This window comes from Nicotiana tomentosiformis, chromosome 1 (assembly GCF_000390325.3).
Source record: "Nicotiana tomentosiformis chromosome 1, ASM39032v3, whole genome shotgun sequence".
In the NCBI taxonomy this organism is placed as follows: Eukaryota; Viridiplantae; Streptophyta; class Magnoliopsida; order Solanales; family Solanaceae; genus Nicotiana; species Nicotiana tomentosiformis.
In genome coordinates, this window is record NC_090812.1 from 127,151,180 (window position 1) to 127,223,268 (window position 72,089).

A 72,089-nucleotide genomic window follows, 5' to 3' on the forward strand; every position below is an offset into this window, starting at 1 on the left:
GGCTTGATGATATTATGTACACCTATATCTATGCATGATACGACATTTATACGCACGTGCATGACATTATAAATGTTTCAGGATTCACAAAGTTATTTAAACTCACAGGTGGAATTCTTTACTCCATGTTTCAACTATGTCTTTATGTACTGATTTTCATGTCTTACATACTCAGTACATTATACGTACTGACGCCCTTATTTCCCAGGACTTGTTTTTCATGCCCGCAGGTGCAGGTAGACAGGTTGACGGTCCCCCTTATTAGGATCCTTGATCAGCAAGAGTTAGTGTGCTCCATTTGATCCGGAGCTGCTTTGAGTTTTGGTACGATGTGTTTGTATGCATATGGGTATGACGGGCCCCAGTCCTATCCTTTATACAGTTGTACACTCTATTAGAGGTCTGTAGATAGTTATGAACAGTTGGCTAGTATGTGGCCTTGTCGGCTTCCAGTCTTGGATATGTAGTTGTCTATAGTAGCCTTGCCGGCTCGCCCTACTATATTCAGCATATATATGTATATATGTCTTTTGGACATGTTTCCCTCATGTATGTTATTCACGTAATTCAGCAGTTTGTTGACAGATATTATTCATGACCTACCCTTAATTCATATTTATATCTTAGACGCATTCTTAGGGGTGTTCGACAGGTAGGACTCGGGCACTCGTCATGGCCCATCAGTTTGGGTCGTGCCAAAAGTGGTATCAGAGCAGTTCTGTCCCTGGGTTGTCTACAGACCGTGTCTAGTAGAGTCTTGTTTATGAGTGTGTTGTGTACCACATTTATAAACAGGAGGCTACAGGACATATAGGATGTTATCCTCCTTTCTTATCTTAGATCGTGCGATATAAGGATTCATTTCCCTAATGATAGATTATGTTTTCATAGATTCCTAAGAAGGCTACAGCTGCCCAGAAGAGCTAGTCCGTGGCTGATGAGACTACTAGTCGAGCGCCACGAGTTACCAGAGCCCGGGGAGAGTCTCATAGTGAGATTCCATCTCAGACTTCACATACCCCGCCCTCTCCAGAGGAGCTCCGAGGGGCACCAGCACCAGTGCCTGCCCCTGTACATCCAGTTCCTCAGCCAGATGCACTCGGTCAGGAGATGAGAGATGCTATTCAACTATTGACTCGATTAGTAGCCGTACAATCTCGATGTCAGGAAGTAGGTATTAGTCATGCAGATAGGGCCATCAGTGCGAGGGTTCGTGATTTCATTAATTTGGACCCTCCGGTATTCACTGGAGCAGATCTAAACGAGGACCCTTGGGTATTTATTGATAGGATGCAGAGGACTTTGAGGGTAATGAAGGCCACTGCGACTGAGTCAGTTGAGCTAGCTTCCTATAGACTTTAGGATGTTGCAGTTAATTGGTATGAGTCTTGGGAGTTGTCCAGAGGTGAGGATGCCCATCTAGCGGTATGGCATGAGTTTACAGAGTCTTTTCTTCGTCATTATCTACCACCAGAGCTTAGACGGGCCAGAGTTGATAGGTTCTTGACCCTTCGGCAGGGTAACATGAGTATTCGGGAGTACAGTCTTCAGTTTGATTCATTGTCTAGGTATGCTCCCACTATTGTATCTAAGATGGAGGATCGAGTTCACCGGTTCGTGATGGGGTTGGAGCTGCACCTGGTTAACGACTGTATATCGGTCCACTTCAGCCAGGCATGGATATTTCTCGTATTCAGGCATATGCTCAGGGTGTAGAGGAGCGTAAGTAGAAGCAAAGGGCTGATCGTGAGTATGATAGGGGCTAGAGTAATAGAGTGAGATCTTCGAGTCCTTCTGGTGAGTTTCGAGGTGGTCAGAGACAACAATACGCGAGGTATCCAGCCCAGCCATCGGCTAGCACACCCTCTCGGGGTGAGTCAAGTCAGATGAGGCCACCCTTGCCACGGTGCTGCTTATTGTGGTAAGCAACATGCCGGGCAGTACTGTATGGGGTTGGGTGTTTGTTATACTTGTGGTTATCCAGGCCATGCTATGAGGGATTGTCCGACGATAGGTGATGCAAGCATAGTTCAGCTAGCGGGATCTGTAAATGGTTCGTCATCATCAGTACGCCCCCTAGGCAAGGTTCACAAGCACCAATCGGTCGTGGTAGAGGCATAGGTGAAGCATCTATCACGAGCAGTCCTCAGAACTGCATTTATGCATTAATAGGTCGACAGGATCAGGAGTCGTCACCTGATGTTGTTACAGGTATATTATTAGTCTCCTCATTTGATGTATATACATTGATTGACCCAGGTTCCACCTTATCATATGTTACTCCATTGGTTGCTAGTAAGTTTGGAATAAAATCTGAGTTGGTTAAACCTTTTGAGGTGTCCACACCTGTTGGGGATTCAGTGATAGCTAGGCGGGTATATAGAGATTGTATAGTAGTAGATCATAGTTGATCTACAGTAAAAGACCTAATCGAGTTAGATATGGTAGAATTTGATGTTATAATGGGTATGGATTGGTTGGCTTCTTGTTATGCCAACGTTGATTGTAGATCAAACATGGTGCGATTCCAATTCCTAGTGGAGCCTATTTTGGAATGGAAAGGTAATACGGCATCGCCGAGAGGTAGATTTATTTCCTATCTTAAGGCAAGGAAGATGTTCAGAAAGGGTTATATTTATCACTTAGTTCGGGTTCAAGATGTGAAAGTAGAGTCACCAACCATTCAATATATCCCTGTCGTTAATGAGTTTCCCGATATTTTTCCCGATGAGCTTCCGAGTCTTCTGTCAGAGCGAGAAATTGAGTTTGCTATTGACCTATTACCAAATACTCAGCCAATATTTATTCCTCCCTATAGAATAGCACCCGCAGAACTGAGAGAGTTGAAGGAACAATTAAGGACTTGCTTGAAAAAGGCTTTATCAAACCTAGTACATCACCGTGGGGAGCACCTGTGTTATTTGTGAGGAAGAAAGATGGTTCCTTGAGGATGTGTATTGATTATAGACAGTTGAATAAGGTGACAAATCAAGAATAAGTACTTGCTCCCGAGGATTGATGATTTATTTGATTAGTTGCAAGGTGCCAAGTGTTTCTCGAAGATAGATTTGAGGTCCGGGTACCATCAGGTAAGGGTTAAGGAGAAGGATATTCCGAAGATAGCATTCAGGACCAGATACGAACACTTTGAGTTTCATGTTATGTCATTCAGTTTGACTAATGCCCCAGCAGTATTCTTAGACCTGATGAACCGAGTGTTCAGACCCTTTCTAGATCTATTCGTGATTGTATTTATTGATGATATATTGGTGTATTCTCGTTTAGAGACTAAGCATGCAGATCATTTACGTACTGTGCTCAAAGTTCTACAAAACGGGAAGTTGTATGCAAGATTCTCTAAATGTGAATTCTGGTTGAATTCTGTAGCTTTCCTTGGGCATATTATTTTAGGTGAAGGTATCCGGGTTGATACACAAAAGATTGAGGCAGTAAAGACTTGGCTTAGACCTACGACACCGACGGAGGTTCGTAGTTTTCTCGGTTTGGAAGGTTATTACAGGAGATTTGTAGAGGGATTTTCTTCTCTTTCAGCACCTTTGACAAAGTTGACTCAGAAGGGAGCTAAGTTTCAATGGACTGATGCTTGCGAACGGATTTTCCAGGCATTGAAGGATAGACTAACTTCAACACCGGTTCTAATGCTCCCAGAGGGGACCGATGGTTATGCTATCTATTGTGATGCTTCGGGCATTGGATTGGCTTGTGTACTGATACAACATGGTAAGGCTGTAGCTTATGCTTCTAGACAACTAAGAAAGCATAATCGTCCTCGATATATGAGGACCCCATCTCTTGAAATCTCAAATGATGTCCTCTCCTTCTGAGGGGTTGTATCTCTATAATGAGCTGACAGAGGATCCTCGTACCAGCATTCCTTCACTTCAGTTACTAAAGAGGATGTTGCCGTGTCCTGAATAGTAATTCCAGTCTCACCTGAGTCCAGTAACCAAACTCCAAGACTAGCTAGCTGATGAATGTCATGAGCTATCCCACTCTTCTCTGGTTGTAAATATGACATGCTACCCATAGATCTACGGATGAGGGCATTAGCTACTTCATTCACCTTCCCTGGATGGTATAAAATATCAACGTCGTAGTCTTTCAGTAGCTCCAACCATCTCCTTTGGCATAAATTCAATTCCTTTTGCTTGAAGATATAGTGAAGGCTCTTATGATCCGTATAGATATCAACATGAATGTTATACAAATAGTGCCTCCACATCTTTAGTGCATGAATCACCGCGGCTAACTCTAAATCGTAGGAAATGAGTTGTTCCTGAAGTGATTTTCTTGTCAACATGAAAACTTGCATAGTCAGTATCATCTTAACCAACTAAGTCAAAGTTTTATCCTCTTGGATACCACAGACAAAAATCAAGAGTTCCTTTAAGATGTCTGAGTATTCTTTTGACTGCCTTTAAGTGAGACACCTTGGTATTTGCTGAAATCTTGCACATAGACTTATACTGAACACAATATCAATCTTGCTTGTAGTGAGATACAACAGTGAACCAATCATTCCTCTTTACAGTTTTTGTTCCGCATTATTCCCTTCTTCATCTAGATCATGTTTTGTTGCAATAGCAATAGGAGTATCAATTGACTTTGAAAACATCATGTAGAATTTCTTCAAAAGTTCTTTAATGTATTTTTGCTGGTGAATCATAATTCATTTAGGTGTGTTTGATTTGTAGCCCAAGAAAGAAATTCAACTCACCCATCATGCTCATTTCAAATTCATTACCCATAATTTCAGCAAATTCTTTGCACATTGCTTCATTAGTATCCCCAAAAATAATGTCATCCATATCAGAAGATTCTTTCCCTTGTTCTTCAGAAATAATGTGTTGTCCACATTTCCCCTTATAAAGTCATTAGTTAAGAGGAATTTTGAGAGCCTCTCATACTGAGCTCTTGGAGCCTGTTTCAGTCCATATAATGCCTTGTTCAATTTGAAAACATGATCAGGGAGCGCTTCACTTTCAAAGCTTCCTCCATTAACTAACCATTCAGGAATGCACTCTTTACATCCATCTGATATAGAGTGAATTCCATATGTGCAGCAAAGGCTATCAACATTCTTATGGCTTCCATTCCAGCTACTAGAGCAAATATTTCATCATAGTCAATTCCTTCTTCCTGATTGTATCCCTGAATCACCAGTCTGTCCTTGTTCCTTATGATATTTCCTTTCCCATCCACCTTGTTCCTAAATACCCGTCCGGTACCAATAACAGTTCTGTTTTTGGGTCTTTGCACTAGATGCCAAACCTTGCTCCTTTCAAAGTGATTCAGCTCATTTTGCATCGCCATTATCCAGTCTGGATCTTTTAGGGATTCCTTTATGTTCTCAGGCTCAATTTGTGAGAGAAATGCAATGAGTGCACACAAGTTCCTCAGGGATGATCTTGTTTGTACTCCTGCATTTGGATAATAAATAATATTCTCAAGGGTTGAGAACTTTGTGTCCCCAATGTTGAAGGGCTGCGCCGGCAGGTTATGGGAGAGACTCACTATTGTCGTTATTCTATCCATCCAGGAGCAACAAAGATGTATCATGATATCAGCGAAATATATTGGTGGGACGGAATGAAAAAAGATATAGCAGAGTTTTGTTGCTCAGTGCCCTAACTGTCAACAGGTTAAGATTAAGCATCAAAAACCCGGTGGATTATTCCAGGCTATAGAGATTCCGACTTGAAAGTGGGAAGTAATCAATATGGATTTCATCGTAGTCTTACCTCGTACACAGTGTAAGTTCGATTCTATATGGGTGATTGTTGATAGACTTACAAAATCAGCCCATTTTATGCCCGTTAGGACTACATATTCCGTAGAGGATTATGCAAGGCTTTACATTAAGGAGATACTATGACCTCATGGTGTCCCTATATCTATTATCTCGGATAGAGGAGCTCAGTTTACAGCTAATTTCTAGAGGTCCTTCCAAAAAGGATTAGGGACTCAGGTAAGTCTTAGTATGGCATTTCATCCCCAGAAAGACGGACAGGCTGAGTGTACTATTCTGACACTTGAGAATATGTTACGGGCCTGTGTGATAGACTTCAAGGGTAGCTAGGATGATCATCTGCCGCTTATTGAGTTCGCGTATAATAATAGCTATCATTCCAGTATTCAGATGGCTCCATACGAAGCTCTTTACGGACGGAAGTGTAGGTCACCTATAAGATGGTTCGATGTTGGAGAAACTAAGTTAGTAGGACCATAGTTGGTACAACAGGCAATCGAGAAGATTAAGCTTATACAAGATAGGCTATTAGTATCTCAAAGCCGTCAGAAGTCTTATGCGGATAATCGATGACGAGACCTGGAGTTCAGGTTGACGATTGGGTATTCCTAAAGGTATCACCAATGAAAGGCGTTATGAGGTTTGGTAAGAAAGGAAAACTTAGCCCTCGGTACATTGGACTATATAAAATCACACGCAAGGTAGGCCAGGTAGCATATGAGTTAGACTTGCCTTCTGACTTGGAGTCTGTACATCCAGTATTTCATGTGTCTGCTTCGTAAATGTATCGGAGATCCTTCCAGAATCGTGTCAGTTGACGATGTTCAGGTCACAAAGCAGCTATCATATGAGGAAACTCCCATTGCTATACTAGATAGACAGGTTCGGATATTGAGGACTAAAGACGTAGCTTCGGTAAAAGTACTTTAGAGAAATAATAATGTGGAAGAAATGACTTGGGAAGACAAATAAGACATGAAGTCTAGATATCCTCACTTGTTTCCTCTTCCAAAGAAGGATCCGACTGAGTCATCACAGCCTTAAGTAACGTGTATGGATTCTTGTGTTAGTTATTATAATTTGTCGTGTGAGGCCATTATCGTTATTGATGATTGTGGTCCTATGTGGCATTGAATTATTGAGTTTTCTACAGGAAGGGTTGATAGTAGTACTGTTACAAATGCGACTCTGCCAAAATTTATATAGATCTCAGGGAGTTAAACATTCGAGGACGAATGTTTCTAAGGGGGGAAGGATATTACATCTCGCATTTTCGTAAGTTAAAGTTTCATCGTAAGTTAATCGATGTAGGCTCGGGAATGAGATTATTTTTGAGGTTATAAGCATTTATACTATTTATAACAGGTGATAAGTAAGTGCCGTGAAGGTTAAAGGGTAAATGAATCAAAGAAAATGAGTTTCATTGAAGGTTGTCAATTTGGGATAAAATACGGTCCGAGCTATAATAACCAATATTTATGGACTAGTGCCATACAAGGTACCACATGACCATGATAGTAAGGTATATAAAGTGTGTTAAAAGTGAGTAGTATTTTAAGTAATTTGAGATAATTCTTAATTATATGGATAATTGGGTAATTAATGATTTTTGGTGGGAGGTTAGCTAATTAATTATAATCTTTGGTACTATGTGTTTGTATACATATGGGTATGACGGGGCCTAGTCTCATCCTTTATACAGTTTTACACTCTATTAGAGGTCTGTAAACAGTTATGTACAGTTGGGTAGTATGTGGCCTTGTCGGCTTCCAGTCTTGGATATGTAGTTGTCCATAGTAGCCTTGTCGGCTCGTCCTACTATATTTCGTATGTATATGTATATATGTCTTTTGGACATGTTTCCCTCATATATGTTATTCACGTAATTCAGCAGTTTATTGACAGATATTATTCATGACCTACCCTTAATTCATGTTTAGATCTTAGACGCATGCTTAGGGGTATTCCACAGGTAGGACTCGGGCACTCGTCATGGCCCATCGGTTTGGGTTGTGACAGACGGGCTCCTAATCGAGAGCTGATGTAAGAGTCCTCACCATCTATGAAAGAATAAAAATACTAGGTTTAGACTCGGATCTATCAAATCGCGTGATAAGGAATGAAAGAAAGGGAACTTTTTTCCTAAGGCCTTATAGACTCTCGAAGATAAGTACAGATATCTCTGTATCGATCCGCAAGACTCTACTAAGCTTGCTCATGACTCGTACTATGTGAGCCTAGTACTCTAATACCAACTTGTCACAATCCAAAATTCCACCAGAGCCGTGATGGCGCCTAACACCTCTTGCTAGGCAAGCCAACAATAAATATGTAGATTTAAGCTTTAACATTGATAAGAAATAGTCTTAAATAGCGGGATAGCATAAATAACTGAAGTCATAATGATAATATAACTAGAACCACCCAAAATCTGGTGTCACCGAGTAAATGAGCTCTATGGAGTACTAGATACAAAGTCTGAACAAAATACTAACAGTAATACCATAAAATAAAGGAGGGAACTTCAAGGCCTACAAAAAATAGTCGTGCTATCTCGAAATCTCCAAGCAAATACGGATAAACAGTTCACAAGCAACTACCTTATGTACTTAATAAGTAGCAAATCTAACCACAGAGAAAGCAATGATGAGGTAGGCAAAATCCGATGCTCACTTTCAATAGCCAACAACAATAATAACAGTAGAATAATAACATATAAGAAAGAGCAACTCAAATAATAGCAAGCTCAACTCTAACACAGTAATAGGAGAAATAGGCATGCTTTTAAGGTATATCAGTCAAGGCATCAAGTTTTTCACAGAAATCACTTAGACAGGGATTTATCAAGGTAAACTGTGATTTCACGCTCTAAACATCAAGTAGAGACGTCAAATACCAATTAGAATGAGGAGAATACAACTCTATGCATGCATGTCAAATATACATGCTAAAATCAACAATATCACAGTTTAACTAACAAGTATACATAATCTCAGTACGCTCACAGTGCCTGGCACAAGTACCCCTCAATCGTGCTCTCAACACTCTCATAGTGTCTGGTACAATACCCCTGAATTATCACAAACACACACTCACCACTCTACGGGTGCCTGACATAAGTCCCTCACTAAGTACATCTCGTGTTCCTGTACACACAAGGCCCAAAGTTAAATGGGTTATCACCTAACTCCGGAGGCGCAGATCCTAGCCCAAGCGCCGATCGGATCAAAGTCAACAATAAATATCATTCATGGGGGCCTTGATGCAAGCGTCACCTCAGTATCAATATCAACATGACTCTATAGCCCAAGGTCAGTCATCGATCTCCTCAAGTCTCAATATGCCAACATATCACATTATCATACTCAAAACACCGTACGGAATATACCAACATACCACAACTCAGCTCAAACCTGTGTCACACATAAAGACACTAACAACATGTGAGATAACATATAAATGGTGCATAGAGACAGAGATATAACATACATATATAATATCATGACTCAAAATATGACTACGGCTAAGGAAATTAGCTCGACATAGCAAAAATAACCTATCATGTCTCAACAGATAAGCAAACAGTCTAGACATGATTTCTAGCATGAATAATAGCTCACGTAGTCATACAAGTGGAGAAAACACGACATCAAAGAGGCATGATAGCAAAAAAAAAGGTATATAATAGCCTAAGGTCTACCCAGATTATGAATAACCACTTTGGATGCATATACGCTCGTCACCTCTCATATATGTCACCCCTACATATAACAAGCATCATAGCATATGGGTAAATACTCTCAAACCAAGCCTAGTCAAGATACTTACTTCGAACAAGCAAATATCAATACTTCAAGAATTTCTTTCCCTTAGAGGTCACATCCAACTGGCTCGAATCTAGCAAAAAATAACTCAATAACGTTAAACAAAGCTATATGAATTAGTTTCAAACAATAAAGTTTCAATCTTTATTCAATTCCCAAAAAGTCAACAAAAGTCAACTCGGACCCACATGATTAAAACCCGAAAAAGGGGTGGATTCCGACTATCCATAATCCCACGAGTACAAATATGTTCTTAGATTCCAAAACCAAGTCCAAATCATGCTCAAACCTCAATTTTTACTCTCTTAAGTTGTAGAAGAAACCCCCCAAATTTACCTCTAAATTTCATATTTTGGGTATTTATAATCTATGTAGTTTTTTTTAAATAATACCAAAATAGAGTATAAAACACCTACCGTAAAGCCTTGTATAAAAAATATCCAAGAAATTATCCCTCTCCAAGTCTAGGGTTCAAAATATGAAAGAATGGGCTAAAATCCCGAAATGACAACTTAAATATTCTACCAAGGGGTAACCTTCGCGAATGCGACACGTGTCTCACATTTGCGGAACCAACCTCATGAATGTGACGATCAAGCCTGCCTCCGCTACACAATTGTGACTAGGCCTTTGCGAACGCGAACACGAATCCCCCCAGCTCTCGGCTCTCCATTGCGAACATGACCCTCTTGGTACCTACGCAAAGAGAAAGTCCACCATCCATCATGAACGCGCCCCCCCAGGCTTGAACCCGAAGAACAAATCCTCCTTAGCTCTAATTCCTTCATTGCGAACGCGAGATTCCTCTTTTCGAACGAGATGAACACCAGACACCAGCATATCAGTGGTCTCAAACTCACTCGAACCACCCGGGACCCCGTCCAATCATATCAACAAGCCCATAAACACTACCTGGACCTATCCAAAGCGTCCAAACACATACGATAACATCATGTCAACGAATCAAAGAGCAAATCACAAGTTGAACTTTTCATTAGTTCAAGAACTTCCAACCAAGCATCTGATTCGAGCATAACCAATCTGGATTACATCCAAGCTTTGTACACAAGTTCCAAACAAAAAAAGAACCCATTCCAAGTTTTGAAACAATGTTTGTAGCCCAATATCATCAAAGCCAACCATAGGTCACATTTAAGAACTCTCCAATTTTCAAATTGCCAACTTTCGACAAATAAGCTCAAAATGTTCTAGGGACCTCCAAATAAAAATTTGAACATACGACTAAGTATAAAATTATCATACGAACCTATTCGAATTTCTATATCTTCGATCCGAGGTTATTTATACAAAATTCAAACATTAGTCAACTGTAGTAACTTAAATTTTCAAAATGAGACTAAATGTCCCAATGCACGCTCAAAACTTCCCGATGACAAACCAACCACACCTGCAAGTCACAAAACAATAAACACACATACAGAAAGATGAATGGGGCTAAAATACATAAAATGATCGACCGGGTCATTACAGTTATAGTTGCTATCGATCCAAGGTTTGCTAATGCGCCTGCTTCTACATTTTTCTCCTTTGGAATTTGAATAGCCTTCCACTCTCGGAATTGATGTAATAACTCACGTACAGTTTCTAGGTAATGTTGCATTCATGCCACTCGTGCTACATAATTCTCTTGCATTTGGTTTACCACCAGCTGAGAGTCAATTTTAATTTCAATCTGCTCGATTCTCATTTCTCTTGTGAGTTCTAAACCTATATGCACTGCTTCATACTTGACTTCATTATTAGTAATAGGGTAACATTTTATTGCTTGTCTAACAATTTCTCCAGTAAGTGCAATTAACACAATACCCTGAGAGGATCTATCAGTGTATAAGATCCAAGTCCCCAGATTGGACCCCGGAAGTGACACGTACCTCTTTTTCAGTTTTTGGAAATAGGTTCGAGCAAAAATCTACTACAAAATCTGCTAGCACATGTGACTTTTATGGTAGTACATGTGTTACATCCCACATTTCGTACGTTAAAGTTTCGCCGTAAGTTAATCGACGTAAGCTCAGGAGTGAGATTATTTTTGCGGTTATAAGTATTTATGTTATTTGTAACAAGTGACAAGTGAGTGCCGTGAAGATTAGAGGGTAAACAAATCAAAGAATGAGTATTCGTTGAAATTTGTTAATTTGGGATAAAATACGGTCCAAGCTATAATATCCCGTATTTATGGACTAGTGCCATACAAGGTAGCACGTGACCATGATAGTAAGGTATATGAAGTGTATTAGTATTTAAGTAAATTGTGTGCTAGAATTAATTATGTGAATAATTGATTAATTGTGGGAATAATGTGGGAAAATAAGGAAATAATTATGGTATTAAATATGCTTAAGTGGATGAGGATTTTTAATGGGCTGCCACATGGCATTAAGTTGCTAAGGGTGGCACCAATGTGCATAGATGAGTCATAGCACTTGATGTGCCTTGTTTACACGTGAAAGTGCAAGGCATATCCCTTAGGGCTTTATGTTATTCTTCTTTGGCAATTTGAGATATAGAAAGGATGTTGAAATCTTTTCTTCTATTGTTGCGGATTCTCTTACTTTAGAACATAGCCAAAAATGTACACACATGATACTCCATATGTCCAACAACATGAAGTATGCCATTATCATAAGAAGTGCTTAGTTCTTGTTCAAAGATTTAGAAGGAGCAAAAGTTGTTCTTGGCAAGCTCAAGTAAATGTGTTTGATAAATTCGTCAAGTAAGGTATGTTAAGGTTATTCCTTCTTTTCTTTTGGCATGATCCATATGGTACAAACGAAACGAGCAAATGCACAACTTTCATAAATGTCCCTATTCATAAAAGCACTAGGGGTGCCTATGTTCTTGAATTTTCATGTATCTTATTATTATATCTTCTGTTCATGGGTCTCAGAAAAATACGTAATTGATAAAGTTTATCCGAGACATAAATATATTATGACATTCCGAGAAATCTTATTAACTTACTTCTTATGCATTTCATTCATTTATACATGTATATTGACTCATGACCAGATGGCATTATATACGCGTATATTATATGTATATGGGATATGGAAAAAGGTTACAGTGTTATATACGCACCACCACCTGATCAGTTGGTATACGTTGATGATTTCGCCCACAGAGGCCGGGATAATATGATGGGATGCCCTCAGAGGCTTAATGATATTATGTACACATTTACCTACGCATGATACGATATTTATATGCACATGCATGACTTTATAAATATTTCAGGATTCACAAAGTTATTTAAACTTACAGGCAGATTCCTTTACTCCATGTTTCTTTTATGTCATTTATGTACTAATTTTCATGCCTTACATACTCGGTACATTATTCATACTGACGCCCCTATTTAATGGGGCCTGCGTTTCATACCCGCAGGTGTAGGTAGACAGGCCGACGGTCCCCCTCTTTAGGATCCTTGATCAGCGAGAGTTGGTGTGCTCCACTTGATCCGGAGCTATCATTAGTTTTAGTACGCTATTTTTGTATGTAGATATGGGTACGACGGGGCCCAGTCCTGTCCTTCATACAGTTGTACACTCTATCAAAGGTCTGTAGACAGTCATGTATAGTTGGATAGTATATGGCCTTGTCGGCTTCTAGTTTTGGATATATAGTTGTCTATAGCAGCCTTGTCGGCTCGCCCTACCGTATTCCACATGTATATGTATATATGTCTTTTGGATATGTTTTCCTCACGTATGTTATTCACGTGATTCAGAAGTTTATTGACAGGTGTTATTCATGACCTACCCTTAATTCATGTTTATATCTTAGACGCATGCTTAGGGGTGTTCGACATGTAGGACTCGGGCACTCGTCATGGCCCATCGATTTGGGTCGTGACAACATGGTTGTTAAATAATATCATATTCACTAAGTTCTATTTCCCATTTAGCAAATTTTCTGATAACTCATGCTTATGTAAAATATTGCGCAATGGAAAAGTCGTCACAATAGAGATTGGGTGACATTGAAAATATGGTCGTAATTTTCTTGATTCCATTATTAAAGCCAAGACTAATTTTTCTAGGTGCGTATATCTTGTGTCAACTTCTAACAATGCTTACTAACATAATAGATCGGGGTTACGTACCTTTTTCTTCTCGAACCAAAACTACACTCATCGAGACTTTAGATACAACAAGGTAAACAAGAAATCTCACCCTCTCCTTAGACTTTGATAGAAAAGGTAAGCTTTTAAATCTTTCAATGCTTGTTGACATTCATCTGTCCACTCAAATTTGTTTTTCTTTTTCATCAGTGAGAAAATCTTGAAGCATCTCTCAGAAGACCTAGTTATAAATCTTTCCAAAGTTGTTATTCTTCATGTTATCCTTTGTACTTCTTTTTTGCTTGTAAGTACGTCCAGGATTTCTTCAATAGCTTTGATTTGAACTGGATTTACCTCGATCCCCTACTAGAAATAAGAAAACCTAAAATTTTACCTAATGTGACGCCAAATGCACATTTCACTGGGTTTAACTTCATGTTGTATCTTCGAAGAATTGCAAACATTTCTTTCAAATGCTCAAGGTGATCTTCTGCTTGTGTTCATTTTACCAGCATGTCATCAATGTACACCTCTATAGTTTCCCCTAACAGTAAGTCCCTGTGTCCGTAGTGAAGGAAGTTTTTTCCTCGTCTTCGGGATCTATTTAATTTGATTATATCCTGAATAAGCATCTAAAAAACTCAAAAGCTCATGACCAGCAGTAAAACCAATTAATTGATCAATATGTGACAAAGAAAAAGAATCTTTCGGACATGCTTTATTCAAATCAATATAAGCTACATATATTCGCCATTTACCATTCTTTTTGGTACGACAACGGTATTGGCTAACCAATCAGGGTATTTAACTTCACGAGTGGACCCGATTTTTAATAGTTTACTTACCTTTTTTTTATTACTAATTCTTGAAAGCGCCTTGTTTTCTCTTCCTTTTCTTCACAGTAGGATGTAATGGTTTCTCATTAAGTTTTTGAATTATTACCTCTGTTGGAATACCTGTCATATCTTAATGCAACCAAGCAAAGCAATCAGAGCTTACTCGTAAAAGTTTAATTAACTTATATTTTAGTTCCGGGCAGATATTTGTTCCAATGTAGACGTTTCTCCCAGTTCAGTGAACGAATAGGATAACAACTTCAAGCTCCCCCATTGTTATTTTAATTGTGTCATTTTCTTTTGGTTCCTTGATCACATCCGGCCTCACGTCTATATCAGCTTCAACTCTCATGCCTGATACTGTGACTGCTGAGGGTTCACTCCTCTCCTCGGCTTGACTCTGTAGTTGCTATTTTTCTTCTTCTACCTTGGTCATGTTTCTTGCAATAGCCGCCGATTTTTTTCTCGAGTTGCACATTGATTGCCCCTTATTTTGACATATTCCCTACAATGAAGGAAATTTGATTGATGCAACGTTAAAGGTACAATATCCATCTCATGAATCCATCGTCTTTCAAAAATTATATTATAATCCATGTCGGCTTCCACCACTTGACAGTTGGTTTCTTTTACCACTCCTTCTGTGAAAGTTGATAATGTCTCTCTATATTAACCTTTGATCAGACCGTACCTGTTATGATTTTTGTGCATGATTCCTCCTCGTAGGTCCCATATAAGGCTCGTACCTATTTTTTGAACTTCTTCGCTCAGATTCTGACTTTCTAGGCATTGTATTCGATAGACTTTGGTACATGTATTCCACTTTTGGCTAGGCCACCGTAACTTCCTATATTTGAGCTTCGTGTTGTACCTATTGTAAACGTCGTTCAAGGTGGTCGGTGTAAATTATCGTAAACTTTCCTTCAATCTTCTCGTAGCTTCTGAAATACTTTCATTCAAGTTTCTTGCAAAAGCTATTTTTGCCCAGTTATCAGGTATGGGAGGTAATAACATTCTTTCCCACTGGAAGCGATCCACAAATTCCTTGAGTAATTTCGTGCTTTCTTGTTTTATTTAAAAGATATCCTCCTAATGTTTCTCCACTTTTTGCACTCTCGGACCTTTAATAAATGCATTTACAAGCTCAGTAAATGAATCAATTGAATTTTTAGGTAAAAGAGAATACCATGTTAGAGCCCCTTTTGTGAGGGCTTTGCCAAATTTTTTCACAAGTACTGAATCTATTTCCTACTTAGTCAAATCATTACCTTTGACTCCTGTAGAGAATGTTATCACATGTTCTCGTGGATCTGAAGTTCCATCATACTTGGGAATATCTGAAATCTTGAATTTCTTTGGTATTGGTAATGGAGTTGCACTATGTTTCCACGGTTGTTGTAAATATTTGTCCATATCTATGCCTTTGATTACAGGTGGTATACCTGCTATTTGCTCTATCCGTTCATTTTGCTCCTTGAGTTGCGTTTGCAAGGTTAGAAGTAGATTTGTTAAACCAGTATTACCTGGTGTACCTGAACCTCCAGCCCTAGAGCTATTTGGAATTTCCCTACTCTTAGAATTTTCAAGCCCTGAATTGGGGTTTTCCATGGTCGTGTTAACTGGTGGCAGTGCTAGAATTTTTGTTATTGCGTTGCCTGCCAAAGTTCTTAATGCCTCTCATTGTTGAGCGATATATTCCTCCAATACATCCTGCAAACCTGATTGTTCTTCATTTCGCTGCTCAGTACTATGATTAATAGATCTGATAGGTTAATTATCACCTGAATGTTGTGGAGAATAAGTGAGTGAATTATCTGGAGGTGCTACCCCATGTCTATTCCCCCACTGAATAATTTGATCAGTTCCAGACATAATTTGTTGATAGGAAAAGAGAAATCATAAATTGAAAATTAAACGATTGTCAGATTCTCGACAGCGGAATCAATCTGTTTAACCTAAAAAATATTTATTGTGGTCAAAGAAATTAAATAAATATTTCGCGTTACTAACTACCGATTTAATTCACTTTTCCAAATATGAACGATAAGAAAAAGGAACAAATATAGAAAAAGAAAGAATTGAAATATGGAAAGTAATAGAAATCTTATCGATGAGCGTCGTCGAACACAAAGATGTTTTTCCAACAATAGAGAGCTTAAATTGAGCAATATAATTGAGAAAGAATAATTGAGTACTTTTCGATGGTGATACAAGATATGGAAGGGGGGGTTTAAATAGTATTTTCATTTGTAACTGTTTGCCTTATTTGGCTCCTGCCTGTTACTATCATTTATTGTATTAATTGTCCGTTATGTGATTGATATATAATGGTTGTAGTAATAATGGCAAATCCCGTGTAATCAGGGATTGAATGATTCTTTCTGCATTCATAGCTATTAATAACCCCTATTTATCAGACTCGTGGCTATGCTCTTGTGTGTGACCCCGAGGCTAGGCATGGTAAATTTGTGTATGACCTAGAGGGTGTTGCACATATCTTCTGTATACGTCATTCTTCTTTGTCGTATTAACTCTAACGACATTTTTCATCATAAAATTGCCTAACTCAGTCTTATACTATAACAGGTATACACACATGGCACTATCTCAAAGGCTTCAACATTTAATCTGATGATGAAATCCTAAATAAAAAAGAGTTTATTTTGGCCATATTGAGGAAATCAGTAAAAAAAAAAACCTAGTTTGTGTGAAACCCAAGTATGTACCTCCTTTCCAATAGATAGTTGTGATGAACTATTAAACTTCCACGTCATAGAAACCAGGTTCCCAATAAATTGATTATATCCTATATATAATGACTCCCTTCGATTCTTGAAACTAAAAGGGATCAGGTTCCAAAAAGTAATCATGATTGTTTTTAATATACTGAAATAGAACCAACTTCGTAAACTTCTCAGAACATGTTTCTACTGCCAAATCAGAGTCATTATCTGCCTTTTTAAAATTTCAAAACCTGGGCGTTACTCCATTTCCCTCTCAGAATCGGATTTAGAGAAATTAGTGTGATTAGTTGAGTAACTGTCAAATCGTGCTCCTATAAAAATCCTTTTTCACTTCTTTCTTCTCTCATCCGATCAAATTACTCACCCCTCTCAAAGAACATAAGTATAAAAATTCGAAACCTTAGTTTTCTATTCTTCCAAAATTCTTAAACCCTTAATAATGTCGAACTCACCAAGCCAATTCACATCTGGTCCCTTGAATCAAACACCACGTCTGTTGCCAACACCCCTCCTTCTTCACCATGTCATGTCGAGTCTGTCCATGAACAAACTCCCTCCCAAAGTACCCTAAATGTTTTTACAGGATTGGTCGACTATTCTGATGAACAAAACAGTGAAAATTCTGATGGTTAAAGTCTGGCAGTGGAGGAGCCCCAAATTCAGGGGGAAGAAAATGCCAAAAAGAAAAGGAGAATGGTGATGAATAATCAAAGGTGAGTGATGTTATGGAGCCTGAGACTTGGGGGGGGGAGGGGGGAGGAGAGGGTGGTAGGTGAGCAAGTGGAAGAAAAAAAGAGTGAGAGAGGAGCTATTGATATAGGTGTAGAGTCGATGACTAGACCTAGGAAGAATTGGTTGGGGTGAGTATTAGTGCTGGAGTAGAAGCACCAAAATCTCCAAACAACAACCAGGTTCTTCTTCTAGAGAGAGAGAGAGAGAGAAAGAGAGAGAGAGAAGTGGTTGGAGAAGGGGTTACTGAAAAAATGTTGAGAATGATGTTGATCAGGTTCAAGAACCCGGTTCTATGAATGCTAATCCAGGGAAATCTAAATTTTATTGAGGAAGAAGGGGACACGAAATAAGAAGAAGTAGTGAGTAAAGAAAGTAGTGCAAGTAGTGATGACGAGGCATTAGCAAATTTGAGAGAAACGAAAACAAGTGAGGAAGTAAAAATATTTTGGTAGGGTGAAGCAAGTGGCCAAGAAGGCAATGTTGTTGCAAGGTCCAGTGACTCTCGCGAGTAGAACTCCAAGCACCAGAGGAGGAGCAAGGCTACTCTTGAAAGGGACTTGGAGGAAAGCAAGAAGAAAAAAAAAGGAGAGATAGGGGTTCAAGCTAATAGATGAGTCTGATGTGGAGGAAACCGACCTTGTGAGTGAGGCAGATGATGAAGAGGAAGAAGAAGAAGAAGAAAAATAAGAATAAGAAGAAGAGGTGGAGGAAGTACCTCTTCAGATGAAGGAAATAAGAAGTTTGAATCCTTTTCAGCTACACCTAAGGAGAAGAGGTCTTCCAAAAAAGGAAGGTTGTAGTTTCTAAGTGTGAAGGGAAGGAACCAGTTCCTAATGTAGGAAGAAAACATAGAGAAAAGTTGATATTGTAGGCAGAGAAAAATAGTTTGCTGGGATGATAATGTTGAAGGTCCGAGTAATCGACCCAGCCACTGTGAACATGTTTGGCATGAAGGAGCTGGTGGAAAGGATTAAGAATAATGGACATATCTATTTTTGTGCCCATTCTCAGTTATGTATGGTGAATCAATGATTCATTTTTACATAAAAAATTAAGGTGCTTGATGATGGCATAGTGAGTTCTAAAGTTAGGGGAGTGGACCTGGTTCTTGATGCCAAGTTACTAGGCGAGATACTGAATGTGCATGTGGAGGGTTTTAACACCTATGTGCGGCGTGGGTGGCCTGATTTGGGTGAGAAGGAGGACTCCATGTACTTGACTTCCAAGTACACTCAGGAAAGGAAGAAGATTACCTCAAGGAATATTTGAAAAGGAGAAATGAAATTGGTTCACAAGCTCATGTCTAAGTTTGTGAACAAGTATCTACAACCCCTATTAGAGAGGAAGCATGAGGCCACATACTTGGACCTGGCAGTTATGGAGGTATTGGATCGAAATAGGAAAATCACTCTACCCTCCTTAATGATCAAATATATGGCAATGGCAACAGATCAAGAAAGGGCACTCATGCACTGCCTTATGATTTTTTGCTGACTAGAGTGTTCAAACATTTTTAAGGTTACACTAAGAGGACCTAAAAAAGGAACCAAGAAAGACATGTTGGATGAGGAAGACTTAAACGAATGTGACTGTATAGCTAGACCTCCAGGGACAAAGAGCAAAAAGTATGGTCACCAACCTGTTAGAAGAGTTGGCTGCTGCCAATGAAGAAAAAGAGAAACTGAAGGAAGAGAATACCTCCTTGAAAAAGGAGAATAGAAGGTTGAAGGAGGAGATAAAGAGAGACAAGGATGCTGGTACTGCTCGCTTTGATAAGCTTCTGGGGCTTCTGCATGGGCAATCCTCTTTCGGTAAAGAACCTGGTCTCTTGTCCTCTTCGGTATCCTAGTATTGTCCTAGTCAGTCCCTAGTCATGTCCCTTCTATGACAATTTTTTGTTTTTTTGTTTTTCTTTTTTGTTTTTTTTAGTTGGCAATTTGACGGGTTTGTTTAACTGTCTTTTGGTTTGGGCCCTCTGGACTTAATGTACAATGATAAATCAATCGAATTTCCTCTTTTTTGGGTAAAACTGGTGAAATTATATTTGGATAATTTACTGAGTTAAACGTTTGAGTTGCTGAAATTGTGTTCATGTTAGTGTAGCCCAGTATCCATGAGTTTGATATTGATAAATTCTCAATTTTGACACTACTAACGCTTTGTTTTTCAATGATGCCAAAAGGAAAAAGTTAAGTATATACATATATGCTGATCAGTAGACTTAGTTCTTACGTACACACCGGAAATTCTATCAATGAGTTTGTCTGTTTGCAGGTTCTAAAACTGAAATATGCCTAGCCAACTATAGCATTGCGATGAATGGAAGCGAGTCCCTTACACTTGTGCAAATATGGACAAACTTGATGAAGAGTTCTGCCAATGAAATTAGCTCTTATGCTGAAGAATTAATCGATCAGTCCAATGATTTGCATAGGTTTGTCATCATCAAAATATTTTTTGATGATTAACAAACCTAAGATCTACTGTGTTGAAAGAACCAGGTTCATGGATAGGTTGCTATGCTATTAGACTGGTGTGCAGATGTGATATATGAATAATGCAAGAACCAGGTTCATAGCAGATGAAGTCCAGAATGCTGATCAGATGCGAAATGTCTGAATTCTAGTGGATTCCTCAAGAAAACCTACTTATGCACGACAAAAAAAAAACATTAATTGGAGGTATTCTTATTCGGAAATGATTCGATACAGAGATACTTGCATTTAAAAAAAGGGTTGAGGAGTTGGAATAATTAAGGAAACAAAATCAAAATAGGAAAAGTTTTTTTTAACCAAAATATTTTAGGTTTTGGAGCATTAATTAGAGGAGATTTTCAGCCTACTTTACACCTATATAAGGAGACATTCTATAGTTGTTCAAGACTTGCGCTATTTGAACGAATTCACATAATTATTCTTGACAATAGCAATCTCGGCAAGAAGGTCCTCTTGGAGATTCAAGCTGCTCAACTAAAGAACCTGTTCCAGAAGACGAAGGCACGAAAGTTCTTTAGTTGTTTAGGTTAGATTCAATTGTTCTAAGTTATAACCTACTTGCTTTTTGAAGTGTAATTATAGGTTAGTACATAAACTTGAGTTTTTGTTAGCTTCATAGACTAGAGTTAGTTTGAAAAGGGATATCTATAATTTGGTTGATTGTAGGGTTAGGGTACTAGAGTTATTCACCTTGGTTATAGAGTTGTAACCTAAAATTACTCAATTGAAGTTAGTGAAGTTTGAAGCAAATCCTACTGAGGTAGGTCGTGGTTTTTACTCCCTTGAGTAAGGAGGTTTCCCACATAAAATCTTCATGTTAGTAAAATTTCGCACCTTTTTTCTGTTTGTGTCAGGATAGTTAGTTCAAATAACAGGTTCTTTGAAATTGCAAAAATAGGGTGAGACACAATTCAACCCCATTTTTGTGTCTAAATGAACTCTAAATTAACAAGCATATTTTGGATAGAGTTTGTAATAACCTAGTTTGCTTTGGGAAGTTACCTGACACTAGTAACATTAGCTTCAGTTCTTTAGTGATTGGTCAATCTATATTAATAATAGATTCATTGTTTACTTTTTCTAACCGACATATAAATAATACACATTAATTATACGTTGTTTACTTCTTAATATATTGCAATTTTATGATTAAAAAAGGACTATTTCTATGAAGCGGTATATATTAACGACTAAAACAATCCAATTACCATTTGATAACTTTCTCATTCATTCTTATTTAACAATACAATATTAGCAAAAATTGCTTTTTTCACTTATTAGATACGTTCATGCTTGCTAAATGAGTTGACATCGGGACTTGCATCCATCTTCTATGTGGGAAGGCCAAAGACCCATTCACGATATGCCACAGAGAAATCCGAAGGGTTTGCCATTCAATACCACTGTATGTTAAATAATTCTTTCCGTATGTAATTGCTTTTTCTTTCTGCTGATTTATATAGCGTTGAAGATGGTTTCTTTCCCTTGAATTTCAGGAGTAATGAGGGCTTATCGTGTTGCTGCTGATTTATGTAAATTCGTAGACAGAACCGTCTATTTTCATACCATTGCCGCTATCAGAGATGTGGTTTTTGAAATTTCAAATTAGTGGTTTATGATATTGCTTTGTGTGCCTGTTTGGTGACTAAATACTAATTGGTCATGTATGCAGAGTTGTCTTCAGCCCCTATTAGTGTGCCTCTTATATGTATATATGTGGCATAATAGGTACCTACAATGTTTGTATTCATGTCAGATGTAGTAACTGAAATACGGAATGTGTCTGACTTGAGTTTCCTCCTTTTATCATAGGGTTTGAGAAAAGGCCTCTGATGTACTGGACAGTGTTCTTCGTGGGCAACTTGGTTGGCATGATAAAAAGAACCATAGTATATCCTGGCAGGCAAGTGGCCGGCTTCTTCAAGAAACTTCATGGTAATTAATGCTTATTAAAAGAAAATGATACGCGATTCTTTGTTAACAAAGCATTAGTTGGTGCCAAATTTTACCACACGAGACTTTTAGCTCTTTTCCGCGAAACACAATCTAGTTAAGGTATTTGGTCATGGAAAGAATTCAGTTTTGGTTAGCAAGCTTCTGTTTGATGTCTACCATCAATATATAATTGCTTTTCATTCGATGTTTTTCAACTGAAACGTGTTAGTGTTTCAGTGGAAGGCCCTTGTTTTCTGTCTATTTTGTAGTGAGTTTAATTGCTATTGTTATTAAATTAAGTGATTGTTGCGATTATACAAGGAGATAAATTTGTTGGCTTTGAACCTATACTTTAACGCTATTTTAGTATTTCCTGTATTGACTTATTAGAACATCATTACAGAAGCATCTCAACTCACTGTTGCTAAAAGCAGTTCATGAATATGACTCACAGATGGTATAAATACGCAATCTTAACCTTAACATACATATCATGCAATTGTTATTCTAAAAGGGTTAGCTTTTGGTTTTCCACATTTGTCACCTCTAATATGGGTAGTGAGCACCCTCACTTTTCTAACTTAAGATTAATTCTTTTGCTTATGTTTTGAGCATAAATTATAGTATCATACTATCTATTCAACAGTTCTTCATGGCTTTCACCAAAGATGTGTCTACACTCTAAAAAAACAAAACCCTTCCCCCTCAAAGATCAATAACTTTATCACTGGCATGACGGAGAAGTTCATATCAAATCCCCTTTTGTTCTTAATAAGTTTAAATCCACCAAAACATAAACTTTATCTCAACTTTTGGAGCCAAAATGCTAACATACAGTAGAATATGAGCTCTTGCTTATTACATGTTTCCTGGTCCTAAGTTGGAAGGGAGGGGCTATTAATTTCTCACCCCTACCAAATCTCCAAGTAGTTTTTTTCCTTATACCCACTGTAGTTATTTCTTTTTTTAATCATCACCATTGATTTTTCCCATACTACAATGTTCCTGAGCTCTGGGGCCTTCTGAATGTGCAACTAATTCAGATTTGACATGCACAGTTGGAAACTTTTTAAAAGTGAACTCTTGTGTCTCAGTTTTTACTTTGGAAACTGCTGCAAACATGAAAGGTACAATGGAACCAAAATTTTTAAAGGAGTAATCATGAATATGATCTCCATCTCAGCATCTATGGGAACATTCTACATACAGTTCATTTCTGTTTCTAGTTTCTAATAGATTTAAAAATTTACAACTATGCGTAGAGGTAAACAGAAAAACGAAAAACTAAAACTTCATCAGGCACTGCAGCCAAATCTTCTTTCCTTGTGCTGCAACTTATATCAGAATCAGGTACCTTTTATGATCAGTGGAAGCTGCATAGACTAGTTGTTTAGTTTGAAATGAACCATCATTTGCATCATCTAAGCACCTGAGTGAAGCTTCATTCTTCGCAAAGATATGTATGCCAGGAGCCGGTAGCCAAAAACCATAGCTAGTAGTATACATACTTCCTTTACACCGCTGCCTACTTTAATCCCGTCCACCCAGTCATTTTTCTCCTTATATTGAACCTTTAGAAGGAGTTTGTACGTTTGATAGTTATAGGATAGGTACCGCAACCATGATATAAATACTGGTACTTTCTGCAGAATTCAAATCCTATATCAGAACTACAGCTTCTAAGGTAAATCATTTCGATGTGAGAGGATAGTGCATCCTTACCTTTACGAAATATCCACCAGCTAACATAAAGGTCATTACAGTAACAGAGGCCAAAGTGGTTGCCTTCTTTAAATCCATTAGTGTAGCCCCTATTGCTAGTCCTAATCCCTGCCAACAATGAAGTAAGGATTATTCAAATTACCAAGGTAGGGAAACTGTCAGTTTATACATGGAAAAAAAGAAAAACATGGAGTACCTGAGCTGCTACAATGCAGAGGAAAGTTGTAAGCACAGTTAGGAAGAAGGCATCAGCGTCATGTTTCAATCCTGCCATGAAATATACCACTAAAAGGAAGAGCACTGGCAGTATAAGATCAAGTGGAATATCACTGGTGGTTCTAGCCAAAAAATATGCGCTTAATCTGTACATGTCAGCAGATCGTTCCTTGTTCAGCATTGCCCTTTCTTGCGGAAATGTGAAGATTGCTGTGAAAACTGGAAAAAACCCCCAGAACACAGCAATGAAGAACAGCAATCCCGACTGCAGTGAATTTCACATTTCAGTATTGGTGCAATTATGCTCCTAGTGCATATTAGAAAAGTTTCGTAAATGTTTCAGTTTGCTTCTTTAGGACTTCTATTTTGATTCAACATGAGATTCTCTATTCATAAATGTGTCTTGGCATATATGCTAATAGAGTTTCTAATTGAGGTTCTTGAATAATCCTATTCTCTCCTATTTGTTTTAGACTTATGATTTTTTGATCGAAACCATGAACATGGGATGAATGATACATTCTCTGTAATCTTAGATATTAGCTTTCATTTAGGAACCTAATGTCAAATCCTTTGATCATCTTGTGCATACAAGAGTAGAGCCTCATACCTGTTCTCGCATTTGTTTAGGACTATCACCACCAGACTGCCACCAGAGCATACCCAAGATAAGTGCAGTTGCAATTACTTGAGTGATTCTCAACCAGCTAAAATAATCATACCGCCGTTCTTTAAGTCCTCTCCAAAATAATATGGAGTATTGTTCACACCAGCTTGCTCCCCACTCTCTCTTTATAGAAAAGACTTTAGACTTCAACTCTTCATCAATCATCATGGGGGCCATAAGTTTCTTTTTTTCACTCTCAGCCACTTGTGTCTCGTAGGCTTCCACTAGATACTGTTCAGGGAAAATGAGAAATTGACATATGAAAAGCAGGATTCATACAAACAAAAAAAGAAGGGAACATAAAAAACATTAAATTCATGCCAAGTGATTGCTTGAGGTCTTTTCTCTTTCGGCTGTGCATTAGTTTTTTGGGTAATAAATGTAAATTTTATTCACCTCATGCACAACTATTGGTGTTGGCTTTCCGTTCCCTGTCTCTCTATCTGAGTTCCCGATCTGCACTTTGTCCTCCAACTCCGATGGAACAGAGACATCATTAAGGTTTCCATTTGCAAGGTCTAGCAGGAACTCTGCTGGATTCATTGAAATCAGAGGTGAGCATCCTATAGCTGAAAAATAGACCATTGCTTCAGATGCCTTCCCAAAATAAAGTAAGCTCCCTTTGCCAAGAAGAATCAACTTATCAAACTTGTGGAAAAGTCTGCTGGATGGTTGATGGATTGTTGTGATCACTGTCTTTCCAGCCTGTCACAGGATTGAGACAAAATTAGGTGCAAAGTGCCTCAAAAGGATTAGCTTGGATACCTTTTAACAGGATAACATAGACTCCCTCTATGATGAAGTTAGAAGTACTATGATGGTCTTGGATAAAACTGAGAGAAACGTTACCTCAGCTATATCGTGTAATATCTCAACCATCCTTAAAGCTGTTGTAGAGTCCAACCCCGATGTGGGTTCATCAAGGAACAGTAGGGATGGATTAATTATGATCTCATTTCCGATACAAACACGCTTTCTTTCTCCCCCTGAAACTCCACGAACAAAGGAACCACCAATCATGGTATCTTGGCATCTGTAAACATCACATTCCTCATTAGCTTTCACCAAAGAAATTGTGCATCTTGTTGTTTGTCAATCTAAGGTTATTTTTTGTCAAATACTCGCTTTATTAAAGTATGACCATCTATTCATTTGTTAGATGACTGAAAGTGGCCTTAGTAATGATCTCAGGCTTAATGGTTCCCTGCATGTCATGAAAATTAGAGAACTTGTCAAGAGGAGAAACGATTACCTCTCTAGTCCCAACTCGTATATCACATCTATGGCTCTTTTTTCTTTCTCCTCCTTTGTCAATGTCTTTGGCAGTCGTAGGCGAGCTGCATATGTTAGTGTTTCTCTCACTGTCAAGTGAGGAAATAGTATGTCATCTTGAGTCACAAATCCTATCCTGCCAAAGTTTTCACATCCATGTTAGATTCTGTGCAAGTTTTTTTCCTTGAACTCTGCTTATGTTTGTATTTGCGTAGACCGATACCTTGATATCTGACTTTAATCTATGATGCAATCAAATTCATTTAGCTCGAACTTAGATGCCAGTTTGTTTAAAGTGTGTTTCCTGTGCATATTTGTTAGTACATCTCTTGTTTTTGCTTCATAAATCACAGATGAGATGATCAAAATCTCTGTCAGAGTACTCTTTCCTGTGCTTCTACTCTGGCAACTAATCTTTTTCAAATTACTTTGGCAACTAATTTAAACATGAGGTGCATGATAATTTCCAGCAGTAGCATCGCATAATGTTTTTTATTAAAAATTATTAGCTTCTGTTAAACTACATGAGCCGTTGTTATTTGATTTTAGCAACATGAGATTGGAATTATCATGAAAAAATATGGCATTCGTATTGTGTTCTCAAGATTTTCTAGTGTATACCACTTGGTGAATTATGGAGGGTTACCTGCTCTTTAGAAGCTTTGAGTATGGTTGTTCATTGTAGGTGATTGAGCCTCCTCCTGTTGGCTCTTTTATTCTTCCTCCAAGCAGGCTGAGGAGCGTTGTCTTTCCACTTCCAGACGGCCCCATCATGGCCAAAACTTCTCCTGGATCAACAGAACCACTGATTCCGGTCAAAATTTCCTTCTCTCTTGTTGATGTTACTCCTTTAATAACCACCTTGTAGCATACCTCAGTAAACTGCAGAGTTTGTGAAAGGAATAAAAAAGTTATAATCTGAGATCCCTTTTTTAGCTTGAGAATAAGTTTATGCAGCTCAATTTAACTTCCAAAAAGATGTACAGAGTATGCTTCTAGTCTACATCTTTTATGGTCAGGTTTTGCTTCTATTTCTCTTCATACCAAAGCTGACGCCATCGAATATTTGTGAATCCTCAGCAACTGAGTGCTGAAGGTGACGTCAACTCGATCCCCAGGTGCTGGTTCTGTAAACTAGTTTCTGTGTTTACATGCATTTTGTGAACACTTTTAAGCTTCTATAGTGTTGTTTGTTAAAAGGGGAAGTCTTGTACAAAAATACCACATGAAATGAGATTCTGTACAAGACTGAACCTGACATCAAATATTTGCCATGTTCAAAGGGTCGCTTTGATCTCAACATAAACCTCCATCCTTGCCTGTCCAAATACATAGTATCCGATCAATCCGTGTGCATGCAGGGAAGATGGGGGGTTTGACACACCGTTACACATGCTTTGCTAGATAAAACCAAAATTCAGAAAGCTTTTTAAGTTTTTTTGACTGCCTGCATTTTGAGCTTAGGTTCACCTTGAGGTATATCGGTAAGGTAGGTTCTGCTTGAATCTTCATCTTTCTTGTGCCAGCTTCAATATCTTCAGCTGCAAAAAGTACATATATAACTTGTGATCATGAAGTCCAGGCTAGATGATTTCTCACATATTTACTTCCTACCAAAGACAAGCATATTAATCACTTTGGTTATCTTATCACAAACTCGAGACCAAGATTTACCACTACTCACATTAACTTCTAATAGCAAAATACCCTTTTTATTCTTCCTATTTTTTTCCAGCCTAATTATCTTTTCATTTTCGTTCTTCTAAGGATATAGTTTACAATAACAATGGTGTATTTCAAATGTCCATCAACTAGATTGATATGAAAACTGAAGACTAGCTTGCATACATAGAGAGAGCGAATGTGCTTAGTGGCCTAAGGGCATGGGACGAGTATTTTAAGTTAAAAGCAAGTGAAATGTGGTGTATTATGGAGTTGGTATTTTTCTTTGTCAAGATTTAAGAGAGGAACAAATGTTGCACAAAATTCTGTAACCATTATGGGACCTAAAATGCAAATAGGTTTTCCAAAGAATTTAAAAATTGCTAACGCTTAGGGTGTATTTGTCAGTCCATGATATTAAGCATTTTGATACGTGATTCCTTTTTATTGTTGAATTAATTGCCTCGGGTTTTGCTTCACTGAGTGCTATATATCCCACTCACCACTATCAAAGTATTGTACAGACAAAGTGGGCACCATGATAAGACTTAAAACGAAATCCTATAACAGGTCCACTTTTTGTACGTTCTCCAATTTTAACAAACAATGGCCAGACATGTGGCTATATTGACAATTGTGGAGAGTGACAAGTTTATGGATTTCCATTGTAGATATATGAGTGGGAATCTGGCCAAACTGCTTCCATTATTAATAAGTCTCACTAAAAAAATTTAAACTTCACTAATCTTTGACTTTTTTGACACCATCTAATAAAATTTAAATGACAACGAAGAAATGATGCAAGTTCCTGAAACAATTACATGTATTCTTCAGCTGTAATTTGCAAAAGAAAGTAAAAGAAACTTTTCATTAGGACGTTCATATTAGGTTAGAGTGGCGCACTCATTACGTAAAACTCTCCCGAAACAGGGAAAAAAAAAGCACAAAATAAGAGGGGTGACAAAAGAAAAAAGAAAAGAAATAAAGGCTTCTTTCAAGTTTCAACACTTGTGTTTACCTTCTTTCCTTTTTGGGTTTGTTTTTGCGTCCAAACTAGCACAACAAAAAGAAGGGGTCCACTTTTCACCAGTTTCTCACTTTAGGGACTTCAAAGAGTCAGTCTGGCAGTTTCTAACTTTCCATTGACCCATGCAAATGAAAAAGTCCTTTTCGCCTTAAATCCGAGGCTATTATGGGTAAGGCGAAGATTTTTTTGGCTTTTCTTTCTTTAAGCAGAAAAGAAAATAAAACAAACAAACAAACGTTTGAACTTCTTTTTCCTGTTAATCCTATGAACATTCCATTTCTTGAACCAATCATTTGTCGATTATTTAAGCTTTTAACGGTATTAAATCTTTAATAGTTTCCCTATTGCTAGCACTACTTATAGTAACAGCTTTTGTCATCTTTAACATGCCCTCGAGAGGAAGGAAAATAAAGAGAAGTGAATAAATATGGCCGTTGAGAGGATGCGAATTGACGCAAATACCCTAGCATAAGTAGGGTCAAGGATTATTCGAACCAGAAATCTAATTCTCTCTAAGGGCACTCATGTCGTTTGGAATTATGAGCTTTTGTGGTGCACAAAGAAGGGCCACAATTAAAAAGGAGAAAGGAGAAACGTTGGCAAACTTATGAAACCTTTCATTTCATTTTGGAAAAAGAACTAGAAAATGATTATTTATTAAGTTTTAATATTATTTTTCATGCTAAAGAACGAAATTTGTTTCTGCTTCTGCTATTATCTTAAGGACGAAAAAGTAATTAAGAGAAAGAAAGAGAACAAGCATAGCTAGCTGAAAGAAAATTAAGCATCACGTTAAGGAACTTTGGTGATGTTAATTTAAGAAATATTATTACCTTTTATGAGCTAACTAATTAGTTTAAACTGGAAATCAGTTCTCATTTGCTGAAAAGTAACACAAACAATAAATTGCATATATATTTTTAAGTTTGTTATGACAGAAGTTGGAGTCGAACTAGACTAGCAGAGCTCGTGCAAGAAATCAGTAAAAGAAGAAAAAGATATATAGATATACTTACGAATATCATCATCACTAAAGGGCTTCAAATCGGCGATCTCATCCGGTGGCACGGTGAAGCCTGTGAAGGAGAAAGATAAGCCCAAGCTGGCACTAGAGGCGCGGCTTAAGGCGGCGCCACTGCTAACTTCATCTAAATCAAACTTCAATTGAGCACTTCTTGACTTTCTAATATGAGTGTTTTTCCCTATGCTGCTGCTGCTCCGCCCCGGTGACGCCGCAGCTAGCCGCCTGCTTGACTTCCTCGACAGCGTCTCCGGCCCTCCCACCGCCTCACTGATCGGGGACTTCGTTGCACCCATTGCTGCCGAAATTGCTTCTACCAGTTGATCAGACTTTGTACGAAGTAAACTTGTGGTACTCGGTTTATCCATCATTTTCCTTTATATGTACATACAAATATGGAAATGCAGACGTTAATAATAACATAAAAGGATTTAACTTATATATATACTGTGAAGGTATAAAAAATAAATTATTGAAAATATAATAGAAAATGATTAAGAAATGTAAATTAAGGCGCCCATTTTATCAATTACAATGCATCTAGTTAAGTTCTTTAACTAGTATTTTCCTCTATAGCATACCTTTTTGCTCTAAGATTACTATCTTTCGGTTATGTTTTTCTCACTCTTTGCTACTAAATTCTCCAAGTTAGTTCAAAATATTCTACTAATGATCAAAAGACTACATGAAGAGAAAAAAGAAGGAAAAGAAACAATTCTAGAAAGAAAAATATATATAGGCTATTATAACTTTTAAAATTTCAAAATTTGAAGTAAACACTAATATATGAAGCGAAACGTGTATTTCGTAGGTTTTCTGGCTAGTTTCTTTGATTTGTTATTCTTGGAGGGGGAGAGGAGAAGTGGTAGTATATTTAAAAGTTGACAATTGGTTACTAATTATTTCTTAATGATTGCTACCAAAAACATATATAAGAAAAGGAGGAAAATTAAATCACTAGAAAAAGAAGAAAACTACAAGATGATCAGTTGCAACCTTTCATACCTTGTACAACTAAAAAAAAAGCCTTAAGCAGAAAGAAGAGTAGTGGAGAGAACTATGGAACTCAATGCTTCACTTCTCTTGACTCTTAATGATTTACATTGCCAAAGTGCAATCCTTTTTCTTTTATAGCAGCGATAAAGAGAGGGCGAATTGAAATTACGTAAATACCCTTGCCCATTTGATAAATCACTAATCCACCCATTTTGCATAATAATTCCAGCCGCGGTGAAAAACACTTGACTGACATAAATGCAAAAGATATGATAAATATTCATAGACATGAACAACAAACATCAATTTTGTTTGTCTAGTCCAAATCATCCTTGTCGTACACGTGTCCGGACATTTTGCTGTCCCATTTTTGTTGGAATATGTATTCCTTCCTCTTGAGAAATCATCATCAGTTGGAAGTCTATTCGTCATCTCATTTCGCACAAAACTCATTGAATTAGCACATACATGATACATTTGCTAGCCATGCCTTCACAATTCGGTACTTAATTTGTCCTAGCTCTTTAACCGGATACAGAGCTAGAGCTAAGATCTTAATTTTATGGGTTCTAAATTTTAGAACAAGAATTTTAAGTGCTAATAATTAGATTTTAAATTTAATTTGTATATATTTAATAAATTTTTAATACAAATACATTATTTAAACAAAAATTATTGGATTCGACTGTATTTATATTTGGATTTCTACCTCTGCCTTGATTGACGCTCTTCCTCTTTTCTTTGCTTTCTCTTCTATATATGGAGCTCAAGTGTTAAAATTTATGGACATAAATTCTACTATACTAATTTATCCTTTACGAATATTAGTACGAACTATGTAAATGTTGCACCTACGGATAGGGGTGTACAAAAAAAACCGATAAATCGCATCAACCCGATAATCCGAGTCAAGCCGAAAAAAAAATCCGATGTGGTTTGGTATTGAAAAATAAAACCCGAACATAATTGGTTTAGTTTGGTTTTAACTAAAAAAAGTCAAATTGAAACTAAACCAACCCGATAGTACATTTATATAATTTTTAAAAATATTTTATACATATAAATATTTACTGTAATATAATTTATAAATATTTCTTAAACTTTTTCATAGATTTATCTTTTAATGTATTATTTCAAGTTTAAACTTAACATTCTTGAATGGTAAATAAATTTTAAAGCCCATAAATGTAGTAACTCAAATAAAGTTCAAATCAATACTAATGCTAACAAAAAGAAATTCAATTCAATACTAGGAATGACGATAGTTTTGGATAATTATTTTAGTTTTACATTGGTTTACAATGAAAATGCATAACTTAGTTTATCTTTTTCTTTAGTGCTTAGTTATATATTAATATTAGTACTTATTAGCTATACTTATTTTAGCATGACCTATATATATATATATAATATTTTTAGATTATGTTAGTTTTCATTATGGCTTATTAATTAGCAATATTTGATTTATATAATTTTATTATTTTATTTTTATTATTGAATATTTTAGTATAATGCTATGACTTATCTCATATTATTGTGTTAGTTTCTTGAAAAATACTTATATAGTTGTATTTTACTAGGACTTAAGAAATATTTGGAGCACAAGTTACATATTTTATACTATGAAGACTTTACCGAAAAAAACCCCGAAAACCCAAAAAAAATTCGAGATTGAAAAACCCGACTTTATTGGTTTGGTTTGGTTTATAAATTTAAATACCCGACACCATTGGTTTGGTTTGATAATTGAAAATTTCGAGCCAACCCAACCTATGTACACCCCAACCTGCGGCCTATTATGTGCACTTTTTCAGACGTGTTCATCCCATTTGTGCAAATACTCTATCCTTTTAGGATCTCTTTATTTTCACCTGTAACATGATAGCCTTTTTTTTCATAGGGAGAACTTATCCTTATCGAAGGTGTTACAGACTATGACATGAGTAGAAACAGCCGACTTACTATTTTTCAAAATTGATGGTGTTAAATTTTTTCTTAAATTTTGTTATTGGGTCAATTTATGAAGCCTTTTTGCATTGATGATATTTAACCTTATTAGGGTAGGCACAATGCCGCCTTTTAATCGAACGGTAGAAGGCGACAGAGGAAAATGAATCGAAATTGCAAGATTGGAGGGTGAAGTTCTTGTCAATACATAACCCAAAGGCTACTGTCCCATTCTCATGTTACCTGGCTTCTAGGGCACAAGAGTTTTGGAGCATTGCCACGATTCATGAGCACAATTTCTTATTGTATTGGGGGTATTTTTTATGAATATTATCACTTAGTCGTTTTTGTTTATGGGCCATGCCTATTCAAGATGATATTCTTCTCAAAGGGATATATTGAAGTGCAAGTTTCTCATTTTCTTTTTCTTGTTTCATCAAGATTTCATCATGATTATCGTCACTATTATTGTCATTTATCGCCTAAATAAGTTCCTGCATGAACTAATCTCTCCCAACTCTGATATGCCTGGGGCGGATCCACCCTTTTAGGATGGGGTGACATGAAACCCGCTAAGATGATAAAATTATCATATATTTATATTGAAATTTTCTTAAATTAAATTAAATATTTAATTCTGGCACCCGCAATTGTAAACTAGAGAAATGTGCCATGGTTGTAGACCCTTTTGGAAACTTTTCTTGTGTGTAAAATTCAAGTTGGAATTTATCTCGAACCTTCTCCGACTTTCCTTTTTCTTTGTGCTTTTTATTTCTTTTTTTCCAAGTTATTTCCCTTTCCCGCTACCTCCCATTTTTCTATTTGTTATTTTATTATTTTTTATATTTTTGTTTCCTATTCTATTATTTTATATGTAGTCACTAGCAAGAACATTCAAAAAAGAGACTCCAAAATTTTAAAATTACATAAAATAAGCTCTCCTCTTAATCTCAAATCTATGAGTTTTTTTTTAATTATATCATAAAATTTTGTGTTATTTTATGGTTATTAATTATACTTTAAATCAAAATTTTATGGTTATTAATTATACTTTAAATCTCTTTACTGATGAAAATTTCGTAACCGTTGCTTAAAAAATGAGATTTATGATTTTGATTTTTGGGAACTTGTAGTTTATTTAATTCTTTACTTATAGGGTATAATTATCTATTGAAAATATTTTTTTTAAATTTTCTTATTCTGATTTATGTAATTCCCTTATTGAAGATGTTATCTTACTTGTGTAGATTTATTTTTAATATACAGAAAAAGATGTAATTCCCTGGTGAAAATATTAATTTTAGTTGTGTTGTTACAATAAAGGTGTGATTCCTTATTTAAAATGCTAATTACGTTTGTTTTTTGATATTTGAGATGCAATTTTCATATTTACAAATAAAAACACATATTAAGTTGACCCGAATCAACAAAAAAAATCGAATAAACGTTCCTAACAAACTCCGTATTAGTCATTATAAGGTATACATTAAAGAAAATTATGATACCCGTCACCTTCAAATCTTAAATCCGCCTCTGATGCCAATATTACTTGCAGTAACCAATTATTTAAAGTTAAATACTTTTTTGAATTATTTTGCTCGTTTTAATTTGTTTTGTTTTCTTAAGTAGTTTTCCATCATTCAGCCTTTAATAGTTCTCTTTTCCTTAGGTATCGATTGTTTTATTTTATTCTTGCTTCAGCTATCTTATCCTTAGAATTTGTTCTTTATGGTTTTTATTTTCCATCTTTACTGTTTCAATAAATAGTTTATTCTTGCTTCAGCTATCTTATCCTTAGAATTTGTTCTTTATGATTTTTATTTTCCATCTTTACTGTTTCAATAAATAGGTCACTAAATAATAAGATGTGATTTTCTCACCGTTACCCTTTCTACTGAAGAAGGATAACATTAATTAGCTTGTAGACTTCAACTAAGTTTTGGAAGCTCACTTCCTAGTTTGAGCAAGTTTTGTTTTTGTATGTGTAGAGCTCTAGGACCCTCGGTTATGCTCTGTATATATACAACATGTATAACACAAATTGATATATCGAGCAAGGGTTTTCACATGGTATCCGAGCCCTAAAAGGTTAAAAAAAAAATAGAAACGAACGAATACAACTTCGGCGACATCGAAAAGCCCTGAAACCGAAAACTATACAACGCTCTCTTCTCTCTCATGAAAAACCCTAAACATGACGCCTAAACCTTAGCTTCTATGGCCATTGTGGTCATTGCGCAATGATGTGTGGCTATAATTCCATAGTTTCGTACATTATGTGCCTTGCATTTTACATGCTTTAATGATAAATTACACTTTATTTGTTCATAAGGGAGTCTATTTTATGTGTAGGTGAATTGGAGATGAAACTAGAGCAAAATGGATACTTAAACATTGAAAGTGTGCTCGAGAACAATGAAAAGGAAAGACCTTGCGAGGTCAGCCAAAGGCCAGGTTGGACCAGGCTTTAGCCTGGCTGACCAGCCTAAGGCCAGGCTGGACCAGGCTTCAGCCTGGCGAGGCCAGCCAAATTCCTAGCATTAGGCTGGCGACGCCAGGCCTGAGGCCAAGTCCAATTCGAATTTTGAAGACTTAATTCATTTCGAGTTTGACTAGGACTCGGCCCACACGTTTAGGGTTTCTTCTACACATATAAATAGACCTAAAACACCACTTGGAGGGGGGTGTTTTTCAGCAGCCAAGTTTAGCAGCCAGAGGCAAGGAGAGCTGGTGGAATCACTTCTTGGGAGTTGGAATCATCTACTTCTATATCTTTTCATCTTTACTCTGTATTTTAATTATGCAAAATATTTGGGATATTATTTTTGTATGTGTAGAGCTCTAGGACCCTCAGTTATGATCCGTATATATACAACATGTATAACACAAATTGATATATCGAGCAAGGGTTATCACATGGTATCCGAGCCCTAGAAGGTTAAAAAAATAGAAACGAACGAATACAACTTCGGCGACATCGAAAAGCCCTGAAACCGAAAACTATACAACGCTCTCGTCTCTCTCATGAAAAAATCCTAAACATGATGCCTAAACCTTAGCTTCTATGGCCATTGTAGTCATTGCGCAACGTAAAAACAAGGTTGGTCAGTCGACTTCGTCATCCATACAGCCCCGCAAATATCTACAAACCTTAATCCAATCTAAAACAACACGCAATTCCTACAACCAAAAGCATTAAATGCTCCCATGCAACCAGTGCTTGTCGTAACCATAAAACCTATTGAATACATTCATGGAGAGAAGTTTTTGAGATGGAAGAAGCCAGAAGTACGTCAATCTATAACACAACATGGATTACAACTTGCAGTTCTTGGCAAAGTTTTGTGTGGCAAACCTATGATACATGAATTGCGTAAAGTTATTCCTATTCAGTATGAGTTAAACGGTCCTTGCTTGATTGAATTGATTGAGGATAATCATGTCCTTATCAAGATTACATTAATGGAGGATTATGTTCATCTACTGTTCAAGTCAGCTTTTTATTTGAAAGCACAAGGAGATATGTGACAGATTAGATGTACGAAGTTGAGTTCATGGTAGAAACTGAGGAAGAAACACCAATTGTCATTGCTTGGATCTCCTTTACAAAATCACCACCAAATTTCTTTGGTAAGGAGTATGTATTTTATTTAGCTAGTGCAGTTGGTAGACCTTTACATGTTGATATGGCCACACAGAACGAGACAAGACCTATTTGTGTTAAAGTGAAGGTAGAAGTAAATTTACTAGTTGATTTCCTCAGAGAATCAAAATTATTGAAGTAGAGGATGAAACTGGCCCTGAGGAATCTATATGGATCAAAATTAAGTATGACTACATGCCTAAGTACTGTAAGACTTGCAAGAAGCAGGGATATAATGAGATTGAATGTTGGATTATTCATCATGAGTTGCACAAAAAGCTTGATGAACCAATTCTTGATAAAGGGAAGCAACTTTGACTTAGGTATTATCTAGTGTTAAGGTGGTTAGGAAGCTTATTCCTTATCCTGATAAATAAGAATGGACGAAAAGAAGACATAATAGATATCAAAGAGACAAGAGGCGACATATAGTCGACAATGCATTCAAGGAGATGACTAATGTGACAGGGAAGGGCATAACAATGTGGTTCTAACTAGTAATGCCTTTGATGTTTTAGCTAATGATGGTGAAGATCTTATTGAATTGGTGGTTTATGATGGAAAGGATAAGGAAGCTGCACACGAAACAGTTAATCCAAATCCTAAAGAAACTGGGAAACTAAGCCCTAATACGAAGGAAATTGGGATTCAAGTTGCGGCAACTGTGACAAACCCTAATCCTAAATCTACTGGGATTAGGGAGGTGGCTAATAAGGATCAGACTGTAGAATGGGTACATATGACCTTTGGTACGTTAAAAGAGCTTCTTAATGTGACTATAAACCAGTCATGCCAAGAGGTTCCCTCTCAAATTTTAGATGTTCCTAAAAAGGGGATCAAAATTTACTAGTGCTACTAACAATGTTAGTACATTATGAAGTAATGAAGTCGAGACCATGGATAAGGATAATGGTGCAAAAAATACTGAAAATAATAAGGTGGAAAGTGGAGAAGCAAATTGGAAATACGTATTATTGTTACAATAAACGCCAATATTGATTTTTTAGCTAATTAAGTTAGGGTTGAGGGTAGTGGTGCTGATGTCGTTCAGCAAATTATGGACTTGGTTGGTGTAGATGAAGAGAATTGGAGGTAGGTGGAGCTTATAGTGGTACAGATTTACTAAGCCAAATAGGTGCCCTCAATGTAACAGTAAACCCTAGCTTGTCTGTGGGGACTTTAGCTAATCCACCCAGCCCTGATGGTATTGAGGATACTTAGTGATGATCCAAGAGGGGTTCTTGTTAATCAAGTGAGGGTTGATAAGACTCCAAATAAAGGTTTACTGCTTGGGGCCAATGAAATAGTGAAAATTATTTTTGTAGTAGCAGTAAACCCTAATCTGAGTTATACTAATGATTTACAAACACAAAGGCCTGAGCATGTCGATTCTATGGGAGTTGATGTGTTGAATGTTCAGCATGTTAGTATGACTACTAATTTTTTACGAGGACAACTGGAAGTGGCTATAGTACCAAGTATACCTGGGGCAGTTGATACCATACCTTTAGCTTATGCATCTGGTACTGAGCAGAACTTGCAACTGCAGATTAATGTTCCATTGACACTACAAAAAACTGGAATTAGCTACGAATTCCGTCGCTAATATCTCACTAATTCGCTCATAGATAACATAAATTCTTGATAATCTATCACTGATGCTAAATAAGATTAGTGACAGAACTTTCAATTTAGCTATAGAATTTATCTATCGCTAATTTTATTTTAGTTGTGTGAAGACACCAAATCAGATACTTCATGAGCTTATAAGTCATAGTACATTCCTGTAGAGACTCAAAAAGCCTTGGTGGACCGGAAGCAGATTAAAGATGAAGTTGATGATGAGGCTACTGTAACCAATCTTGAAAATATATCAAGGGAGGGAGATTTGTCACCACGAACAAATGAAAAAAGTAGCAAGAAAGGTAAGAAGAAGAGTCAAAACTAGGAGCCACCTCAACCTGTAAGACAACAACCTAAGAGGGAAACCTTATAGATTAAATGATGATTAAAGTACTAATATGGAACATAAGGTGTATGGCTGCGCAACAAGCCTTTGAAAGAGCGATTGAAATGAATAGGGAGCAAGTTTTCTATGTAGTTGTGCTAATGGAACCATTTCAAGATAGTAGACATATACAAAGATAGGATAGGCATGAAGTCTTTTTTGACCAATGCAAATGGAAAGATTTGGGTGTTTATATATGCAGTTGTTCAGTGGGAGCTTATATAGGAATCTGACCAACAAATTACTTTGAAGCTGTTCCATTAAGATGTTAGACAATACATGATGACTTCTTTGTGTATGCTAAGTGTTCTATACTTGATATAATGGAATTATGGGAATATTTATATTATTCAGCTCTTGACATGGAACTACCTTGGATAGTAGGAGGGGATTTTAATGTGATACTACACGAATATGAGAATATTGGAGGCATTCCAGTATTGCCACCTGAGTATGAAGAATTTGCATTTTGTGTCAACTCTTGAATAAAGAGGCAGACATACTTCCAAAGACTATTGAATAAAAGGGAGATATGAGAATTGTACTAGGTGATTTAGATAACTATGAGAGTCTTCAAGTCTTTCGAATTTATAGGCGTATAAAGGTTGGGGAGGTTGAGGGGGGTATACGTAAGATGCGCAGGGGAAGATCGGTCAGGCCAGACGAGATCCCGGTGAAATTTTAGAAGAACACGGGGAGCACATTCTTGGAGTGGGTTACTGGATTGTTTAATATCATCTTTAAAGAAGACTAAGATTCCTAAGAAGTGGAGGTGGAGTACGACGATCTCGTTATATAAGAATAACGGTGATACTCAAAATTTTAACATCTATAGGGGTATCAAGATGCTAAGCCAAAACTATAAAAGTTTGGGAGAGGATAGTAGAAGTAAGGGTGAGGAGGAGTGTGTCTATTTCCGAGAACCAATTCAGATTCAAGTTGGGCTACTTGACTATTGAATCCATTCACCTTGTTAAGAGATTGGTGGAGCAATATAGGGAGAGAAAGAGAGACTTACATATGGTGTTCACTGACCTGAAGAAAGCATACTACAAAGTCCCTAGGGAGGACCATTGGAGATTTTTGGAGGCTAGAGGAGTGCCTGTAGCATACACTAGGGTGATTAAGGACATATATGATGGAGCTAAGACCTGGGTAAGGTGTCGCGATCCCAATTTTCCTCCGTAGGATGTCGTGATGGAACCTAGTCACTAAGACTAGGTAAGCCTAACACTTACTGAATTAAATGACAGAACTTAACCAAAACAACTATTAAACAAAAATCATATATTTCTATATAAAACCAACAATTCCAACATGATACAATATCCCAAAACAGGTAGTACAAGTCATAAGCTCTACCGAGTTCACTAGAAAATTTCTAAGTACAACTGTTCTGGAATAGAAATAAGCTGTACAAAATAAACTTCAGAAGGTGACTCCGAGGCCTACGAAAGCGACGACAGGTATACCTTAAAGTCTTCGCAGCGATATCTGATCATCTATCTAATGATCAACAAACTCGGAAGTACATGGATCTGCACAAAAATGTGCAGAAAGCGTAGCATGAGTACACCACAATGGTACCTAGTAAGTATCGATACTAACCTCGGTGGAGTAGTTGTTACACCCCATGTTTCCGTACATGAAAGTATGCCATAAGTAAATTGATGTAAGCTCAAAAAGGATGAAATCCTTCTACAAGGCTAAGGAAGATTTATCGAAGTATTAGGTAAGTTAAGATGAATGAGACTTTTTAATAATGATTTAAATGATTTTAAAGTTGTGATATGGCTATATATAATGTTTGTATATGAAATATAAATTTTAGAAAAAATCGGATTTAAGTTGCGAAAAAACCAACTTAGGATTTGCCTTGTAATGAAGCGTTTTGAGCAATATATTTTATATGTTATATGAGGTCTTTTTGGGACATATTATATACCATAATTAAGGTCTTGGAACCTAATTTCCATAGGTCTAAACCATTTATTCATACGACATCGGGGCAGAGAAATATGGATTTTTAAAATAGGATCGCCAAGTCACGTTGCCGCACTTCGGAAAAACTGGCAGGTTTATAGGCCAAGTTGCGGCGTAGTTTTCTCCCAATATATTGAAAGTTACATGGATATCTTTATATGTAATTAAAGCCATATGTGTCTAGTTTCCAACTCTATAAATCGCTTGTCAATACGATATCGGAATAGAGACAAACGTCCGAAGTGGCACTGCTCAAGCTGCCAAACAGGCAGCTTACCCACCTGCTTGGAAAATTGAGGCGACGGTCTTATCCCCTTATATCTCGTCAACAATACAGATGCTGCTCATACAAAACCACTCTAAAGATCTCCAAAATAATACCTAACATATTTTAAGATCAGAAGAACCAAACTCAAGGAAACAACAACTAAAATCATCATCAAAGATGTTAAAGACTACAAGAGAATGCTTCTATGGTGTTGTGGTATGATTGAGGGCTATTGTGAGCTAAGTTGAGATAGGGTTTTGAGTTGTTGCTGCTTTACAAGGTATGTATAACATCTTCTTGATTGTGCCTAAGATTAATCTTGTGTTGGTTATTTTGTTTGAGTGAAAAACCATAAGATAGCACTTGAAAGAACATGAGATATAGCTGTCTTTTTGGTTGGACTGTTTTGTGGCTAAATATATGGTTTGTGGTGTCTGAAAATCGTGAGAAATAATTTGATAATGTTGTGGCTGATATTGTTAAGCTTTTCTAGGTGTTAATTAAGTCGGTTGAAGAAGAAAAGATGAAAAACAAGTAATTGATGATAAAAATTAAGGTGCTAGATGTATAGGGCTGTTTTGGAAGGTATTTTGTGGATGTTTTAAACTAGAAATAATATGGTACATATAAATATGATATTCTGAAGGTTGTAAACTAATTTATGAAATAAGAGTTGGATTCAATTTATATATTGTTATGAGTAAAAACGAGTTTGCCGCTCAATATGATTGTTAAGATAATCAGAGAAACTCATATTGGATTGTATCGTTGTTGTTGCTAGACCCTTATTGGTGTTTGGGTTGTATTAAAAGTAGGGGAGTTGCTGTCCGATTTTCCTTAAGTCATACGACTAGCCAGATATGATGGTACGACATTATATGTTAACGACAATATCATTTCACTTGTTGTAGATGAAAGAAGTTGTGTTGAGCTTGGTTGAGTAATAAGGAAGAGATCATACAGGTATGTTAAGACTAACTCTTTCTTATTTTGGCATGATCCAAGTAACGATACGTAAACGTAATGCTATTCCATAAGTGATTCTACTCTTAGCAGTTAAGGATATCTACGTTATTCATTCCTATAAAGTGATATTCAAGCATGTCTAAGTATGTTCCTAAGTTCCTATTGAGGTATATGATAGAAATGTTAATGTTTTTAATATAGTGATACATGCATCTTCATGCATTTACCACCGTGCTATGGCCGGTCGGATAGTTACCACCGGTTGGGCAGTTATGTATCACTATTTACCATCGGTTGGGCAGTCATGCATATTCATTTACCACCGAGCTATGGCCGGTCGGGCAGTCATGCATTTACCACCGAGCTACGGCCGGTTGGGCAGTTACACATTTACCACCGAGCTACGGCCGGTCGGGCAGTTATGCATTTACTACCGCGCTACGGCCGGTCGGATAGTTACCACTGATTAGTTGGGAAGTCATGCATCATACGATATGGATAATAGTCTCAAAGAGAAGCATTATATATATATAAGTATAATAAGTAAGGATATACGGTGGCACTTCAGAGATTCAGGTTTATTCTTATATGTCTTTAATTATTATTGACTTATTGTTATGTTTTAGTTCTGCCTTACATACTCAGTACATTATTCGCACTGACGTCCTTTTATTGGGGACGCTGCATTCATGCTTGCAGGTATAAATAAATAGTTTGACGAGCCCTCATAATAGACGAGATTGCCATTCAGTGAAGGATCGGTAAGACTCCACCTCATTCGGAGTGTAGCCGAGTCTATGAGTCATCAATTCAGAGTTTTGCTACAGACTATGGGTAGGCCGGTACACTATCCCATTTGATGTTACATAATCTTAGAGGCTTTGTAGATAGAGGTTCATTTTGTACAGTATGTCAGAGGCCTTGACGGCCCATATATATTCATGTTTTAAGAACGATGGTTCATTGATACAACGCTTTCCCACTTATAGTTGTACATTACAAGTTGTAGCCATGTTGGCCAATGATAGTTAGAAAACAAAATGAGTTATAGAGTGGTTCGCTCGGGCTAGTACGGCACCGGGTGCCAGCCATGCCTCCCCAGGTTAGGGCGTGATAGTAGTGATGAGGAACAGTCAAGACACCTACTAGACATAATATCCTGTACAAGTATAAATGTGAAACTAACAAGGAACAATATCAATATAAGGCTAAGCATGGTAACACGACAACAATACTTGTAATAGAAAACTAGAAGCATAAATTATCAACAAGGAACAAACATGTAATAACGTCGTAGAGTAAGATGAATACAATCAAGGTCCGGTGAAACCAAGTAAGGAAAAATAAGTAACAACTCAATAGGAATAATCACTTTCACACAAGATTTATTCTAGAATTTCCCCGAGGTACCACACCTCATAATCACAATTCACGGGTCCCAACTCACGAACCCTCATCACTTGGAATCTTGTGTCCACATTACAATCACAACCGCACGGACAACTCACGTGCCAATACCATTAATACCTCATATCTTCACAGACAACTCATGTGCTAAGGGAGTGATAATATCTCATATCCGCATGGACAACTCATGTGCCACCAATAACAATAGCTCATAACCGCACGGACAACTCATGTGCCAATAGTACAATTCTCACACTGAAGGCAAATAAACGAGAATACATGTAAATGGTCAACAAACATCAGGATTCATCTTCTTAAACCGATATGAGTGATTAATTACGTGTATGCTTGTGCAATTATTTTATCACAACTTGACTCAACAAGTAAGAGCAGAGACAATGAATGGCACATAGTTCAACACAATAACACGTAAAATGCATAACTCACACAAGGTAGGCATACCACTACATAATATCATCAATAACAATGCCCCAGGCCATTACAAGTTATCGCAAATCATCCCTGACATAGCCCTCCCTTGTCTCGTCACGTGCGCAATAATAAAGTAAATGCCCGCCTTGTCTCGCCGTACGCGCATAATAATATTCCCTCTTTGTCTCACCACATGCACAAACCCACATATATATAGCCCGTTTTGTTACCCCGCATGTGCAAATATCAATGATAATAATAGCACAGACAACTCACGTGTGAACACCCCGACAATCCTTTCAATAATATCACGTGTGCCAAAAATATAACAACACAATAGAACAACTCGCACCACATGTGCACATGTGCCACAATATTTCCTCAAAACAATTCCAATACCACAACCACACATAGCCCTCAACGCAATACTGAGTACAACAATAACAACAACAATACCACGAGAGTACGACAAGTAAATCAACACAAGAATTTTAAAACACAAAGAAATGGAAGAATGAGCTCATAATGAAAGACATAACAAGTAATAATGGTTTCAAACAAGAATAACTCAACGATGGAAGAGATAATGTGTAACAACGATATCCAATAAGAGTAACTCAACAGTTGAGGGGTAACATGTAACGATGATTCCAAATAAGTATAACTTGACGATAAGAGAGATAACATGTAACAATGATTCCAAGTAGGTACAACTCAACGATAAGGGAGATAACATATAACAATAATTCCAAATAAGTATAACTCAACGATAAGAGAGATAATATGTAACAATAATTCCAAATAGGTATAACTTAACGATAAGAGAGATAACATGTAACAATGATTCCAAATAAGGATAAGTCAACAATGGAAGGGATAACAATAACTTCAATTAAGGTTAAGCAATTACAGAAGAGATAACATAGCAATAAAAGAGGCAACAACTTCAATTAAGGCATATAAGAGTATATTTGGCAACAAGGGTAGAACATGAATCAATCAAATGCAATTCACAAATAAACCAATGCCTACGGGGTAGTTCCCCCACACAACGCTAGGCAAGATACTTACCTCAAAAGTCCTCAATCAATTCTCAAAAATAGTTTTTCCTTTACAATTAACCTCCGCTCATCTCAAATCTAAACAAAATCGACTCAATAACATTAAATAATATAAGGGAAATCAATTCCAATAATTAAAGCAATGATCTTTACACAATTCTTAAAAAGTCAACAAAAGTCAACCCGGAACCCGCCCGGTCAAAACTCGGGTCCAATAGTAGATTCCGACTATCCATGATCCTACGAGTTCATATATCTGATTAGTTTCAAAATCCGAGTCCAAATCAACTCTCAAAACACAAATTCTTATTTTTCAAAAACTTAACAAAGTTTCACAACTTTTCACTTTGATTCACATGCTTTTGAAGTTAAATTCTAAGATATAATGATGGAATATGATTAGAACTAGATTAGAATCACTTACCCAAAGTTTCTAGATAAAAATTCCTCTTCAAAATCACCTCCTACGGAGTCTAGGGTTCCAAAATATGAAAATGAGACCAAAAATCCCGTCCCTCAGCTTTTTGTCCAGTCGCAGGTGTCGCAAATACAACTTGAGATTCGCAAATGCGAACCCCGCAAATGCTAAGAAACCATCGCAAAAGAAAATCCCTCCCATTTCTGCTGTCATTGCAAATGCGATGAATAGCTCGCAATTGTGAACCCTTCGCAAAAACGATCAATGTGATCGCAAATGCGACAAATGCCCAGCCCAGGCCAGTATCCCAAATGCGAACTCTTCAGGACACAGTTGTATTCGCAAATGCGACCTTTTTCTCACAAATGCGATATCTGAGCACCGACAAAAATCTGAATCTCCTATAAACTCTCCGAAATACGTCCGAAACTCACCCGAGCCCTTGGGGCTCCAAAACAAACGTCAACACAAGTCTAAAAACATAATACAAACTCACTCGTGTGATCAAGTCATCAAAATAACATCCGAAATCATGAATCGGACCTCAAAACACATGAATTCAACATGAATATCAAGAACTTGTAAAAACACAACCGCGCATCCGATTCCAATCAAATCAACTCGGAATGACATCAAACTTTGTGGACAAGTTCCAAATGACAAAACAAACTCATTCCAAGTCCTGAAACAGAAATCCAAAAGATATCTATGAAGTCAACCTACGGTCAAACTTATCAAAATTCTAAGTCTTTAAGTTGCCAACTTTCGGCAAAACAACACAAATCAACCTACGGACCTCCGAAATCGATTCCGGGCATGCGCCCAAGTCTAAAATTGCAATACAAACCTATTGAAGCAATCAAAATACCGCTACAACATCATTTCCACAAAAGTCAAACGTCGGTTAACATTTTCAACTCAAGCTTCTAAAGTGAGAATCACTCATCCAAATTAATTCTGAATCATCCAAAAATCAAATCCGATCATGCAAGCAAGTCATAATACATAATATGATGCTATTCAAGACCTCGAACCACTGAACGGATTGCTAAAGCTCAAAACGATCGGTCGGATCGTTACATAAGAACAGTGAGAGGGGACTCATAATACTTTCCAGTTCTGATGGGGTTGCCCCAAGGATCAGATCTTAGTCCATTTTGATTTGCCTTGGCGATAGACGTACTAACACGACACATTCAAGGGGATGTTCCATGGAGCATGTTATTTGAACGATGACATTATACTGTTTGACGAGACACGAGGCGGAGTTAATGCGAGGCTAGAGATTTGGAGAAAGACCTTAAAGTCGAAAGGTTTCAAGTTAAGCAGGACAAAAATAGAATACTTGAAGTGCAAGTTCAGTGATGAAAATCCTGAAGTAGAATTGGACATAAATCTTAATTCACAATCATCCCCAAGCAAGAGAGTTTAAAGTACCTTTGGTCCGTAATCCAAGGTAATAGGGAGATTGACGAAGATGCTGTCTATTTTATTAGAGCGAGGTGGATGAAATGGAGGCTAGAATATGGTATTTTGTATGATAATAATGTTCCTCAAATACTTAAGCGTTAGTTCTATAGAGGGGTGGTCAGACCAACTATGTTGTATGGGGTGGAGTGTTGGCCAGTCAAGAGCTTCCATGTCTAGAAAATAAAGGTATCAAAAATGAGGATGTTGAGATAGATATGTGGGCAAACTAGGAGAGATAAGATAAGGAATGAGGATATTCGGGATAAGTTGAGAGTGCCCAATGTGGTGGACAAGATGCGAGAAGTAAGGCTGAGATGGTACGTACATGTGAAAAGGATATGTATAGATGCCCTAGTGAGAATGTGCGAAAGGTTGGCCATGGTGGGTCTGAGGAGAGGGAGAGGTAGGCTTAATAAGAATTGGAGAGAGGTGATTAGGTAGTACATGGCTCAACTACATGGCTCAACTTCAGCTAACTGAGGACATGACCCTTGATAAGGGGGTGTGAAAGTCGAGAATCAGGGTAGAAGATTAGTAGATAGTCAAGTGTATCTCTTTTCCATTCCTGTAGTATTTGTACTATTCTAGTATTTTATTAAACCTAGATCTTTAATATTACCTATTATTTCTTTTGTTTCGATTTCCTTATCATCTGATATTGTCGTTGTCGATGCTTATTATTAATGCTTCCATTTTTATTTTAACTTGAGCTGAGGGTCTATCGAAAATAGTTTCTCTATTTTCACAAGGAATGGTTAAGGATTGCGTACACACTATCTTCTCCAGACCCCACTTGGTGGGATTACATTAGATTTTTTGTTGTTGTTGTTGTTGTTGTTGTTGTTGTTATTATTGTTGTTGTTGTTGTTATTATTGTTGTCATGTGGGTTGTTTCATCTTGATTTTAAAGGAAGTCCTTTCACTTGGTAGAATGGTAGATCAAATACAGAATGTATCTTTAAGAGGCAAGATATTTGTGAACTTACCTTTTCAAAAATTACTTCCAACTATTGAAGTATAGCATCTCACTAGAACTGGTTCTAATCATGCCCCTTTGTTGATGACTAGTGGAGAGGAAGCTATACAGTTGGTCAAACCATTCAAGTTTATGAATTTTTGGACTCAACATGTGTCATTTAAAGATACGGTGATGCACAATTGGGTGGCTGATTTTGTAGGGAATCCATTTATCATGTTCAAGCAGAAGTTGAAGAAGGTGAAAGGTGCTTTGTCTAAATAAAGCAAAGAAACATATGGTGATATCTTCAAGCAAATTGCTATAAAGAAGGATATTGTGAAAGTGAAGGAGGATATATTTGAAGAGGAACCAACAATTGAGAATAGAAGTGTCCTTCAGATAGCACAAGCTGATTTAATAAAATCCTTGAGCTTAGAAGAGAAATATTGGAGGTAGAAAGCAAACATAACTTGGTTTGTTGAAAGAGACAAAAATAGTAGCCTTTTCCACAACCTTGTAAATAGAAATAGGAAAAAGCTACATTTGAAGAGGATCAATGACGGCAATAGGAGCTGGCTTGAGATACAAGAGTTAATGGCTAATACTGATATTGATTTATTTTAAAATCAGTTCACTCAGGAAAGAAACCTTACAGACTTTGATATACTCAAACATGTTCCTTCTATGGTCTCCCATGAACAAAATATGGAGCTTTGTAGGTTTCCAACTATGGAGGAGGTGAATGAGGTTGTTTTTGCATTGAGTGATACAAGTGCTAGTGGCAGTGATGTATTCTCCAGGGTCTTTTATCAGGAGTGTTGGGATATAGTAGGTATTGATGTATATAGCATGCTAATTGATTTCTTTTGGGGTTCTTCATTGCCTAAGTCAACCACATATACCTATTTAGTACTTTTGCCAAAGAAGCCACTAGTGCAAACCTTTACATACTTGAGGTCTATAAACTTACGTAACTTCATTAATAAGATGATTTCTAGAGTGATATATCGCAGACTGAAAAAGATTTTACCATTGCTGACTTCACCTAATCAATATAGTTTTGTGAAGGGTAGAAGAATCTTTGGAAACATCCTTCTCACTCAAAAAATTATCACATATATTAGTTTGAGAGACAAGCCCGCTAATATAGTAATTAAGCTGGATATGGCCAATGCTTATGATAGGGTTTTTTGGAAATATTTGATGCATGTTTTGAGGAAGATGGGGTTTGTTGAACAATTTATAGATTATTGTCTAACAACTGGTATTCTGTATTGATTAATGGACATGCTTTAGGTTTTTTCCATTCTACAAGGGGTGTGAAGCAATGTGATCCTCTTTCTGCTACTTTATTCATTCTTTTTTTAGCTGAGGTGCTTTCCAGGTCATATTATAAGTTGTTCCAGAAGAAGAAATACATTGGATATGGTATGCCAAAGTGGACTGATCCACTGAACCACTTAGCCTACGCCGATGATACCATTATCTTTGCTTCTTTTGATCCTACTTCTCTAAAGATGGTGATGGGTGTGTTGACCAAGTATGAGTGGGTTTCTGGGGAGTTGATTAACAAGGCTAGAAGTTCCTTCTATGTGCATGCTAAGGTGGCTAGGGCTTTGTTTCAATCAGCATGGGGACATCACTGGCTTCACTAGAGGTGAGTAAACCTTTACCGATCTTGGTTGCCATATATTTTAAACAAGGAGAAGAAAGAGCTATTATGATGATATAATTAAGAATGTGAAGTCTAAGCTGCAATCATGGAAGGGGAAGTTACTATCTGTTGGTGGTAAAGAGACACTGGATTCCAGTGTTCTTCAAAGTATACCAATTCACCTATTGTCAGTGCTTGAACCACCGAAAATATACTTGAGCGCATGTACAAGATATTTGCTAGATTGTTTTAAAGAACTAAAGAAGAGGGAAGGATCAAACACTGTTCATCTTGTCTTAACCTATGTCTACCTACTCAAGAGGGTGGACTAGGTTTAGGTTATTGTTTGATATCTCTAGAGCCCTATTTGCAAAGCTAAGGTGAAATTTAGAAACACAAAGTCTTTATGGTCTAACTTCATGCGAAAAAATGACTACAAAAAGGAATTGCCAACAATGGTACAATTTAGAAAAGGGTCTGATGTGTGGAGGAAAATATTACAGGCTAGACAAGAAGTCGAGCATGAAATATGGTGGAAAATTAAGAAGGGTACTACTAATGTTTGGCATGAAAGTTGGATTAGACCTGGTGCTTTATATAATGTTGTACCACCAGATTTCCATATCAATGAAGATCTGTAGGAAGTAGCACAGATAAAGGGTGATGAAGGCTGGAACGCACAACTGCTAGAGCAGTCCTTTCCTGATGATATAGCTGAGCACATAAGAGATAAAAAACAGGTTGAAAGTAGCGAAGAGTACTGAAATAGGCCATGGTAGATGCCTACTACGTCAATGGAAATTTACAGTGAGTAGTGCTTGACATATTCTAAAGCATAGAGCAAACCTTAATCTAGAATTTAAGTTCATGTGGATTAAAGGTTTGCGTTTCACGATTTATTTTCTTTCTTTGGAGACTTTAGATTCAAGCTTCCTACCGATTACAATTGGAGGATAGGGTATTTAAGACCTTCTAGATCTCATTGTTGCTTGCAACCACGGGAGGAAGCAATACCACATATGTTTCTTCATAGTTCTTTTGCTACTAGAGCATGGAAAACGTTTTTGCAGCTGCAAGTATGCAAGTTTCATTGGTGCAAATTCATCAAGTGTCACAATCCAAAATTCCACCAAAGGTCGTGATGACGCTTAACCTGCTTACTAGCAAGCCAACACCCAATAATTATAATAAAAGCCAATTTATTAAGTTATTGATTGAGTATAATAAGACATAAAAGTAAAAATACTCTAAAAACCAATATAAAGATACAAATATCTGAGACAAAGTCTAAACACGACCATAACTGTCTAGGCATGCCCAAATTCCGGTGTTAACATTACGATCATCTAATAAGAGTGAACTATGTCTATTAGTATATAAATATCTGTTTGAAAGAAATAAAAGAACAAAAAAAGATAATTAAGGGAGGGGGACTCCATGTGTTGCAGATCGAAGAATTAGGCAGTTCACCACGAAGTCTCCAAATTCTAATCTCTATGCAGCTGGACGAGTATGATTGGTATTAGCCTTAGAATCTGCACAAAATGTGCATAAGTGTAGTATGAATATAAAACCACGATACTTAGTAAGTATCGAGTCTATCCTCGAAGAAGTAGTGATAAGGAGTCGACACTGGTACTTACTTGCAATTTAATAAGCAAGTGAAAGCATAAAATAAAGCAATAGATAAGGCATGATATTATCAAATGCATACAAAGGCAAGTTACAGTAATATTTCATATTTAGACATGCTTCTCAGGCAAGAAAACACAATACAAAGTCAAATATCTCAATTACTTCGAAATTCATGCTATAAATCTATCAATATATGCATATGAGAGCTACTTCATGAATCTAGAATGCATATTCATGCTCATGATCAAATCGCAACACCTCACAATACCAATCTATATGCCCGACATTAGCCAAGTGTCCAAACTAGCACCAATCCGGATGCCTACGCTCACAAGGCCCAAAGCAACATAAGTAATCACCTGACTCTGGATGGACAGATCCATATACAAGTGACATTGCACTAATAATACTTAAGTTTATAATCAATATCTGCTCATAATGTCATTTGTTCTAAATCCTCAACTTTTCTCAATATTCCACTCTCCAATTCATATATATGCATATGAGATGATGTAATAAGGACGCACCGGGGCAAAGTAATAGAATGGGGATGAATGTTAACATGAATAAAAAATAGCTATGGATAATCATGTAATTCAACTTTCTATAGCAGTTCTATTTGTTCATTTAATATTCTTAAGTCTGATCATGATATCCAACATGAGCAACAAAAGTCAATAATCACTAAATCATAAGTCATGTATGGAAATTACATGAATAAATCAAAAGTAGAAAGCCTAATACGGTAAAAGAAGTATGTCAAGTTCAAATCAACAAGTCATAATTTTAGCATAGTCTCTAAGCATGATTTTGATTCATCACGCTGTCAAAGAATCAATGAAATATGGATAACAATGCATAAAGCCTCAACAAGGCATGATATAAGCTTAACTCTAACCGGCTAGGATCTTAACCTTGCCACACATATACACTCGTCACCTCACATATATAAAGCACCTAAATCAAGTAGCAAATAACACATAAATCACATACGAGGTGAATTCCCTATTATGAGGATAGACAAGAGACTTACCTCCACCTGGTAAGCTTCAACGTTCCAAACGACTCGAATCTAGTGAAATATAACTCAATAACTTCAAATAAAGATATTGGAATTAATTCCAAACAATAAAGCAGCTTCAATCTTGATCAAATCCCCAAAAGTCAACCCCGGACTCACATGGTCAAAAATTGAGTCAAATGGTAGATCCCGACTACCCATAAACCCACGAGTCCAGATATATGATTACATTCCAAAATTGATTCCAAATTGACCCTTAAATCTCCAAATTATACTTTCTTAAGTTGTAGACAAACCCCTCAAATTTCACATCCAAATTCCAAGGGTTAGGTATAAAATTCCACGGGGAATCAAGATATATGACCAAATACAAGTCAAAATTCCTTACCTCCAATGAAGTAGTGAAATTTCTCTTTGAAATATCATTCTCTCGAAATCTAGGATTCAAAATATGAAAGAATGCGTAAAATCCCGAAATTCCAACTTAAAATAGTTTTCCCAGCGATATGCATAGCGATTGCGAAGCCAAACTCACCTCTAGCTGCTGCTAGACATCACGAGCGCGAAGACCCTCTCGTGAATGTGATGCCCAAGTATGCCAATCCAACATGAACTCGAGCATTGCTCCGGGAATGCGAGGGCCAATCCTCTGCCTAGCTGTATAACATCGCGAACGCGACCCTATGCACATGAACTCGATGCTCATACCCCCAGCCGTCCATGAATGCAACATCATTCACGTGAACACGGAGAGAAAAATCTCGCCTACCAAAATCCTTGTCTACGACCGCATGACTAGCTCCGTGATCGTAAAGCATCAACCTTCATCAGAAAACCAACAACTCCAAAACTTTAGGAAATGGTCTGAAATGACCCTGAATCTCACCCAAACCCCCCGGGACCCCGTCCAATCATACCAACAAGTACATATACCTAATTCAAACTTATTAAAAGGCTCAAAATACCAGAAATAATATCTAAACCAAGAATCAAAGATCAAAATTCTTCTCTTAAATTTCAAACATCCCAACTTTGGCGAATGCGTCCGAGTCACACTTAGATATTCCGAATTTCAACCAAACTTTGCACTCAGGTCCAATAAAATAAATAACCCTAGACAAAGCGTAGGAACACTAATCGGATCCCGATAACATCAAATTGAACTTCCGGTCAAACTTATGAACTCTCCCAAACCTTCAAATTATCAACTTTCAGCAAATAAAGCCAAAAGCTTCTAGGAACCTCCAAATCCAAATCCGAACATACGCCTAAGTCCAAATTCACCATACGAACCTACCGGAACCATCAAATCACCAATCTAAGGCCATTTAATCAAAAGTCAAACCTTGGTAAACTCTAGCAACTTAAGCTTTCAAAATAAGACTATGTGTCCCACATCACTCTCAAGCTTTTTTGAAACCAAACCATCCATCCCCACAAGTCATAAAATAAAATAAAAAAGCATACTAGAAGCATCGAATAAGACAACAGGGCTCAAATACATAAAACAATCGGCCGGGTTATTACACCAAGTGACAAGGTTATGGTGGAGTTCTGTTGTTTTTCAAAGCTTAAGCCATTGTATCAAGAAACTCTTGCTATCTTTACTTGGGAGCTATGAAAAATAAGGAACATTGTGATGAATGGAGGTACTATCTCTTTTAATAGGGTTGCCTATGAGATCAATAATACACTAAATTATTTTGCTAAGGTGAGATATCCATGGCCGCCTAATATTCCTTATAATTCAATTCTTAGAAGGGTATAAGCCATTGATTGTGACAAAGAGATTAACATGGTAGTTTCCTCATAATGGTTGGTACAAATATAATACAGGTGAGGCTTCAGGGGGCAATCCAGGTCCTAGTTCTTTTGACTTCTGTATGAGAAATTGTGAAGGGGATCTAGTTTATGCAAAGTATTTGGCAATTGAAGAGATAACTAATATCGTGGATAAGGCCAAAAGACTTGTTGGTGAGTTGGGATATTATGTGGATAATGAGCTGTACCCTCTTATCTTGGAGACTAACTCTTTTGTTATGAAGAAGATTATAGAGGGTGAATGGGATCCTCCTTGGTGAATTATGGTTGAAGTAAGGAAGATTAAGGAGATAAAGGATCACTTCAATGTGATATTTTCAACATTACTAAGGGAGGGAAACACTTTGACAATTTATTTTCTAACCTTATGTTTTCTTTTGCAGGTACAGTTATTTTTCGTTCATTCTCTAAACTGCCTAGTTTAGGTAGGAGCCTTTTGAACATTAACAAGGCTCAAATCCCTAATCTTTGGGTTAGGATTTCAAAGAGAAGAGCTTCAAACTGATGAAGACCTATTGTTATACACTGTCTATTTCTGCCAAGTCCTTTATTGCTTTATTTCTCTACATATTGTCAGGTTCTTTTCTAGTGGTGTTAACATGTTATCATGATAATTATGGTGGAGGTATTGCAGTATATAGAGCTTGTAGGGAAAGCAAGCAGTTACATATATCATGTGCAAGTTCTATTAGAGTTGCTTTTGGTTTATTTCATTTGCAGTTTGTTTTGGCTACCATATGCAGGATCATAAAGTGCTTAATGGATTGTATTTGCTTTAGTATCTATTAGGGTTATTGTGCAGCCACATGCTAGTTCATGTGATGGCTTATGGACTTTAGACCTGCTCTATTTTCACATTTTGGAGTGAAGTACTTTATGACCTTGGCAGGCTACATTGCTATTTGGACTGTAGTTGTTGCTTTTAACTTGGATTTCTCTTGATACAAGTTGTTGGTTCATTTGTTGGGTATCACTAGATTGGATTAGTTGTTGGAGATTCACATTGGCCTTGTTGTTTGGTTTGGAGACCTTGGAGAGTAGTGAGAGTATTGGAGGTGCTACTACATGGTTTCAAACTTTGACTCGTGGATACATAGACACCATTGTCCTCAAGAAGCTATCTACGTCATTAGCTAGTCTTATAGTTAGCTTAGAACATCATATATATTCTAAGTTAGCATTTCCTTATTTTAGAATTCCTAGATTTAGCTTCCTTCATATTGTTAAGACTTGGATTGTATTTTGTTTGTATATATATATATATATATATATATATATATATATATATATATATTAGCCATTACGGAGGTAACCCAGTAGTATATTTGCTTAAAAAAGAAAAAAACTTCAGCAACATCAATGGCAAGCAACTCCTTTGCTACGTTGGAATCGTCTATCACCACACAAAATCCCTTTGCTACTACTACCTTGCCCTCTCCAAAGCTTGCCCACCACTGAAACATACATCTTCCAACTTCTTGTTGTGGAATATGCAATATCTCCCTGAGTAAGGACCTGACCGATTATTTTGAGTTTTAAAATCTCATTCCCTATTGATATTTTCCATATGTGCATTTGATAACTCATGACTTGTAGGTATAAGTGGTTTGGTTCCCGAGGGGTTTGGGAGAGTTTTGGAACACTTAGTTCCTAGTTTGAGGCTTGAAATTAAAAGAGTTGACCATGGTTTGATATTTGGGTAAACGGACTCAGGATCAGGCTTTGATAGTTCTGATAGGTTTGAATGATTATTTTGGATTTATACGTATGTTCAGATTTGGTTTTGGATGTTCCTAGAAGGTTTTGACCCTGTTTGTCAAAAGTTGACATTTAGAACATCTTAAGAGTTCGTGAGTTTGACCAAGAGTGGACTTTGATATTAATGAACTTCGATTGGCATTCCGAGTCTTTGGATAGGTCCATATAGTTGTATTGAACTTATGCACAAAGTTTGTTTCAATCTGAGGTATTTAAGTATGATTCAGACGCTTGATTGGAAGTATAAAGTCTTACAAAATCAAGAGAGTTTCTACATATGATTTGGCCTTTGATTGTTATAATTGATGTTGTTTGTAGTGTTCCAAACTTTTGGATAAGTTTATATAGGGTATACAGACTAGTTAGGATGATTGGACGGGGTCTCGGGAGGATTTGGTGAGTTTTAAATATCTATGAGTGTTTCAGCAGTTTGATGATGTTCTATAGCTTTAGTGGTGTGGAGGGCACTTTTTGGAGTGTCGACGACACTTTTAGAGTGCTGAGAAAAGCCTCAAGTACGGCTGAAATCTCTCGAGTGCATAGGCAATGGCCAAAGTGCCGACCACAATCTGTAGGATTGTTGGTATGATTTCGGAAGCTTATATCTCCTAATCTATTAGGAATTTAGGGATAATCCAAAACAAAATTTGTAGCTCTTTGTCGATCCAAAAATCACCATCCGATCATTATGGCACCTAACCCACTTGCTAGGCAATCCAAGCATAGCAATAACAAATCAAGATAACGAATTACGAAATAATACAAGTGTAAAAGCAAAATATCATAAATAAAGATTGTGCTGATACTAAATCCCCCAGAACTGGTAATACAAAGTCATGAGCTCTATAATAGGAGTACAAGTCTGATCATATAAAAGTAGTATCTAAACAAAAATAACAGTAATAGAAATAGAAAGAGATGCCAAGATCTACGAATGGGATGCAGCTCTCAACTAGGTCCCACGCCTGGATCTACAATTAAGTATCAGGTATAGTATGAGTACGACTGATCTATGTACTCTGTAAGTATCATGATTAACCTCAGAGAGGAAGTTACAAGAATAACCAATGATACTCATGTGATGAAATATATATAAGTCATGAATACATGCAAATACCCAGTAACAATACTAGAATCTATGCCTAGCTGCAGGTAAAGGCCATGGTGCATATAGAGAAGATATGCATGAACATTAGACAGGATAACAACTCAACATTTAGAGGAGATATGCGTAAAAAGGCAAGTCAACTACACATAGAGGGACATATAGAGAAGATATGTACCGTGTATCATTTTATCCACAAAAGCGGCATATAGAGGAGATATGCATAAAGAGGCATGTATACAACTACATAGCTAGCATATAGAGGAGATATGCAGTAAAATCATGTATACACCCAAGGAAATTTCATATAGAGAAGATATACAAAGACCCAAAACTGGTCTGTTTTCCACAACCATGTGTACTTCATCAAGGAGAAACATAAGAGAATGACCCTAGGGGATGGATCCTTATCCACACGCTGCACAGATAACTAATGTTCCATAACAACCGCACGGACAACTCACATACCACAATTAACTCAACCCGCAAGAACAACTCACGTGCTGTCAAACCAGTCTAGAAAAGTGACAGCAGATACAGGAATACATATATACATTCATTGGATGATAAATCACATACTCCTAGATTGAGAAAATAACATGCTAAAGTATATGTATGTGCGAAGTGTACAGTTATGGCTCAAATTAGGTAGATACGACACAAAATAGATATTATCATGTTTAAACATGATATTAACCTACATATGATCTCTAACATTATTCAAAAAGTCACGTAGATGTACAACAAGTAAAGCATGATAGTAAGAATCACAAATATTTAAAACAAGGCATAATATAGCCTAAAAACTACCACGTACCCCTAGCATGTAGCCAACATCAATAACTCAGGAAACTAGTGCCTCAACCAAGTTTAGACAAGATACTTACCTCAAACAAGCCAAGTCAATTCTCCAAAAATGCCTTCCCATGCGAATCGTCCTCCGAACGGATCAAGTCTAGACAAACATAACTCAATAACATCAAATAAATTCATAGGAAATAACCCCAAATAATTAAGTTTCGATCTTTATACAAATACACAAAGTCAACCAAAAAGTCAACCCGGGCCCGTATTTTGGAACCCGACCAAACTCACAAATCCTGGTTAGACATTCCAATATGAGTCAAAATATACAAGTCTCACCCAAATTTGACTTCAAATTGGTGTTCAATTCCCAAATAATCACTCTCCAAAATCTAGTACAAAAACCCTAATTTTTCTCCTTCAAATCCATGATCTAAGTGTACAAAACAATAGGGAATCAAGATCTAACATCAAAATCAAGTAGAGATTACTTACTCTCCAAAGTGTGGTGAAAGTCTCTCCAAAACTCGCCTCTACCCTAATTTGTCCGCATTATTTCCTTGATGTTCTTATTATGTGATCCTTCCTTGTTGCGTTTATTGCTTTAAATTCAATTGTAGTCTATCTTGTTAAGTTTCCTTACTGCCTCATTTTCCTCGTTTACATCCTTAGACTATATTTTACTTGTTGAATTTCTTTTTCTTATCCTTTTAGGTGTTTTTACCTGACCTCGTCACTACTCTAGCGAGGTTAGGCTTGATACTTACAGGGTACCGTTGTGGTATATTCATACTATGCTTTTACACATCTATTTGTGCAGATCCAGGTACCTCATACTAGGCTAGGTACCAGTGAGTAGAGCTTCCAGATCGGAGATTTCAAGGTATACCTGCCGATGTTTGTAGGCCTACGAGTCACCCTTTGTCCTTGTTTTCTATTGCATACTCTTTATTTAGATTGTGATGTATTAGGAATGTTTCAGTATATTAGTGTAGAGCTTATGACTCAGTCTCACTTGATTTTGGGAGTTATTGTTAGTTGTATTGTGGAGTTCTTTTATGATAGCTGGTTGATGTAAATTTGAAGATTTTATTATTATTTCCGTTATTTCTTCATGAATGTTAGGCTTACCTAGTCTTAGAAACTAGATGCTATCACGACATCCTACGATGGGAGATTGAGGTCGTGACAAGTTGGTATCAGAGATCTAGGTTCATAGGTGTTACAAGTCATAAGCAGATGTAGTAGAGTCTCGTGCATCGGTACAGAGACGTCCATACTTTTCTTCAAGAGGCTATGGAACTATTAGGAAACTTCACTTCTTTGATTCCCTATCGTGCGAATTTGTTCGCTTTGAAATTCTGAATCTTTGTCTTTCTATTCTCTCATAGATAGTGAGGACACACACGACTGGAACTGATGATCAGACACCTGCGCCCCCTGCTAGAGTCGCGAGAGGCCGGGGGTGGGGTAGAGGATGAGGAGGGGCACGTGGTGCATCCAAAGCACCTACCCGAGCTGCGACAGAGGAGCCACCAATAGCTCTAGTTAGGGGGCAGGCACCTGAGGCGCCTGTTGCCACCCCTGTACTTCAGGAGACCCTTGCACAGTTCTTGAACATGTTTTGTAATCTAACTCAGGCGAGGTTGATTCTACTTGTAACAACCATATCTCAGGCTGGGGGAAGAGCTCAAACTCCCGCGGCCCGTACCCTAGAGCAATTGGTCAAAGTTGATTTGGTCCTAGAGGTTATACTAGTGCATCCTGTTGTTCCCGTTCAGCCCGAGGTTAGGGCAGCAACATCTGGGGATTAGTAACTTAGACTTGAGAGGTACAAGAAGTACCATCCTCCTACTTTCAGCGGCCTAGCTATAGAGGATGCATAGGGTTTTCTAGAGAAATATCATTGTATTCTCTGCACCATAGGTATTGAGGAGACGAGCGTGGTTGCTTTTACTACATTCCACCTGTAGGGAGCAGCGTATCAGTGGTGGCGGGCTTACGAGGAGGGTACCCCAGCCGATGCAGCTTCACTAACATGGGATCAGGTTTTAGAGATGTGCTTGAGAGAGTTTTTTCCCTAGAGCCTTTGGGATACGTGGTGCACGGAGTTTGAGCAGCTGTGCCAGGGTAGTATGATAGTGTCAGAGTATACTATCAGATTTAGTGAGTTGTCCATACATGCACCTGCCTTGGTTTCCACAGTCAGAGAGTGAGTCCGCCGATTCATCGAGGGGCTCAACTATGGTATTAGATTCAGCATGGCTCGAGAGTTGGAGACAAATATCTCTTATCAGCAGGTGGTAAAGATGACACAGAGATTGGAGGGTATGCGGGGCTGTGAGAGAGAGGAGAGGGAGGCCAAGAGGCCTCGACATTTTAGAGAATATAGTGGTGCCCGTTCCCAGTTGCAGCCCGTTATGGTAGAAGCTATGTGAGCCGTCCAGTTCATTCAGCACTTCCAGCTTCTAGTGGTACTCTGGCTACTTCCAGGTCTCATGTTACCCATTATGCACTGCCAGTGTCTAGTGCACCTTCTGCACGGGGTGCTTTCAGCAGTTAGTCCAACCGACCAAGCCCGAGCCAATTTCAGCAGCCACGCCCACTAAGAGCTTGCTTTGAGTGTGGTGATACTCGACATATGGTTAGAGACTACCCCAGACTCAGGATGGGTGCACCTCCATTGACTACTCAGGACCCACATATTCCATTGGGTCCACAGACTTCTCAGGCTGTGGTTGCTACTCTAGTTGCCGCTCCACCTGCATAGCCAACTAGGGGTAAAGGTCAGGAGGGTAGGGGTCACCCTAGAGAGGGAGGCCAAGCTAGATGTTATGCTTTTATAGGGAGGACGAAGGCGGTTGTGTCACACGCAGTTATCACATGTATTGTTCCAGTTTATCATAGAGATGCATCGGTCTTATTTGATCCAGGCTCCACTTACTCATATGTATCATCTTGCTTTGCTCCATATTTGGGTATATCTCATGATTCTTTGAGTTCTCCAGTATATGTGTCCACGCCCGTGAGAGATTTTATTATTGTGGACCGTGTGTATTAGTTGTGTTTAGTTGTAATTGGTAGTTTCGAGACCAGAGTTGATCTATTGTTTCTAAGTATGGTAGACTTTGATGTTATCTTAGGCATGGAATGGTTTTCATCCTATCATGCTATTTTAGATTGTCACACCAAGACTGTGACATTGGCTATGCCAGGTTTTCCACGATTCTAGTGGAGGGGTACATTGGATTATGTTCTTAACAGAGTTATGTCCTTCCTTTAGGCACAACGGATGGTTGATAAGGGGTGTGATACATATCTAGCCTTTGTAAGAGATGTCAGAGTTGATACTCCTACCATCGAGTCAGTTCCAGTAGTGAGATACTTCCTAAATATATTTCCAGCGGATATTTCGGACATGCCTCCTGATACAGATATCAATTTTTGTATTGATTTATTACCGAGCACTCAGCCCATTTTTATTCCACCATGTTGTATGGCCCTAGCGGAGTTGAAGGAGTTAAAGGAACATTTGCAAGAGTTGCTTGATAAGGGTTTCATTCGGCCTAGTGTATCACCTTGGGGTGCTCTGGTTTTGTTTGTGAAGAAGAAGGATGGCTCTATGCGCATGTGTATTGATTATCAGCAGTTGGACAAAGTTACAGGCAAGAACAAGTATCCATTGCCATGCATTGATGACTTATTTGATCAGCTACAGGGTGCCAGAGTGTTCCGCTCGGTAGTCGCAAGCCCCTCCCCGGCTGGAGATCTTCCAGGATAAGAAGTTTTGGAACAGACGACAATGTTTTGTTGACGCCTCGAATCAAGCTTTTATTGCGACATTGCAGTCAGGGTATCATCAACTGAAGATTCGGGATCCGAATATCCCAAAGAATGCCTTCAGGACTCGGTATGGTCACTACGAGTTCCTTGTGATATCATTTGGGACCAACACTCCAGCAATATTCATGCACCTGATAAAAAGTGTATTCCATTCATCATTGTCTTTATTGACGACATATTGGTGTACTCCCGTAACCGGGAGGATCATGAGCAACATTTAAGGATTGTGCTCCAAACCTTGAGAGAAAAAAAGTTGTATGCAAAATTCTCAAAGTGTGAATTCTGGCTTGATTTAGTAGCGTTTTTGGGTCATGTGGTGTCGAGTGAGGGGATCAAGGTAGATCATAAGAAGGTTGAAGTGGTGTAGAGTTGTCCTAGAACGTCTTCAGCTACTGAGTTCCGGAGTTTCCTTGGGTTGGCTGGGTATTACCACCGTTTTGTAGAGGGTTTCTCATCGATTGCTGCACCTATGACCAGATTGACCCAGAAGGGTGCTCCTTTCAGATGGTACGAGGAGTGTAAATAGAGCTTTCAAAATCTCAAGAATGCTTTGACTACAGCCCCAGTGTTGATGTTGCCTATGGGTTCAGGGTCTTACACTTATACTGTGATGGATCACTTTTTGGCCTTGGCATGGTTTTAATGCAAGACAATAGGGTGATTGCCTACGCGTCTCGGTAGTTGAAGGTCCATGAGAATAATTATCTGGTCCACGATTTGGAATTGGCAACTATTGTTCATGCCTTGAAGATTTGGTGGCATTATTTGTACGGTGTCCCTTCTGAGGTCTATACCGACCACCAGAGTCTCCAACACCTGTTCAAATAGAAGGATCTTAATTTGTGGCAGCGGCGGTGGTTAGAGTTGCATAAAGACTATGATATCACTATTCTATATCATCTCGGGAAGTCAATGTGGTGGCCGATGCCTTGAGTCAAAAGGCAGAGAGTATGGGTAGTTTGGCATATCTACCGGCAACGGAAAAAACATTAGCATTAGATGTTCAGGCCTTGGCCAACCGGTTTGTTAGATTGGATGTTTTAGAGCCCTGTCGAATTCTTCCTTGCATGGTTTCTCGATCTTATTTATATGATCGCATCAGAGAGAGTCAGTATCAAGACCCCCATTTGCTTGTCCTTAAGGACACGGTACAACACGACGATGCCAAGGAGGTTTTTATCAGAGATGATGGTGTGTCACGGATGCAGGGCCGATTATGTGTGCCTAATGTGGATGGGTTGCGTGAGCTGATTCTTCAGGAGGCCCACAGTTCGCATTACTCCATTCATTCGGGTGCCGCTAAGATGTATTAGGATTTGAGGCAGCACTATTGGTGGAGGGGAATGAATAAATACATAGTGGAGTTTGTAGCTCGATACCTAAATTGTCAGCAAGTGAAGTATGAACATCCTAGGCTAGGTGGGTTCCTTCAGAGACTTGAGATTCCCGAGTGGAAATGGGAGGTGTTACCATGGACTTCATTGTTGGGCTCCCACAGACTCAGAAGAAATTTGACGCTATATGAGTGACTCCCTATTCTTCAGAGCAACTAGCTCAGATCTATATCCGCGAGATTGACTGACTTCATGGCGTGCCGGTATCCATCATCTCTGACTGGGGAAGCCAGTTTACATCACACTTCTGTAGAGCTGTACAACGTGAGTTAGGCACACAGGTTGAGTTGAGCACAACATTCGCACCCTAGATGGACGGACAATCTGAGCACACCATTTAGATCTTAGAGGATATGCTTTGTTCCCATGTTATAGATTTCGAGGGTTCTTGGGATCAGTTCTTGCCACTTGCATTATTTACCGACAATAACAACTACCAGTCGAGTATTAATATGGCTCCTTATGAGGCCTTATATGGGAGGTGGTGTCGTTATCCAGATGGGTGGTTTGATCCGGGTGAGTCTAGATTGTTGGGCACAGAGTTGGTTCGAGATGCCTTGGAGAAGGCCAAGTTGATCTAGGATCGGCTTCGTGCATCACAGTCTAGGCAAAAGAGTTATGCCGATTGGAAGGTTCGTGACGCAGCATTTATGGTTGGAGAGAGGGTTTTGCTTCGGGTTTCACTCATGAAGGGTGTGATGAGGTTCGGGAAGAAGGGAAAGTTGAGCCCTAGGTATATCGACCCTTTTGAGATCGTTGAGATAGTGGGAGAGGTGGCCTAAAGCTTGCATTGCCACCTATTCTATCTGTAGTTCATCCAGTGTTCTATGTTTTTCTGCTTCGGAAGTATCATAATGATTCATCCCATGTTTTAGGTTTCAGCTTAGTCCAATTGGACATGGATTTGACTTATGTTGAAGAGCCAGTGGCCATCTTAGATAGGCAGATCTGAAAGTTGAGGTCAAAGAATATTGCTTCAGTGAAGGTTTAGTGAAGGGGTCAACCAGTCGAGGAGGCAACTTGGGAGACCGATTATGATATGAGTAGCCGTTATCCTCATCTTTTCACCACTTCAGGTATGTCTCTATACTCGTTGGAGGGCGAATATTTGTTTTAAAAGGGGGAGGATGTAACGACCCGGACGATCATTTTGAGTATTTTAGCCACGTTCCCCTATTTATTGCTTCCTCTATGTTATATTGTGGTTATGTGACTTGCCAGGGTGGTTGGTTTAGTTTCGGGTGAGGTTTGGAGTGAATTGGGATACGTAGTCCCAAAGTTGGAAGCTTAAGTTGAAAGAGTCGATCGTACCACCTTTTACTTTTTAATTGCTCTTTTATGCTTTAGTTGAAGTTATTTTTTTATTTATTCTTCGTTATATCTTTAATTGTTGAATTTGTTACTTGAAGTTGTTGTTTTCACGGAATGTCTTCTTGTTGAGTTATTGGTGTTGATGTTGTAAAGGCCGGGATCACATTGAGGCAAATGTGTTAATTGTTGAAAACCCATTCTTGTTGAGTTATTCAATTTCAGTTTGCTATTATTAAGACTCTTGTACACATTGTGGTTGAGCCATGGGCTGTTTGTTGTGGAAACATTGATATTGTTGATTCTTTTTGCAAGTTGTGGTATTTGGGCACTTGAGGTGCGAGTTGTGATATGTTATGATATTGATACGCATGTGGTGGTATAAGGCTAGGGGTTGATATACACGTGGTGTGATAAGGTGGGCTTGATATGCGTGTTTCTAGTAGGGGAACTACTTGAAGCCATGCGGTGTGATAAGGTGGGCTAAAACGCGGGTAGATATTTCAGGGAAAATTATTTTCAAAACTTAATGTAAGTCTCCCGCGGTGATATAAGGAAATATTGTGATTGTGATTGTGAAATGTGATTACGAGGCGGTACCTCGATTGTAATTCTTGTTGTTATATCTCATTTACCTCACTTGTATATGTCCACATTGTTTCCTTGATGTTCTCATTATGTGTTTCTTCCTTGTTGCATTTATTGCTTTATATTCAGTTGTAGTCTATCTTGTTGTATTTCCTTATTGCCTAATTTTCCTCGTTAACATTCTTAGACTGTATTGTACTTCTTCAATTTCTTTTTCTTATTCTAGTAGGTGTCTTGACCTGACCTCGTCACTACTCTACCGATGTTAGGTTTGGTACTTACTGGGTACCATTGTGGTGTACTCATACTACGCTCCTGCACATCATTTTGTACAGATCCAGGTACTTCATACTAGGCTAGGCACTAGTGAGTAGAGCTTCCAGATCATAGACTTCGAGGTATACCTGTCGGCGTTCGCATGCCTCAAAGTCACCCTCTATCCTTGTTTTCTATGCATACTCTTTATTTAGATAGTGATGTATTAGGGATGTTTCAGTATACTCGTGTAGAGCTTATGACTCAGTCTCACCAGATTTTGGGAGTTATTGTCAGTTGTATTGTGGAGTTCTTTTATGATAGCTGGTTGACTTAATTTTGAAGATTATTTTATTATTTCCATTATTTCTTAATGTTAGGCTTACCTAGTCTTAAAGACTAGGTGCCATTACGACATCCTACGGTTAGAGATTGGGGTCGCGACAGATATGCGGTTGCACATTGGACCACGAAGTTGCCCTCAAAATTAAGCTTCTCCTAGTTTACTCCGCGAGGGCTCTACGGCCAACGGAACAGATCTGCTATCACGAAATGGACCAAAATTGCCATTTTTCTGCAAATTGTCCACCAACTCCACAATGCATTGCACAACCCAAGATAGTCGTGAAAAATTATCTATAACACTCCGAACACATTTGCCTACCTCTACACCATAAACCCTTAAATTCTTGACAAAATTTTATGGGACCTAACAGTTCTATAATCAGATAGAGTGAGAGCCTTATTTCTTGACATGAAGAGGTGTATGTAAATGTTATTTGGGGGTGGGGTGGGGCATGATTGTGTGTATAGAGTTATAGTATTTTGGTGGATTATTCAGATGTGATGCCCATGACGGAGTGAGGGCCAATGAGGACGGGTCAAGCAGGACTGGCAGACTTCTAGGCTGGCAAGCTTCTAAAGGTTGGGTGCACATGTCACAGTGGAAAATTCGCATCGTAATGGGAGAGAAATGTGAAGAGCTATACAAGGCATGAGCTAAGTTCACATGGTACGCGCGTTTTGGGTGCTCGAGGTGGCGTAGCCCAAAAAAACAAATCCGTGAGGGTTTCGGTTCAAAGGGGACAATACATGCCATGGGTTTAGGTCATGACATTAGATTTCAGAAGTGTGATGATTCTCTTAATCTTGAGGTTTAGAGGTTCCAATTTTAGAGGTAAAATAGTTTTGGGTAGGGTAATGATAGTTTATCAATGGTCGAAAGTTTGGATTTGCATATTTGGTGTAGGTGATCTTGGGATGTTAGTGTCTGATGGGACAAATGGCCAGTAATATGTGTGATGGATAGGTTATACTTGGGGTATAGTGGAATGTATCTCATAAATCATGGATAAAGAGTGTGATAAAGGCGTAGCGAGAGTTTCGTCGTTATGCTTGTGACAGTGATCATGTTCAGTAAATGCTTTAGGAGTTGGCAAATTTGGATATTCGATGCTTTTGGGTTCCACAAGGTTATAATGCATCATGTGTGACTTGTTTAGATGAAGGATCATGGGAGAAAAGATATTAGTGTGGTTTCTTGTTAATTTAGTCGATAATGGGTTGTATCTATATTTGTGATTCAGATTTCAGAGATCGTTGAGAAATGGTTATTATGATCTCAACGAGTTATTGAATTAATCAGTTGCTTTTTTTCAGATTTGTCGCTTCTGAGCAAATGTTGATGTCAAGCATAACAAGTCTATTTGGATATATTTCCGGAAACTGACGTGGTTTGTTTGTTGAGTAGTTCGTACTGGATGAGGCAAAGCTAGTAGAGTTAAAATTGTTGTAAATGAACTCAGACAAGATCAATTTTAAGTGAGAATGCTTCCAGATATCTTAGATCAAGCAATGGCTACTAGCGGGTATGAGAAATTCATGAATTATCACTACATAGATTGGTTATGAGTTGCTACAGGCTTCGTTTTATCACTATGTGAGTTGTGAAGATTTAGAAGAAGGATATATTTGAGTTATACCATTTTGTTGCCTAGTTGGCATGAGCCATTACTGTAGTGTAAAGATATTGCTATAATTATAAGATTTATGCTCTATTGGAGGGGATTGCGATTGAGTGGTTAATATATGTCAAGACATAAATTATCCGGACTGAAATGATGAAATATATGAGAAAAGGGACTTATGAAGAAGTCCAAGTGTTAAAGATGAGCTTACAAGTTTGTAAGCTTGATTGGACAAAGAAATTCTCAAAAGAGTCATGCGAATGGTATTATCTTTGTGATGTGGTCATGAAATCGTTGTTGGTAATGTGTATGATTAGTTTATATAAATATTTGATGGTTTTAGAATGACTTTTGGCATATTCGAGGACGAACATTTATTTAAGGGGGAGAACATGTAACGATCCAACCAGTTCTTTTGAGTTATAGAACTCCATTCCCCTATTTGATATTTCTCGTAGGTGCATTTGATGACTCATCACTTGCAGGTATGAGTGGTTTGATTCTCAAGGGTTTCAGGAGATTTTTGAAACATTTAGTTCCTAGTTTGAGGCTTAAACTTGAAAGAGTTGACCAAGATCTGACTTTTAAGTAAATAGGCTCGGAATCAGATTCTGATAGTTCTGAAAAGTTAGTATGATGATTTTGGACTTATACGTATGTTGAAATTTGGTATTGGATGTTCCTAGAAGGTTTTGACTCTATCTGTTGAAAGTTGAAATTTTGAAGAACTTAAGAGTTCATGAGTTTGACCAAGAGTGGACATTGATGTTAATGGACACTGATTGGCATTTCGAGTCTTTGGATAGGTCCACATAGTTGTATTCAACTTGTGTGCGGAGTTTAGTTTCAACTTGAGGTGTTTAAGTATTATTCATATGCTTGATTAGAAGTATAAAGTCTTATGAACTTAAAAGAGTTTCAATATGTGATTTTGTCTTTGATTCTTAGATTTGATATTGTTTGTAGTGTTTCTATAATGGCCCGATTGATCGTTTTGTGTATTAGAGCATGTTCCCCTATTTTATGTTTCCTTTATGCTTGTTTGATGCTTTGTGACCTGCAGAGATGATTGGTTTGGTTTCACGATGGTTTGAGAGTGAATTGGAACACTTAGTTCTATTTTTGAAAGCTTAAGTTGTAAGAGTTGACCAATATTTGACTTTTGGGTAGATGACCCTGGATTGTTGATTTGATAGTTCCTATACATTCATAAGGTGATTTTGTACTTGGGCATATGTTCGAATTTGAATTTGGATGATCCTAGAAGATTTTGGCTCTATATGCCGAATGTTGGCAATTTGAGGAATTAGAGAGTTTGTATGTTTGATCGATAGTTGATTTTGATGTTATAGGGTGTTTTTGATTGGTATTACGAGACTTTTGATAGCTGCGTTTGGTTGATGGAACTTGTGTGGAAGTTTGGTTGAAATCCGGAATGTTTAGACATGATTCGGATATGTTGGGCAAAGTTGGAAAGTTTTGAAGTTAAGAGATGGATTTTGATTTCAATTCTTGATTTAGATGTTATTTTTAATATTTTGAGAATTTGGATATGTTTGGATAAGGTATTAGGACTTGTTGGCATGATCAGATGGGGCCCCGAGGGGCTCCAGTGCATTTCGAGATGCTTTTGAATCAATTTAGGATGGCTTGGTTTTGCTGGTGATGGTGTGTCACACTTATGGTGCTTGGTGCACAGCTGAAACGTCGCACATGCAAATTAGGTACAGAAGCGAAGTTGGACCCGAAGCTGGGAGACCGCACTTGCAGGGGTCCTGGAGCAGATACGGTATCGCGCCTGAGTGTGCGTTTGCGCATATGTGATTCCACAGATGTGGTGGGTTTGTCGTAGATGCCAGGTCCGCTTGTGGAGGAGAATCCCGCAGATGCGAGCTTTGGGTAAAAACAAATGAGCCCGCATATGTGAGCTTAGTAGTCGTTGATGTGAAATGCTTGTCAGACTTATTATTTCGTGGGTTAGCTCATATTTCACTATTTTGAGTTTTGCAGCTCGAGAAGTGTTTGAAGGGATTTGCACTATTACTTTGAGGGTAGGTGATTTTTTCTTTATTTTGATTATATATCTTGTTTTCCCATGGATTTATACACTTAGAGAATGGAATTTGAAAGAGCAATTTCGGGTTTTGTCTACTATTTAAAAGACTATAATTTGGGGATTTGAGTACGATTTTGACTCGATTTTGGAAACTAATCACATATTTGAACTCGTAAGGTTATGGGTAGTCGGAATCTACCCCTAGAATCGGGTTTTGACTATGTGGGCCTAGGTTGACCTTTTGGAATTTGCTTAAAGATTAAAACTTTATTATATGGAATTAATTCCTACAAATTTGTTTGATGTTATTGAGTTATATTTGACTAGATTCGAGTCGTTTGGAGGTGGATTTAAGAGTAAAATCTATTTTTGAAGGTTGAAGCTTTACTGGGTGGAGGTTAGTATCTTGTCTATCCTTGTACGACCATGCCAATCATTTTGAGTATTTTAGCTCCGTTTTTCCTGTTTGATGTTTTACATAGAAAATTTGTGGCTGCGTGACTTGCGGAGGGAGGGGGAGGGGGAGGGTTGGTTTGGATTTGAATGGGGACACTTAGTCCTTTGGTTGGAGGCTAAAGTTGTAAGAGTTGGTCGGAGTTCGACTTTTGTGTAGACGATTCCGGAATGGTATTTTGATGGCTCCGATAGCTTCGTATGATGATTTTGGACTTAAGCGTATTTCCGGATTTGGTTTTGGAGGTTCCTAGGTTGATTAGGTTCTAATTGGCAAAAAATTGGAAAGTTAAAGGTTTAGAAGGTTGTTAGGTTTGACCGAAAGTTGACCTTGTTGATATCGGGTTCAGATTGTGGTTCCGAGAGTTGGAATAGGTCCGTTATTTCATTTAGTACTTACATGCAAAATTCGAGGTCATTCCAAGTTGATTTGATGTGGTTCGACACGAGTTTTGGAGTTTGGAAGTTCATCAGTTCCAAAGTTGGAAGTTTAAGTTGCAAGAGTTGATCGAAGTTTGACTTTTATGTATACGACTCTGAAATTGTGTTTTGATGGTTCCGATAGCTTCGTATGATGATATTGGACTTAGGCATATGTCCGGATTTGATTTTGGAGGATCCTAGGTCTATTTGGTTCTAATTGGCAAAAATTTGGAAAGTTAAAAGTTTGGAAGGTTGTTAGGTTTGACTGGAAGTTGTCTTTGTTGATATTGGATTGGAATTGTGGTTTCGGGAGTTGAAATAGGTCTGTTGTATCATTTGGGACTTGCATGTAAGATTTGAGGTCATTCTAAGTTGATTTGATATGGTTCGGCACGAGCTTTGGTGTGTTTGGACGGGGTCCCGAGGGCCTCGGGTGTGTTTCAGATCATTTCGGTTTGAGTTGGACTTGTAGAGATTTCTGATTTCTGGTATTTTCTCACCTGAGATAGAATGGTTGCAGCTGCGATTCCGCAAGTACGGGAAGGGCCCCATATAAGCAGACTAGGCTAGAGACAGGGGAAGACCGCAAATGCGGATAGCTGGGCGCTTGTCTCGAGGACGCATTTGTGATGAAGGACCGCAGATCTATGAACGAAGGTGCGATGGGTTGGCCGCAGAAGCGGAAGGTCTGGGAATTTAGTTGGACCACAGGTGCAGGCTCCTGTCTACAGAAGCGGAGCCACAGATGAGGTCAAGTAACCACATATGCGGTTTAGCTAGGAAGAATATTAATTTGAAGGGTTTTGGTTATTTCTCATTTTTGGAGTTGTGGAGCTCGGTGGGAGGAGAATTTTGGAGGGATTTTCATCACAATTGAAGAAGGGGTAAGTGATCCTTACTTAATTTTGATTTTTGATATTGATTAACCATAGATTATTACACCTAATTTATATGAATTAGAGGTAGGATTTGGGGGTTTTTGGATTGTGATTTTGGAAAGTGAGATTTGATGATTTGAAGGTCGATTTGAGATTGGAATTGGATGAAACAGATATATTTGGACTCGTACTCGAATGAGTGTTCGAAATTTGTAATTTTTGTCGGGTTCCGGGAGGCAGGCCCGATTTGACTTTTTGAGTAGACTTTTTGACTTTTGTTCAAGATTGAAGCTTTATGGTTTGGGGTTATTTTCTATAGCTTATATTCATATTATTAAGTTATTTTGGCTAGATTCAATCCATATGAAGGTTAATTTAAGCAGGAACAAATTCTTAGAGTACTTATTTGGCTTATTTGAGGTAAGTATCTTGCCTAACCTTGTGTGGGGGAAATACCCTTTAGGTTCTAACACTAATTTGTTGATTTTTATGATGTGAAAAGTGACGTGTACATGAGGTTGTGAGCATGTATATGGGTACTATGTGTGGTTTTGACCGGAATAGACCGTAGGCTATTAATATGCCTTAATTTGATAATGAACTTTATATGAAACATGTTGAGACCACTTTATGACTATTTGATCTTGATCATTACATTGGTTTAGCCGTAGACATGCTTTATTTGAGAAACTCGGATGTAATTGGGCCTAATTTCTATGTATTATATGTGTTGGAAGAGGCATATATAAATAGGACGAGTATACATGTGTTTGCAATGGGTGAGGCATGCAAGTCGAACTAGCTTATTTACATCTTGTTGATTCTTGTATTATGACTTTTATGCTTTAATTAGATTGTGAAAACTTTTTGACTATTCCTATTCATGTTAATAGCTGTGTTGGGCTTGTTTTGATATTAGGTAGTAAGACTATTGAAATGTTGATTTGGCTATTGATGCCAAGTGATGACTATTTTTCATATGGCAAGTTAGGTTCAATCGCTCTTCTTGATATTGTTTGTGCTTCCCACCTTGCTTGGTACTTCTTTACATGTTTATGCTTGTTGAGGAAGAGTGAATTGCACGAAGGGTTTTTTCGTGCTTGTGAGGAAGAGTGATTATGAACGAAGGGTGTTTTCGTGCTTCTTTACATTATTACTATTGCATGAAGGGTGTTTCCGTGCTTGTGAGGAAGAGTGAATATGCACGAAGGGTCTTTCCGTGCTTGTGAGGATGGGAGTAAGAGCATGAAGGATGATGATGTGCCATTTGATTGTTATATCTTGTTTCCTTGCTTTTACTACACCGATCGAGAGCTTGGCTATGTTGTTTCATGGTTGTACTGCCAAATTATGTGGACTTGAATTGTTGTGAAAGACTTGTTTGGTGTTATTTGAGGTTATCGTCATTATAATACCTAGTTACTCCTTTCATTATTCCTCGTATTATTTCTTCTTGATACTATACTAGGTATCTCTCTTGTTATCTATTTTTATATATACTTGCTACTTTTCTTGTTCTCTTGATTTTTATATCTCTTGTTATTTTTTCGTTACTTTACAATACA

At 37.8% G+C, this 72,089-nt stretch overlaps 1 protein-coding gene and 1 long non-coding RNA gene across 3 annotated transcripts; one reads left to right on the top strand and one right to left on the bottom strand.

Annotated features, from left to right (window-relative positions):
• Positions 1-21,712: 21,712 nt before the first annotated feature.
• LOC104113982 (uncharacterized) lies at positions 21,713-27,312 on the top strand. Of its 2 annotated transcripts, XR_690307.4 has the most exons (4): positions 21,714-21,887; positions 21,979-22,210; positions 22,295-22,417; positions 26,980-27,312. It is a non-coding gene; the product is annotated as an uncharacterized lncRNA (long non-coding RNA). The 2 variants fall into 2 exon arrangements; XR_011412526.1 differs by lacking the exon at positions 26,980-27,312 and having other exon boundaries at positions 21,713-21,887; positions 22,295-22,761.
• Positions 23,483-31,116, bottom strand: LOC104113983 (ABC transporter G family member 22-like). Its single transcript, XM_009624322.4, has 11 exons — positions 31,010-31,116; positions 30,000-30,379; positions 27,765-27,835; positions 26,941-27,176; positions 26,275-26,430; positions 25,872-26,055; positions 25,419-25,727; positions 24,966-25,253; positions 24,336-24,620; positions 24,140-24,247; positions 23,483-24,060 (listed from the first exon to the last, which is right to left on the bottom strand). The coding sequence occupies exons 2-11, from the start codon at positions 30,373-30,375 to the stop codon at positions 23,839-23,841; spliced, it is 2,235 nt and encodes a 744-aa protein (XP_009622617.1). The 5' UTR covers positions 30,376-30,379; positions 31,010-31,116; the 3' UTR covers positions 23,483-23,838.
• Positions 31,117-72,089: the final 40,973 nt, after the last annotated feature.

What these genes read in the sequence shown, in the direction of transcription:
- LOC104113983 (XM_009624322.4), bottom strand. Translation starts at nt 30,375, where the DNA reads ATGATGGATAAACCGAGTACCACAAGTTTACTTCGTACAAAGTCTGAT. An exon ending in CCTTACCGATATACCTCAAG is followed by an intron (nt 27,177 to 27,764) that starts GTGAACCTAAGC and finishes CAAACTCTGCAG; the next exon opens with TTTACTGAGGTATGCTACAA. An exon ending in CACCAATAGTTGTGCATGAG is followed by an intron (nt 25,254 to 25,418) that starts GTGAATAAAATT and finishes TTCCCTGAACAG; the next exon opens with TATCTAGTGGAAGCCTACGA.